The sequence below is a fragment of the Thermobia domestica genome, chromosome 9 (assembly GCF_964235325.1).
Source record: "Thermobia domestica chromosome 9, izTheDome1.hap1.1, whole genome shotgun sequence".
NCBI lineage: Eukaryota > Metazoa > Arthropoda > Insecta > Zygentoma > Lepismatidae > Thermobia > Thermobia domestica.
The window spans coordinates 133918391-133990479 of NC_137462.1; the positions used below are offsets into that span (position 1 = coordinate 133918391).

The window sequence follows — 72089 nt, forward strand, 5'->3', positions numbered from 1 at the left end:
TTGTCTTGTGAACTGCTTATACTAACTGCTAATGGGACAGAAACATCACGAACGTGGTGAGATGACTTGACATCTGATTTTGTTACTTGGTGTGCTCTCATACTTTTATACGTTGAAAGTTGTGATAATCGAACAGCTGTTTTGTTTATTTCTTTTTGTTTATTTTTAGATCTGTCTCTGTTAGCACTGACACGATCATGACTACTTTACCTACTAAATACTACTTGAAGAAGTAATACAACTCTATTGGGACACTGTTGGGCCACGGTGGCTCAGTGGTAGAGCGTTCACCTCTGGTGCTCGGGGTCCCGGGTTCGATCCCAGCCCCCGCCAAGTGGACTTTGTGGTGGACAAACACCGTGTGCGTGGGTTTTCTCGGGGTTCTGCCGTTTCCTCCCACTTCCTTCATTTCACCATTTCATTCATTACTCATCATCACCGTCTCCTTTAGCCTAACCGGTATAACCGTGGGACGTAAAACTCAACAATTTCATTTCATTTCATTTCTATTGGGACACTATCATCAAAATTGCCCTGTACTAGAGATCTTCTAAAGCAGTGTGGTAATTGAAGGGGAAAAGAGTGAAATTCCCAGGCACCTCTGAACACTTCTCCGGAACCTTGTTTCTTTTGTGCTTTCTGGAAGGGGTAGAACTTGGTAATAACATCAAAACTTCATGTGTAATTACAAATATTAAATTTATAAACAAATAAGAAGTCATCAGTTTTTCAACTTACAACTAAGGAATTTGTATCGAAATGGACTACTAGAAGGTAACTAGAAGGTAAAAAATAGAATAGTCATAAAAAATAGTCTTTAATAAATAGTCATAAATAGTCATAAAAGTAGACTTTGAATAAATAGTCATAAAAATTGCAGTTACGCATATTTGTAACTTAAATTTAACGTGGTGTTTTAAGTCATCACACAAGTTACAATTATGAGCATACTTTATGGAGACCCTCTCACAGAGGGTATATACATTAGAAAACAGATTTTTTAAGCCTTTTGTGAGAAAAATAAGTGCACTGAGAAATCATAATCTTTTTCATTTTGTACAGGGGTATTTTCCTGAGAGTAAATGTTTCTTTTGGAATGCGTTCAGAAATTAACATCTAGTCTGCAAGAGCAGGGGCGTCATTTAGGGGGGCAGGGAGGGGCATTTGTCCCCCCTGAGTTTGATATTTATATAGATTTTATCAATAGAATAGTAGTAAGTCAGTGAAAAAAGCGAAATTTTACTTATAACAAGGGGTCTTGCGCCCCCTAAGCCAAATCTGAAATTACGCTACTGTGCAAGAGTACTCCTATAGTACAAGTATATTTTGGGCACACTAACTTCCCCCACCTTGAAGTGCTTCAATTTCTACACTGCTCTAAAGTTCCAGTTTTGCTTCTGTTATCAATTTTCTGATATATTTGGCAGCAGAGTAGAAAATCGTCATGTATTTTCCTTTGCTTGGGCCAGTGCTTTATGTCTTGCTGCTTGCAGTAACGTCTTCTCCGATTCGTTCTTTCGTTTCGGAATGCTGAACTACATACCTAGCTCCGTAAGTTCTACAGCCAGAAAAAGAACTTGATAGCAGAACTGAAAATGTCGAAGGACATCACAGGAATCAAGAAGCTGAAAGTAGAGAGATTAAAAATAGAAGAGAAACAAGAGAAATAAATGTTTGTTGAACTTTCTAAGCAGTTCACTATTGATAATTTCGTAGCAAGGATGCAAGTAGTAATCTTCCCAATCTGGACACGATAGATGTGGCAAAGAAGCTGTTTGAACATGCGAGGAAAGAAACCCAAAAAGCAATGTCGAAAGAAGTTGAACAGAAGAGGCTCGAATCTATACCTGCCTGGAAGAGACAACTCCTTGCTAAGAAAGAAGAGGAAAGCAAAGAATGCACACGCCTCGTGTCGTTGAGGAGAAAAAGAAACCGGATTCAGAAGCCGGTGGAATACGAGAAGACGGAAAGGAACCCGGTTTAGTTGAAGAGAATAATATAAAGAACTCTCGACCTGGAGATAGGAGTCAGGATTCAAGAACAAGTCAGGGTAAGGAAAGCATTCAAATTATTCCATGAAGAGCGCAGCTCAGGAAGTTCATCTTCAATTCAATTATAAGCTACTGTCTAGTCTTCATTTCGTTTTGAGTAACGCCATTAGACAGCAAATACTTTTATATATTTTTTCCGTTTCGACCGTACTTGTTACATACCTTTTCCCAAGAAACAATACAGTGCATTAATGCATTCTACGTATATCTGATGCATCACTACATTTTTCGGGTGCTTGTATATACAAAGGGTGTTATGTCAAACAATACGTTTTTTTGGGAAAATTGAATTGAAAGTTTTAAAAAATCATGCAAAATCAGGGTATAGAAAAAACACTTCTTTAATATAAGATTAATGTTTCTTAACATATCTTATATTAAAGAAGTGTTTTTTCTATACGCTGATTTTGCATGATTTTTTTGAACTTTTAATTCAGTTTTCCCAAGAAGAAAAAAAAATCGTATTGTTTGACTTAACACCCTTTGTACAGGCACCCGAGATTTATGTCATTCTCTATTTGAAACATTTTCTGGCCTTAACTTGTTGACATGCTTATTCCAACAATTCTTGTGATACATCAATAGTGTGAGTATCGGCAGGGTTTATGCTCTCATTTACTCTTACAAGTTTAGCCTGTTGTGTTCGCTAAGTTCAAGAGGTCTTAGAAGTTTCCCCCCAGCAATGTCAGTTTGTACTAGATGCAATTGATTGTGCTTGGCTGTTCCTTAATCACAAAATATGCAAACTGATTTCACATAGGAGGAAGTTTTCACTTTGTGAAGGGGGTTTCCAAGGAAGGGTTTTCTTCATGTTCCCACTGCAACGAGCTTCGAGGTTCTTGTAGAAACCTTCTATATACACGTTCCTTATGTTCCTTGCGTGTTAGGTTTTGATAGCAAGAGCGATGTATTTCTTGCTTCCAAAGCATTTGCTATTAGATCCACTAACTGTTGTTTCACTTTCATTAATACTGAGACACCCCTGTTGCTCTATCCATAATGCATTTGTATAAGTTTACAGAACTTTCCTTAGTTTTTGAGTCCCTGTCGGCACAACAAACATAGTATCCATTTGGTATCCGATGAACGTGGAAATGCCTTCATCCTCTCTCTTACAGCTTTACCTGCAACAAAGGAAAGTCAATTTACAGTACACCAGTCTAAGATATATCGTCAAGAACATGAAATTGTCGCATGACAAAATTATTCATAGACGTATCTACCATAAAAAGGAGATGATCAAAATTGGAGCAGGGCGACTCGAGAGGTGTGCCACGTTTTATGAAAGCTCAAACCGTTATTTTTAAACGGCCGCCAGTTTGATACGACGCCATTTTGAAAGTGGCAACAAAGCATTCTGGTATTCTGACACATTTAGAAATATCCTCTTGCTAAGCCTTCTTCACAAAAGAGAATATGATACTAGAAATCTTAACCTATACAAAGAAAGTGAGCAAAATCATTTTTCACATTTTACTTAAAACTATTGACGTTACGTGAAAATGTGTGGTCATCAAAATTAAGGACTTTGAAATTATCTGCATTTTTTTTTTTAAAAAAATATGATCAAAATTGGAGCAAAGATCGCAGAAGAGCCTTAAAGACTTGATAAGATCGCATTTTTATGAAAGTCCAAGCCATTTTTTGAAATGACGACGTTGTGAAAGTGACGGCAAACCATTTTGATATCCTGACACATCTAGAAATACATTAAAAAGTAATCGCTTGCTTTCTTCACCATGCGGAATACCCTACGATTTCTGACTATATTATATACGTATGGGAAATGTTTGAACTCCTTTTCCTCTTATCATTATGCATTTCCATGAAAGTATAATTCTAAAAATCCATAACATTGTATTCTAGACATAAATTTTGATCTCCCGTCTCCTTAGTAGACGCCTCTTAATCAATCTGACATGATAAAAGTCTTGAGGCCGGAACTGACCATGTTGCAAGATTCATTTCAAACTGGATCTTACCCCAACTGGGAGCTGACCTTGGACTTGAAGGTCACCAAAATTGTCACCAATCAACGAGGTATCCCGAAAACTATGGATTCAACACTAGTATTGGTCATTATTGATCATTTTATACGTCTCCCTCCTTCCACTCTGCAACGGTGCTCTTTTCCAGGATGTAAGTAATATGTGTATTAAGTTTGGTTAAAGTTGCTCCAGGCGTTCGAAAGCAGAGATAGGCACCCTCACTCATTTTTGCCTTCAAGAAGGCCACCCTCACCCTCACTTACCTTCATTTTCGTATATGAGCGTGAGGGTAAGGGTGATGGAATCAATTGAGAGTGAGGGTGAGTGGAGGATGGCGTCAATAATATTTGAGTGTGAGGGCAAGTGAGTTTGAAAATTAAATGAAATGAAATTTTGAGTTTTACGTCCCACGGTTATGCAGGTTAGGCTAAAGGAGACGGTGATAATGAGTAATGAATGAAATGGTGGAATGAAGAAAGTGGGAGGAAACGGAGAACCCCGAGAAAACGGTGTTTGTTTACCACAAAGTTCACTTGGCGGGAGCAGGGTTTGAACCCGAGACACCTAGCACCAGAGGTGAACGCTCTACCACTGAGCCACTAGTTTTATTGTTCATATGCTTGTCTTTATACAAAAAGTGTACAAGAACCAGACTGACTCCTAGGGTACTACAATACAATATGTCTTACATACAAGAAAAGGAAAATGTAAGTATAACAATAACCACGAAAAAAAATAGAAACGAAAAGATAAACCTACATCCTGAGTTGTAGCTTTTTTTTTTTTTTTTTTTTTTTTTTTTTTTTTTTTTTTTAACGAGAAGGAAGGAGATTACTGCAACACCACTTCTAAAAACCTACTAAAATACTGCCTGTCCAACTCGGGGGAAAAGAGCTTTCGGCGAGTGCGTTTTAAAAAATCCAAGTAGGTGCGAGCATCCAGCAAAGGCACATGGCGATGGATATACACAATTGTACAAGCCAGTATAAAAAGCACAGCGTGGTGTTTGGTCTGTGGAAAATAACGAAAATCCGGAAACAAAACATAGGATACTGTGAACTGGTGTGGAGGTCGACGACAAATTCGTCCTAAGAAGGACGTGAGACAGTTCCAGATAGCTGGAGCACCCACACACTGATCGTACCGGTGGGATAGAGTATCTTCTTTGGCGCATCGAGAACAGAGTGGGTCAGGAACACGTTTCAGCTCAAATAAACGAGAGCGCGTAGGCACCAACTGATGCACCACTTGAAACCATTCAACCTGTAGGTATGAAGGTAATACCGGGGCAAAGATATTAGCCCATACCTGTGACCACGTAGTCTGAGGATATCGGTGAGGAATTCGGAGAATAATCTGATCGTTAGGCAACGAGAGAAGGAAGTTATACAAAGTGCGAGAATTGTATCCTGTAGGGCAGAGAACCACACCACTGTATGTCCAATAACGTATTAGTGAAGTAATGTACGTCGGACAACAATCAGCAAAGTTAATAAACGGGGGGCTCACAGGGTATTCATAACTAGGCCAAAAACATCGTATCCATTGCTGTGTGAAGGATTCGTTAATAGCAACTGCCGCGTAGAAATCGAGCATAAACAGAGTTTGACATTTCAATCTGAGATGTACTAGACCCAACCCTCCCTGTGAACGGGGAAGATAGAGTCCTGCACGTGGAATACGAAAATAGAAGCCACGCCATATATTCCATAGGAATAAGGAGTCAAACCGCTTAGCGAACAATTCCGGTAAGGGGAAAATTCGAGCCCGGTACCACAGCTTGGGTGCAATGTAAATATTGATAAAGTGAATACGATGAATTAAATGAAGGCGACGGAAACGCTGTGAAAACAAAAGCTGCCGAATTTGTAACAACAACGGGGACCAAATCTCCTCGAAAAGGGGAGTAGGTTGTGACGTAAACGGGATACCTAAGATCTTCAAGGAAGTGACGTGAGGTACACACGGCACCCCGGGCTCGTTAGCAGGTAAATGGAAACCATTGAACTGTAATAGGTTAGTTTTCTGTACATTATACTGTAATCCGGAACAAAGTGCAAAACGTTGCAACACTGCAAAAACCCGCGCCATAAGAACAGGATCCACTCCGGTGATGGTGACGTCATCCGCATACCCGAATATATTTTGACTCAAAAAACGGGAGGGTCCAGGGGGGTGCAGGGTGGCCAACTGTCGAAGTAAAGGATCTAATGCAAGTGCAAAAAGTATCGTTGACAAAGAACATCCTTGCCTTAATCCACGTTTCAGCGGAATAAGAGGGGACAGGTGTCCGTTAATCTGTATACGGAAATGGGCCGTGGTATATAAATTGTTAATGACTCTGCGGAAGGCTAAAGGAAACCTCCAGGCTTCCAGCACCTGCAACAAAAAACTGTGATCCAAACTGTCGTACGCTTTTTCTAAATCTACAGCTAATGCACCCGCAGGCACCTGCCGAAAATGAAAATAAGCAAAAATATCGCGCAAAGAACGAAGAGTATATGACAGGTTATGCGTACCATGGAGTGCTGCCTGATAAGGACTAATGTAGTGACGGATGATTGGTCGAAGTCTGGCTGTGAGCACTTTAGTGAACAACTTAAGATCGACGGGCAATAAAGAAATAGGTCGATAGTCCTGAACATAATGCGCTGTGCGGGATTTCGGAATGAGGACTAAGATAGCGGTATTACGACCCACTGCTTCGCCTTGTAACCAAGCATTGAATAAAGCGGTAATAGAGGGACTGAGGTGAGACCAATACTGTTTATAAAACTGGATATTTAATCCGTCTTCTCCGGGGGCACTACTGCCCTTTGCCCGCCTGAGGACTGCGAAAATTTCCTCCCCACTAATGGGATTGATCAATGTCTGACACTCGTCATCCGTGAGATGGTGAGATAACGTGGACAAAAACTCCGGGGCATATGAGTAGTCTATGGGACGCGCACGTGCAAAGTCTGTATAGTAGCGCGTGAACTCTTGTAAAATCTGCGAACAATTAGTAGTAGTAGTGCCATCTCCCAGAATGAGAGAATGAATGGCGGTGGAACGCCGTTGTCGCAAAATCCTATCAACATGATAAATAGTTATAGTCTCCTCCGGAAAGCGATGATAAAAGTCTTCCGACAAATACGCACTAATCGACGTGTGGGAGTAAATAGTTTTCAATCGGTGTTTGATACCGTTAATACAAGCCAGGTTCTCCAGAGAAGGCGGAGCATTCCAAAATTCACAGAGAGCTTGATATAAAAATTCATGTAAATGGTGGTCGTCTTCCCTCGCGACCCGCCCTTGCCATTGAAAAAAACTGCGTAATTTAGGTTTACAATATAAATTCCACCAAGAAATAACAGAGGGGTAGTACCGCTGCATGCTGCACCAATAAGGTAAGCGACGCGAGAATTCCTCTACAACCTGCGGGCGAGACATGATGTCATTATTAATCTTCCAATAGGAAGGGCCCCGGGCCGGTGGTAGCAAGAAAGGCATTTTAAAGGCTACTTCAATCGAGGCATGATCGGACAGCGCCACAGGAATTGTATTTTGTTGTATCACCGCAGTGCATAAACTCTCTGAAATGTAAGCGCGGTCGATTCTACTCTTCGTCGTAGTAGTGCAGTGGGTGAATACATGCTTAGAGTTTGACACAACTAAAGCGTCTTTTAACTTTAGGACACGAATAAGCTCTGACAAAGTAGGACAAGGCGTGGTAGGCGTCAGAGAATCTCGGGGATCTACAATTGCATTGAAATCTCCGGCAATTATACAATGAGGAATTCCCGGAGGAAGTAAAGAAGGAATGGTAGTTGCATAAAACTCGTTCCTCTCTTTTGTACGTGTAAAGCCAGAATGACCATATAATGCTATAAAACAAATGTTCTGAATATAACAACGTATAGCCCTTCCTTCGGGGGCTAACACAACACGATCATAACTCAGACCCTTTCGCACCAAAATCGCAACCCCAGTCTCTTGGTCGCGGTTAATAATAACTTGATAATTGGTAAGAAAATCCAAAGATGTAAGCAGAGAACTTATTTCTTGTAGAAAACACACGTCTGGTCGGCGGCTTTCGATGAACTGTTTTAGAAGGGCCTTATTATGATCGGAACTGATTCTATGAATATTGAGTGATATTAACTTAAATGAATTTACTGGTAACATTATAAAAGCACTCAAAAAGAAAACTTTAACAAAAAGAAAAAAGTACTTACAAAGGTGAAAGGAATTCTTTCCCATGAACACTAGTAAAGTGACGCATTTTGAGACGAATAGAAAACAAACCGAGTGAACTTTTTTGTACGAACACAAAAACTAACACTGCCATATACCTCATAATAGACAATGCGGACGAAGCCCTGGAAAGCAGGTGTGAAGGTCAATAGCGAAGAGTAAACACACCACGCCTCAGGGCAATTCTGAGTCAGATATTGCCCGATGTTGTGATCGTAATTCGCGTGGCTCAGCTTGGTCTATCCCTCGTGTAACATCAAGGGCACACTGTTCCTTCTTTCGTGTAGACGTTCGAGTAACTTTCCTTCTTTTTTGTTGTGAAGAAAAATCAGCTTGCACAGAAGTAACAGTATGTTCAGCTGAAGACGGGACATTATTGTCTTGCACTTCAGACGAAGAACCAGACTGAACTGTTAACACTTCCTGCTCCGACGGACGAGTCGAGTCAAGTTCCATGACATCCACAGGCGTATTCTGTAAAGGCGGGGGTCGCAGTTTCACTTCAGAATCTTCCATAACTAGAACATTATTTGTTAGAGATGAATTCACTTCGGGGGTTCGTACTAACACTGGAAACTCGGTGGTATCAGTCAATGAAGGCAAGCCTGAGGAACTCTGAGCAGGGGCCCGGGGGACAGGGACAGAGAGCGAAGGCGGGCCAGAAGAGGGAAAAGAGCGATGCACTTTGCCAATCTCCGTCATGTGTAAAGACGTCTGTTCAGGGGCGGCCGTAGTTGGTTTTGCGTTCTTCAAATGGCACGTGGCTATCGTATGAAAATTGCTCTGACATCTGAAACAAGTAATAGGCTGCCCTTCATAAGACACACTCACCTTACAACCGTGCACTATGATACAGGATGGTATATGCTTATGTATTTCCATATGAACAATACGTACGCCACTGTCTATGCCAGGGGGAAAAGGGGCACTCCATAATTGTGGTTCCACTTTGCGCACTTTACCATAACTTTTGAAATGATCTTCTAGGAAAGATAACGGTAATTCAAGAGGAAAGTCATATATACGCACCAACCGAATGGGGTCATCAGCGGGGACTATCCTTACTGTGCTTGTTTCCCCAGACACATGCGTGAATTCTACAGACGAAGGAGCTGTTGCTGCGAAATGTTCATAGGCTTGTAAATCTTTAAACTTAATATATATGCTATATGATTCCGCATGTAACTGGAGCGCACAAATGTTGTCGAAGATACAAGGAAACTTATTTTCCAACCACTGATATACTTGACTAGCATTAGGTTTTACATTTCTATATCTTCGGTCAAATATTAATTGAAATTGTAAGTCCTTCTTATATTCCATACTACTACAAGCTATTACACTGCAAAACACTGTACACACAGGGTGAGAATTCACCGAGCACACTAAAGCACAAACTTGTGGAAAAAGCACGAGTCTTTTCAACTAACGTATGAGTAGCGATATCAGGCACTCTAATGGGACCAACACTACTCACGATGTGAACAGCTCGAGACGACGAGCTCAACTGTGAGCCACCGCGGCCCGACGCGAGTGAGTTTGAGTGTGAGGAAGTCGATTGAGGGTGAGTAGGATTGAAGGTTAGTAAAAATGCCCATCTCTGTTCTAGAGTTATGCTGGGACACACACATACACATATACAGTATATCCATTTATATATAAGAAACTTTTATTAATGGTTTGACAAACCGTGAGTTACTCTTAAGAATTTTACAATACAGCATATCGTTAAGGATTACTCTAAATATAGTTCTATGACGTCGTTCTACAACCTTCTACCCAGCGAGAGTGTTTAACAAGAGAAAAATTCTAAAACATCGATCATGTCTCAAGCCGTCACTTATTTCATGGTCAAATAAAACCAAACAAACATACGCATAATCACTTTGTAACACATTATCCAACCAACGTAATTTGAATGATATGCTCACTTGTCTAAAAGAAAGAAAAAGCAATCCATTTTAGCTCAATCGTAACTGTCATATGAATACACGTGAAACAGTTTAAGAATATATACGAAACTATTTCCGAAGTTCCCACGATTTCATGCATAAGTGCTACAGAATTCGTTGTGTTACGTTACGGAAAAAAAAAATCATTCAACCTTCGCAACAGTTTTCATTATTCAGTCTGAAAACAATAGTCTTCGGGAGTTACGTGATTTAGTGACGTAAGAAAACTGTGTGTATCTTTTTTTGTTGTTGATTGCAAGGCATCAACCCTACAGGCGCATTACACTTACTGTGATCTGGATAGCTCACAGGTCATTGGCTAAAAGAAAGAAAATGACGAAAGAAAAGAAAGAAAAAAAAAGCTTCAAAAGATCGTCTGGAGTTACTGACACCATTACTTTTTTTTTCTTTTCATCACCTTCTTTCGGTTTCTTCCGCATGATTCCACAAATCATGGCTTGAGCCCAAAATAAGAATTCAGAACGGATGAAAGTGGTCAAAAAAAGCGAAGAGTGAAAAAAAAAAAAAAGGTCCTCGACGTAATCGTAACCTATAATCATTAAAGAGGCCATCCAATTGGTCAGCTGATCTAATGGAGGACCCAATTCACAGAAAAGGGCAATGACAACGAGCGTCTTATGAAAGAGCACCACACGCTATGGCCAGCAGCAGGTATGGAGGTGGTGGTGGTACGCATACATTCTTAACAAGAAGAGAAAGTAACGTACTTTATGCATTATAAGAACGAAAGAAGGAAAGAGAGAAAAAACGAGGGGCGGGAAGGAGATGAACAAAACCTATAAAGCACAAGACATTAGCAACTTGATGGCTATACTGTTCCGTTCCTTCTAGCGCAAGTTTAGTGACATATCTATTGGCAATATGAAGACTTTGGTGAGTAAAAAGTGACCTGATGTGAATGCTCAAGTAAACGACTTTTTTAAACGGTTGTTTCTGTAGTCTGGTCAACGAAAGTGATTTTTTTTCCTTCTCCATTCTAAATTTGATTATATATAAAAAAAATACACGTATTTTTTCCCTCCTCTTGGCGTCCAGTATACGTAAAGTGCGTGCTGCGACCACAGAATATTATCTCTTCTTTCTCGAAACTGCGTGACAAGGAATACAAGTGAGGATTCCTGTATTGATACCATACCACTAGAAACTGAAAGCAGAGTGTGACGTGAATATTATTTTTTATTTATGAAACATTGCTTTTATACGGTCACTCTCTACTTTAACTTTGAAGTGACCGTCAAATATATCCGGCAAAGAACAATCACATCGTAGCAGGTTTAGTGACTATTCTAATTGTTTTAATATTTAGTGGACCCTGGAAGTGATTACCCCATAACAATACCACAAGATATAATAGAAGTGCAATAAAGATGTTTAAATTAAGATTAGTTGTAGTGAAGGAAATAAATGAAATGAAATCTTTAAGATTTACGTTCGATGGTTATGCCGGCTAGGCGAAAGGAGACAATAACGATGAGAAATGAATGCAATGGTGGAATGAATAAAGTAGGAAGAAATGGAAGAACCCCAAGAAAACACATGTACATGGTATTTGTCCACCACAAAGTCCACTTGGCGTCAGATAGGATCGAACCACCGAGCCACTAGGGCCCTGTAAAGGAAATATATTCAGATTGACGTAATCCGGAGCAGTGGTATATGCAATTGAAAACTACACATTTATAGTATTATATATATATATATATATATATATATATATATATATATATATATATATATATATATATATATATCGCGCTTGACATAAAAAGAAATGAAATGAAGTGCTCGATCCTCTCTTCCTTGACAAAATTCTGCGTACGCCACTGATTCGGTGGTATATAACTGAAACTCGATGAGTCATAGAGAGCATCCTAATGTTCAACTTCACGGCCGCGGTGGCTCGGCTCAGTGGTAGAACGTTCAACTCTGGTGCATGGGGTTCTTGGTTCGATCCCAGCTCGCGCCAAATGAGCTTTGTGGTGGACAAACACCGTGTGTGTGAGTTTTCTCCGGGTTGTCCCGTTTCCTCCCACGTTCTTCATTGCAGCATTGAATTCATTTCTCATCATCGAAGTCTCTTTTTGCCCGTCCAGCATAAACATGGGACGATAAAATTGAAAGATTTCGTATCATTTAAATTGTTAGAATCACACAATGGGAATTATAAGACTGTATGCATGCACGTCCGACACTCCAGAATATTAGTCTTGAAGGAAAACGAATTTTTGAATTCTGCTTTTTGCAATAGATAGCTAGAGTGATTATCTCTGGTCAGGTTGTTAATAGAGTAAATCACTTACGATATTCATGGGTAATGGTCACTTTAATGGTGGCTGTCCATACCTCTTAAAATTGGTAACATTCCCGAGATTCTATACAAGCTGGGTAGTAACTTAGGAATGTTAATTGCCAATATCCTGCAATTTAGAGGCTGACTTATTTGCTGCAAAGCAGTACTTTTAACTTTTGTACTATGGTCGTACAGCTCGATTTTTAAGAGATAACAATGACTAGGTCCCTATCAGGGTTTCGAGTTTCTCTGAAGAGCATGAACGCTTTTAGCTTTCCTCGACGTTTTGTCTCCATATCCAATCGGGTACAAATTAAAAAAAAAAAAAACGTGTGATGTGATTTGAGTTTAGCTTCCATTTTAGCAGCGAGACTATATGAGACGTGAACCTACAGCTTAACCCCATGAATTCAAGCGGGAATCAAACCAGGGTCCCCCACGCCAAAAGGACGTACGCTAACCACTTAGCTATGAGAGAATAAGTTGTAAAAATAATAAGAAAGCGCTCACTTTTTTTCTGAAGGGTTTTTGATGTGCAATACGTGAGTTTCCTCAAGATCTCCAGTCTCCTTCCACATTATCATTCCACCAATTCTATCATACCATAAACTCTCATTAATCATCCATCTCTTTTAGCCTATAAAGCATAATAGTGGAATACAAAACTATAAATTATAAATAAAAATAAAAAATAAAATTTATTTTACTATTAGACCTACTTTAAATAATGTTTGAAGTAAAATATACAATTCTAAATTAATACCACTAAAATGTGAAAATGTGTTTAAACTGCGAAAATATATAGTTTTGAGAGCATGGACGCCGATTCTCGAGGCTAAGAGGGTCCGGATTCCTCGAAAATTTGGTTCAAGCCCCCAGAATCTGGATAGTTGTGATTGGAATTTTGTTCGTATATATATTTGAGAACGAAACATACATTTCTAACTCCCCCCAAATTTATGCAGATTCGGCTCCGCTGGCTGAGAGTTTGGGGCGAAGAAAACTTTGTAAGTCCACTTACCCAACATATCATATAGGGGCACTAAATTACTGTAGGTAATGCACGGCTAGATGGCCAATTTCTCTTAGCAGTGGTTCAAGTTAGCATATTAAAATCTATGAATGAGATTTTGAAGCTAGAGTAGGGAGTATAGATTGAGAATCAAAATTAAGCATCTACCTACCTAAATATGACTTCACTTCCCTCATCAATTATTGCTGCAAATACTCAATTCTTTATTAAATTATTGTTTCACTGATATAAAAACAATTTGTTTTTATGGTACCAGAAACCAAATACTGATAATAGCTTCTAACTAGTAGTAGATTGATTATATATATATATATATATATATATATATATATATATATATATATATATATATATATATATATATATATATATATATATATATATATATATATAGCTAATTGGCTAAACGCTCAAAACTTCAGTGGAAGCAAAAATGCTACAGTTGTACTGCGTGGTGTCGCTCCAGACCTAAGATTACTGTTTTATTCTAACAAAGGTGCTGGAGATCAGAGATTCCGTTTTATTATAATTAAAGTGCTTGTGGCCAGAGTTACAATTTCCGCTGCTTTATTGTACCGAAGATGCAGATAATCACAGTTACAGTTTTCGATTTATTGTGGCCAGAGTTACAATTTCTGCTGCTTTATTGTACCGAAGATGCAGATGATTACAGTTACAGTTTTCAATTTATTCTAACAAAAGTACCGGCGATCACAGTTAAGATATGAAGTTTTTACAATTCCTTATCCAAACAATAATGAATAGTTATGGTCGTAATACATACACTTCATTGAAAAGTTTATTATTAATAAAGTTAGAACTTAGTGTATGCCTGAACTGTGAGGTTTATAGCTTGACATTCGATTCTTTCACCACCGATTAATTGTGGTAGGGAGTCAGCAGACTCCAGGCCCCGCGATAGCTCTAGTGCATTCATAACTCGAGTGTCGAATGTCGTCAGACACCAGCGCTCAAATCGCCGAAGCACTGGCAATGATGTCACCATTGATCCCGGAAGAAGCAAAATCGCGAAGGAGATCGCTATTGCAGAATCAGCTAAAGTTGAAAAAATAACCATTGGAAAACCTTCATTTTCTGCAATTGTTTATGCATAGCTCATGGAGAACTCTTGCTCGTTTGATCAGCTTATGACATAGAACTTGGTGGACCGTGAAGCGAAGAAAGTATCAAGTGCATTTTACACTGTACTAGGGATTTGAACTGGCGTCCTCTAAGGTGATTGTTCAAGGAATCTAACAGGTAATAATCTTACGGTGTAATGTCCGAGGAGTATGGCGGATATGTTTCCCATCCAAGGCATAGAATGATGTACCGAGTTATCCTAGCCATGTGGGTCTTAGCGTTGTCCTGTAAGAGGAGGAACCCTTTCCGATTCAGAACTGCTGACTACAGTTTTGATTTTGTCTTGAACACGCCTCAACTGTTGACAGTACACAGTTCCATTGATGGTCTGACCAGCTGTTAGCACTTCCCAATGCACCATGCCGCGAGTAGTCCACCAAACACACAGGAGTACCTTCTTCTGGTACAATGTTGGTTTCGGCTGTTTTAGAACCGGTTCGTGGGGTGCTAACCAATGATAACGGCACCGTGGAGCTTTGTACAGGATCCACCTCTTATCACATAACACCCTGTCCAGAAATGGCTTCTCAGACGAGACAGCAAAGAAACACTGGTGTCTGCTCGCTTTGAATTCTGGCCCGGAGTCATATCATGTGGGACCCATATGATCCAACTGGTAGTGCTTCCCAAGTTGATGGAGGTACTGCCGAATGGTTCCTTCACTCACATTGAATTGTAGTCCCAGTTCTTCACATGTCTGAACACTGTTCGCCTCTATTGCTGCCTGAATATCTTCAGTTTATGCATGTGTTGGTCTTCCAACACGTAATGCGTCTTCGAGTGTTTCGTGACCGTCCTTAAACCTTTTAAGCCATCGCTGTACTGTCCGCGTAGTCACGACACCCTCACCAAAGGCTTGGCATATCTTTCGCCCGCTGCAGCGGCATTTAACCCCAGTTCAAACTCGTACAGCATAAACGCCCTTACAATGCTGTGTGGAGGCTCCATATTGACTCTGTCCTTACGTATGTTTACGGTGTAAGTGAACTGCCACAACCAGGTAGTATATTGCATATATCCACACAAACAATTGACTTTCGCCTTGTCTCCATTCGCATTCAACTCACTGCTGTAATGCCCAATTAAACACAGACCTTTACAAAATGCGACAAAACTTTCTCAGTTACCTTTATAACTCGGACGCACACTAAAATGAACAACACTTCTGTACTTATATCGGTGCGCTAGAAGATAATTAACATCTTCTCCCTATTATATTTGCGCGTGCTAACATTTTTGGTTTTAACTGTATTAAAAATCAGATAAAATGTTACTTTAAAGAATTGGGAGATTATAAACGTGATAATTTTGGAATAAATGGCAATTGGATTTAAAAAAATAAACCATTTTATTAACATGTGGACAGAAACACTTAGTATATCTTGCATCTACATCTATGAACCCTCTCGTTTAGCTTAAGGTACATATCCGTAAAATCTTAAATATTTCCCGACAAATTTTCAATTCCTTTGTAGTTTCCGTTAATTTTCTCTCGACCCTCATAATTTTCAACAATGTACTTTTCATCATGACACCATCTTACCTATAGACTATAACTTCTGTAGAAATCAAGAACTTATTTTTAGTTCGGTGCTTAGTCGGCTAGTTACATAAAATGTAAGATTCTGAGGTTTCTTTACATTAAAGTCCATTAAGCAAATTCTGACTGTAGTACTGTATTAGTGGTTTCTCTAAGGCAGAATATTAAATAGAGATCTGTTCGCCACGAAAATAATACCAGCCATAAATTCACATTGAGGAATGAACATTAATGTTTCATTTTTTTTAAAAAAAAAAAATCGGAAAGGAAAGTATTTTGTTGAATACCATAGTCAGATATCCTAACTAGAGTTTTGCAACTTTTGTCTATTTTATCAGGTGAATCACGGGTGTCGTTAGCGGAGGAGATGGGGGGACGCGTCCACCCCAGATTTTAGTCAAATATTTTTACTACTTTATACATAACTTTTGTCGGAAAGAGGATTTTGATTTTGATTCATCCGACCTTCCCAGATTTAAAAAGCTAACGACGCCAGTGGGCGAATGATGCGTCAATTTCGGCGTAAGTGGGGGAGCAGAAGTGTTTCCCCACTGCCGCAAATGATAAATCACTCGTTACGCAATGGTACGTCTTGATGGTAGTTGATGATACAATATCTTCTTCTCCTTCTCTTGGGAAATACTCGGGCGCTTGGCTGAAGTTGCTAAAAGTAAGACTCTCCGTAATCTTAATAATTCATGTAGATTTCAGTGAGAGAGAGAGAAGTTTCCCGTTTTGCATTGAGAGTCACACATGGCGGCCCCAGCCAACCTCAGTATCTTCTCTCATTCCCGGATCCACATGTTCATTCACTGGTTCATTGGTTAAATCTTGGATATTAATTTCGCTTGTGCTGTTTTACTGCAAAGATACACTAGATGGACATACACTTAAAAGACAAGCTATATATAAAGTCATTAAATTATAATATTTGTTCTCTAATTTGTTCCAGTTATGTTAATAGTAGTTTTGGTTGGCCCAAACATATGCCAAAGAACAAATTATGAAAATAACGCTTCGGCCAGTTTAAAATATCTTCCAATGCTAAAACAAGATCAAGGCTGAATTTTCGCCTATGACGAATTCATCATGTGATGACAAGAATCTTGTCAGAGTTAGTGACAATGACGATAACGGTAATACCTCCTACTATGAAAAGGAACATAAGCAAAAGGAGCCATCACCAACAGAGATCGGATCATCTTAAACAGCTGGAAATTACGTCACCTAAAAGAAATCTACTTCCCGAGGAGTCAGCACATTCTAGGTGTTGCATTTCAAGATATTCAAGATGATTTCTGGTGTATTTCAATTAATGGTTGAGATCGGTCCAGAAGAACTGCAGAATAAAGATTGTAGTCTTCCAAAAGATAGTTCAGGACGTTTCGTTTCGAAAGGCTGGTTTAAAGAAAATTTCCAATTGGACAGATTTCCAGAACTCATTGTGCTATTTCCCACAGAAACAATAATTGTTTTCCTTATTCTTGATGAAGGAATGAAAAGGAACAATTTTTGTAGCGTTGATACAGGAACGTATCTAGGATGTCATAAAGGGGTGGAGTCCGTGCCATGAAATACTGTAGTTACCACACCAAAAGCTTGATCAATCTAAACTATTTTACTGTCAACATATATTGGTTCGTTTAAGCAGGATTTCGTAATGGGGGGGAGGCGTGTCATAAAATACTGTGGTTATCACACTAGGAGCTCGATCAATCTAAACTATTTTACTAGCAACATACGATATATTGGTTTGTTAGGACAATAAAATGATGGTATGTTTGTTAGTATTTTAATAACAAACTATGAAGAAATCTCGAGTAAAAGAATAAAAAAAACCTTCCTTCCTTTGTTCATTCAAATATAAACATTTTCCCTTCATTATGACTTACAACTATTATAAAAAGTACGTATCCACTACTACAAAAAGTACATATCCAATAATGTCTTGTAAAATATTTTATAATATCTGCATTCCTTTTTCTGTTGAATCAAATGTTAACAGAACGTTCTTTCCACATAACATTTTTGTTTTTATTATTCCGTCAACTACTGTCTGTTCCAAATGACAATTAAAGGAATAGTAGAAAACTTTCTGAAATAACATGTTTGATATTGCAGAGAAGCGATGACGAAAAATTAGGATTAAAAATGTCGACACTGTTACAGAATGTCACTATGCTTTCGAAAGCTTGAAATTTTCCTGATTAGTAGCAGAAATTCTGAGAATTCAACTTTTAGAACTAACTCTTCTAGAATTAACTTTTCTAGAAATTTCAAATTCCCGGACTTTTCCAGGATATCTCATTCATTCGCCACCATGTATTGCAAGTAATACAAATCTCCTTATAAGAAAGAGTAACCGAAAGCTTGCTGTAGCTTTTAATTTTTAACCCTGATTCTTCCTTTTCTCATTTCTTTTTGTTTTATCCTACCTTATTTTTTTCATTTCTTGTGTCGAAGGGGGGAAGGTCCAACCCCCTTCCCCCTTGACTACGTGCCTGGGTGATAGTTTCTTAAGTTGGGGAAGAAAGTTTAATCCGTGAATTCAAGACTGAAAGCAGCTCAGTTAGTTTTCTGAATGGAAAGACCTAGAACGTCGCATAAGCAAATGTGAACTAATTGAACGCACCAAGTTTATACCCCTCTACAAATGTTCAATATGTGCCCCTTTGGTGACACGACACAAGTCCAGACGATACTCGAGCTCGTTCCATACATTTTGTAGTATAGTGCTGTCAATTGTCTGCACTGCAGCACTGATGCGTTCTTTGAGCTCGATTAAGGATTGAGGTAGTGGAGGTACGTAGACAAGACCCTTTACTAACCCTACAGAAGGAAGTCGCAGGGCGTTATGTCAGGAGATCTGGTTTTCCCTTTACACAAGCAACCATTGTCATTGAATTGCCGACACCACCGCAAAATGCTTTGTTTATATGACGCGACCAAACATCTGCCCCCTCCTCCCAGCAGACAATTCCCAACTCCGCTTATGCTGCGAGGTAATTTTCTTTCAAAATATGTAAACAAACAATTTTTCTTTTCTTTAAAAACTTCTGAATTAGTAATTGTGGGGATCTAGCATAATTTCACTGAATCTAGCATAATTTCGATCAGGTTTTGGAATAATTCCGAGTTGTGAGTCTGGCAACGCTGGTTCTTTTCCATGCTCTCCTCTGAAAGCGCGTTGCACAGCTATAACAGACGAACATCTGGCATATTCAAGCGCAGAAAACCTTTTTCCTAGCTTTCCCTCCCTTTTCGACAGGTACTAACTACATACTGTCACACTGCCACACTGCACTGGCACACCCTGTCGGAAAAATAATGGGCTCGTGCTGCCACACAGTACAAAGTTGGTGAGTTTTGATATATCTTTTATGTATGTACGTGTAGCACTTTTGAAAATATAGCCTTTTCAAAACTAATTAACCATTTATGCTAACCCTGTATTTTCTATGGAGCTTGAGAAGCTTATGGCAACTGCACTCAAGGGCGCCGATTTCTTTGTAAATTTGGGGGGCCCATTCAGATGCAGAAGGTATATACCTATATGAGGATTTTAAGGCAAATTGCATCCAAAATATGCCAAATATTATATATTCATAAATACAATAGAGGGGCCCACATGACCTTTGGGGGCCCGGCCCCCAGGATCGGCGCCCTTGGTCAAATTTTGATTGCACTGCCTACATCTATCGCATCATGTCCTTCGATAAAATGAAGCTGATAAACTTGCATTTCACCATGAACCAGGAAAAACGTACAAATGTGTTTGTTCTTTCTATCAAGTATGAAACAACATCAAATTATACAATTTTGAGGATACACCGATAATTGAAACTTTCGCAGCTAGCAAAGCACGGAATATTTTATTCTGCTATTAACGGAAAAACTGACTAGTGAGATAGTAGTACAATAGTTGGAAATATTATCACATGTAACAATGCATACTAAACAGTCATCCTTGTAGATCGCTATTCAGTATAAATTGTATTCCATATATGACATAAGTACAGTACGGCGTCAATAATCCGAACGTCAAAAATCCGAACTCAATCCCTAGAGCATTTTACATTTTGTCTTAGCGCTAGCGATAAACAAACAATAGGGTTGTCCGTTAGCGTTGTGTAAAGTCAGTGCTTTTACAAAAGCACATTCATATGTAATTGTTTGTCGTGCATATTTTTATTTTCCCTTTCGCCTATACAAGTTAAGTTTTAAGCGTGAGTTATAAGAACAGTGTAATTTAGTGTACAAATAGGTTCTTCAGAAACGTTAAAAGTAAGTAGCCTTACGTGCTGGATTGTAATTACTGTATGTACTGTATAACCACTGTATCGATAAAAGAGCATACCGTACAGTATATTTAAGCCTAAATGGCGTTTTCTTCGCCATTTACGAAGATTCGAACAATTTGAAAATCCGAACTACCTGTGATCCCTACCTGTGCTAGTTCGGATTTTCGACTTTCTGTATATTCAATATGTCACATAAGCTCCATAAAAATATAAAAAGTAAACTAATAAAAGAACAATTAAAAGTTTAAAAATATAAAAAGATCATAAAAATAAACGGCCCTCAAAATATTTACTAGGGTCTACTAACCTCCACATGGTGATGGGTGGTAACGAAAAATAAGAATTCCTTGTGCACAGACATTAATTTCGCAAGCTCTCGACGAATTCCACTTGTTCCGAGCCCCAGTTGGGATTGCGACACCTCTCTAAAGATTTCCATTGTATTATTGTATTGTACCTGGAATTACGTTAGTAATGTTCCTTTCTACGGGGATATTCAGTGAAACCTAGGAGTTCAAAAGTACCACACTAACACGAATAATGGCAGTATTAATATTGTTAGTACAGTGATAATTTTGTAATATTAAGGTAGCCTCAGTAAGCGAACAAAGCTCTTGCTATATAAGTAGCTAATACCATAAATCGGTTTAGGTTTATTTCAGTTTAGCTTCACTAAGACAATATGGATAAGTATGTATATAAGCATAAGATACAAGTTCTTGTCCATCTGATAAGTTCTTTCATATACAATTCATTTTTAAAATAACTTTACCAAACTATATATTACTCCATAGTAGCAGTAGATAATAATAATTATTTCCTCCTTCAAGAAGATCCAACAAACCCATTAATCAATCTTAATTATTCAGATTTGCCGCTGTGCCAAATGTTCGTGAAGAAAGCTTGAGTAGCCTTGATGTAGAGAGGAATAAAATTACAAAAAGGTGAAATTTTTGCCCTCAGCCAAATCGTGAGTTACTCCTTTCAAGAGAAAGCAGTCGCGTGCACATCGTGACCTTTGCCATTGAGATGCCACGAAGAGATTAAAAAAAAAAAAAAAAAAGCATTGGAACAAACCGTTTAAATGCATATGAATTTACTGCAATTTAATCGTGTTTGAAGAAGGAGTTCCTCTATAACCTTTAGGTTCAATCATTCAGTTATGCAGGTGTGGCTCTTTTTAATATTTTCACGATCTACAATAAATCCCACATTTTAGTACAGATTTGATTTTTTTTCTTTCTTGGGAATGGCTCAGATAAAAAAAGGTTATTTTCCTTTATTTAACATGGAGTTTGCCGCACGCTCACGATCAAATAATCCAGGGAACAAATGCTGTTTGAACAGCGATGTACAGAATTCGAGTATTTTAAATAATTGTCGCAAGATAACACTGCTATAAAAGTATGTTAATAATGGTTACTTTTTGGGTCTACATTGTGAAAAATATATTTGTTCTTTAAAATTTCACTGTCTCAATATTTTAGAAAACACTATTACAAAATCAAAATTTGTATGAGTTTCCACAGAACAATTAAGAAATTTAGCTTACTTTATTTACCCTATTTGAATGTCCGTCCCTCCATCCTTTAGGTAAAAGGATATTGCACTTCAGGAGATGATTCCTTACTAATTTTAACCAGACTATTGAAATTCATAAGTTAGTAATCGAGTCCGTTAATGCAAGTGATTCACCTACCGGAAGTAGTAGAAATCAAATATTGCCGATTTTTACGTTGAATGTGCCTAATAACCCATTAAATTTGATTGTGCTTAGTTTAGGAACCAGAAACCTGTGTTCCATAATATTTCACATGCTTCAAGGGTCTAGCACCATTCCAAGTTTGAGTCCCATGTTGTCCACCACGAACTCGAGTAGCCAGGATCGAAACAAAAACCCTTCATTTCAGAGGCGAGCGCTCTTCCACTGAGTGTCTTCAGAAAAATATTGAAGTTACAATATTAATTGTCTCTTATTATATTGACATACATGAATAAACGTTGCATTTTAGTTCAGAAACTATTCTGTTTGTTTACTAGCTTGTATACAGTTCACAACACGATTTATTGATCACGATTATCAAATAAGTGTTTGGTTTCTCCGAAATTACAATAAAGGTATAACTTATAGTTGTATTTTAGATAGTACAGTAGTAGTTAATAGTTTCATTAAAATATTGTAATATTACAATTACTGTATATGACGAAATGTCCTTCGTTTTAGGTAATTTTATCATTCGTATTGCTGGCTGTCACGGCTGAAGAAAAGAAGAAAACAGCCACCGATGAAAAGAAACAGGAAAAGAGAGGTGTATTTGGATTAGGGTATGGATTAGGATATGGCTATGGTTTACCTGCAGCTAATCTTTATGCCGCTGCTCCAGCTCCTGTCACCACAGTTCATGTGACAAAGCACGTTCCATATGCCGTTCCTCATCCGGTAGCTGTACATGTTGATAGGCATGTTCCTGTTCCATATCCAGCTCCTTATGCTGTTCCTGTTCCAAGACCTTATGCCGTGCCAGTACCAAAACCATACGCCGTACCTGTTGAGAAACCTTACCCTGTTCCAGTTGATAGGCCTTATGCCGTACCAGTGCCTCATCCAGTTGCTGTACCTGTCCCTCAACCAGTAGGTGTTCCAGTCCCGCAACCTGTACCGGTTTCTGTTCCGAAACCTGTAGCAGTTCCAGTTCCGCATCCAGTTGCCGTTCCGCAACCTGTTGCTGTTCCTGTCGCAACGAAGGCAATATATGCAGCAGCGCCTCTGGGTTACAAATATGGTTACTGAAGATGACAAATGAGTGAATATGTAAGTGATACAACTTTATGCTTTATATAATTAGAAGTTCAAAAATTATTAAGGGCTATATATGAAAATACTATTAAACAGGAAAAAATATAATAAAATCAATAGTAATGGTATCGAGATTGAAACTAGTCTAGGCCAAGGTGTCATTTCATCTGAATATTTCAAAACGATACCGAGATCGAAACAAACATTTATAAATCAATATGCGACCGATACTCAATACATGCTGAGACTTACTCGAGACGAGACAAACACTTGTGATTCGAGACGAGACAAACACTCGTGGTTTGAGACTATATCAGGACGGGACTAAGCCCTCTCTCGGGAGTTCTGGTCTCATCTTGAACATTGACAAAAAATACTGAAGTTACGTTTATTCAAAATTCATGAGTGGTTCGTAAGATAATGTTACAATTGCTCTTGTCTCGCTACAGTCATATCGAATAAGTAATGGCACAAACATTTCTTTGAAGCTGAGGGTAAAATCTTTAGACTGGAGGAGAGTCTGAACAGAAATTTTGGAATAGAATAGGGCAAGATTATGTAAGAAGGAAGAGCATTGAATTAAACCAGGCAATTAGTTATAGCCAGGGCCGGATTTAGGAGGGTACAAAGGTGCGACTGCAACCCCCCCCTTTGGTTGTAAATATACAACTACCTAAAGAGAAGCTAGCAGTGAAAATAGCAACACTTTCCGAAAATTTCTGCTGTCATGTTTTTGTTTGGACTTAAAAGAAAGGGAAGTTTTGCAAAATCGATACTTTAAGTCAATTTTCTAAAAGTTGAAAGAAAAGTATTCACCGAGAACAGACACTTAGCACTTCCAGAGCATTTCCTCATTCACACTACATATGCCTAAAGGCATTTAAAAAATTCCAATTCAAATAGTAGCTATAATTGGTACTGGTAGTTGTTTGTGCACCCCCCTCAGAAAATCCTGGATCCGAACCTGGTTATAGCCATCAACATTATTTTGCATTTAAAATGTGTAACAATGTGCATATTAATGTTTCAAAAAAAAAAAGTTTTGCTAAGCTATAAAAACGTTAAAAACTTATATTTCTCTTTCTTTCTATACTTATAGGCGGACTGTAATTTGAAATGCAATGCCAACATTTGTAGTGAAATCACGTATTCTGCATTAGGGGTCCTACAACTTTTTTAAACACAAAAATACAATTCACATCACCATACGACTACTTGCCACAATTATTGTCTCAGGCTTTGATGCTCTTGGCCTCTTTTTGCCTACTATCTCTAAATGTTTACTATTAATTTAGAACACTATTACCCTGTACAAAAATATTGGGAGTCTGTTTCCTAGCAGCCCTGTTTGTGTAACATAGTTAAGTTAATATTACATCATTTCTTAAAACAGACCTTTCTACATCCATGAAATAAGGAAAAACATTCCTGATGTTTATTCTGTAATAGTTCTTTCTTTAATTCAATAGTTATATTTCAGAATATATACGTATAATAGGATGAAGAATGTTACCTGTATGAAAGTAGAAAAGAAGGACTAATGGACACTACACATTTGGTTCAAACTCAAGGGCAACTAAGCCACATTTTGAGTATGGTAAAATAGGAGAATAAATCCCCATCCTATCGAAGATCGAAACGGGGTTGTCCTATTACTATTAACCCATTATCTCATCGTGACATATTAGTTTCATACAAAATAAGCATTTAACAGATTGCATACACTAGTTACATATTGCATGCTACATAATCAATCTACTCTGGTTGACATGAATCTTTTGACCAAACAGTTAGTTTTATTATGCATATTTACTCCAGTATTGAAAATACTTTGATTTTGAACAAATAAATCAGAAAAATTTAATAATAATATACACATAACGCTATGCATAGTCGATTGCTTTCCATACACTTCGAGGAAAGCCTTTATCCATATTAGCTTATAGGTATTGGTTGATTAATTATTGGATATTTAATGGGGACATCAGCAGCAGAACTAATTTGACCCCGCCACGCTTACACGTGTTAATTCCCTTTTTGTATAAATATTGTTTTTTTTTTTTTTTTAATCTTAACAAAATATTACATTTTGCAAGAGTGGATCATTATTTTGGTTTTCTCTAAGGCTTGATACACTCACTGAAGATTGAACCCATGAACACACATAACACACAAGCGTTAACCACTTAATTATGAAAGGGTACACGGTTCGTCTACAATAATTTTCAATCAAGAATGAAGCGAAAAAATAAAAAGAGGAAACGACATGCTAAAATATGACACTACTCACACATTTCTAACTTTACACAGTTTGTTTCGAGACAAGACTGATACCAACATTGAGACAAGCATCTGTTGTTCGAGACAAGACCGAGATCGAGACCACGATTTATCATCGAGACTGTGTATAATCTTGTCTCGTCTCGTCTCGATACCTTCCTTAAAATTTAAATTATAGGTTATCCACAATGAACATTAGATAACACAAAGGTATACTGAACGTTACGTTTTTGTTACTCTCTTACGTTTGAGCTATACAATGTTGAAATTAGTAACAAAAGAGGGAGTGGATATTGTGGAAATATTTGTTCAATGAATTTATAATATCAAATCTTTATTATATATGTTCTGTTTACCTAACCCCCTAATCAAGGGCATGAAATCTCCGGTCACCATTGACGACCAAACATTTGAGTTTGGCAATAGACATTTGACCTTCACTCTCTGACCTCGAATTGCCAAAAAAACATGGCACTAAATTTTCTCATCTAGCAACTAAATGAAGTCTTGAAATTTCGTGCCTTGAGTTTAATTTCAAATTATCTTTTAACAAATTTGTTCCATGTATTTCCCCTTAATTCTTGTCCGTGTATGAATTATTATTTTCTTTTTGGGTAAAGATTTCATTACATCAACCCCAAATTTGATAACCATAGCCCAGGAACTAAGTATCTATACAGAAAAATATTTCACAAGCTTACTAAGCAAGTCAAGATCTATCATTTTGGTAAGTTTAGTCAAGATCAGATTATTTCTATCGATCAAGCATGCAGGCACGTACCCAAGGGGGGGGTCCGGGGAGTCCGCCCCCCCCCTTCGAGACCAGAAATGAAAAAATTAAGAAAGGATGAAACAAAATGAAATGAGAAAAAGAAGGATCAGCGTTAAAAATAAACTACAGGAAGCTTTTGGTTATTCTTTCTTATGGGGAAATTTGTATTACTTGTAATACATGGTTCCGAGGTGAACGATATATCCTGGACGAGTCAGGGAATTTGAAATTTCTAGAAAAGTTGCGGAATTCTTAGAATTTCTGCTACTAGTCACGGAGATTTCAAGCGTGGAGATTTTTTATCATAATTTTTCGTCATCGCATCCTTGCAGTATCAAACATGTTATTTCAAAAACAGTTTTCTACTGCTGCTTTAACCTGTCATTTGAAACAGACAGTAGTTGACGGAATAATAAAAACAAAAATATATGTGGAAAGAAAGTTCTGTTAACATTTGATTCAACAGAAAAAAAACGCAGATATTGTAAAAATATTTTACAAGATATTATTGAGTATGTACTTTTTATAATAGTGAATATGTACTTTTTATAATAGTTGAGGTCATAATGAAGGGCAAATTGTTATATTTGAATAAACAGAGGAAGGATGTAAATATTATAAAATCTTTTCAATAAGTTTTTTTTTTTTTAATTTTACTCGAGATTTCTTCATAGTTTATTAAAATACCAACATATCCTCGTAAACCAAAATATGTTGATACACGGAGAAAAATGCATAATACAGTCGGCATGTAAATGCTGTTTTTACCAGGGTACGCGGGTCACCACATTAAGTAATGTTGTTTCATCAGTAGTACGATCTACACCACCGTCCAGCGAAAATTTTGTATTGTGGGACTACCATTTCAAATCTAGAATTAACGCCATACCCATTCCGACGGTGGTAACTTACGTATATAATGTTGTTACTACTTTCCTACGAGTGTTCCCTCTTGGTTCTTTCTAAATCTGTGACTCCCTACCTTATGAAAGTGATAGTTTTTAACACGAAACCAATCATGTGAATAAAATTATTCAATCACAGCGAGTCTAGTTCGATGCCGAACTCCAGACTTGGCATGGTGTTCCTACCTGCTGTACTTTTATACATGAAATTACATTACTTAAGGAGCGCACCCGCGTAAATACGATGTATCCACACGGAAATCCTAGTCCTTTTTTTCTCAGTGTAGTAAAGTAGTTTAGATTGATCGAGCTCCTGGGCCTTCAGAATTTCATGTCACACCCCCACCCCCCCGGTTACGAAATCCTGGCTAAACGAACCAATATATGTTCCAGTAAAATAGTTTAGAATGATCGAACCCCTGGTGTGATGACCACAGTATTTCATGTCACGGACCCCCCCCCCCCTTCACGAAATCCTGGCTACGTGCCTGAAGCATGGCTAAGGGTACCATATTTCTTTTATTCGAAACCGGGACCTTTTGATGGAGTACCTTCTTAAAAGGGTCAATTTGATAGAAGGAATATTTTCGCTCATTCCATCGGTGGGAAATACTTTACCTTTACAAGAACCATTTGTGTTTCATTTCAGTTTGATGTATTGTTAATGACGGTTAGGAAAGTAGCACATATATCAAATCATTGTATGTATACGAACTGTATGTTATGATGAGGCACATTATATCAATATGAATCAGTCAAGTAATTTTGTCACTTTCGCTGTCAACCTAAGTGTAAAGTCCCAAAACTCATATTTTTGGTCCTAAACAACACGTCTGGTAGGTAAAGATAGCATTGGCCGTTATATAGTTCACCTTATTTTCGTGTAAATACTTAACTTTGATCCATTTGCTCTTTAAATGTTCCTTCTTTTGGAAATGTTAACAAAAATTACAGTTCTCTCTTTCATTGTAATATTTACGAGTCAATGCAAACATAAACACTGACCACTGTAAGTTCCATATGTATAGCTCATGTTTTTGGAACCAACTGGAAACAAATTACGCTGGATGTACGGGAGGATATACAGTACGTCATTGCTAACCCATTCATTCAAGAGTACTACAAATTGAAATTGCAGATGTAGCTGTTAATGTAATAACAGGTAGTACCAAAAACTATTTTAGAGTACTGCAATGTGGGTAGGGTGCACAACAAAATGGAGTGAAAAGTTTGTCTCGACTGCAAAACAGGAACAAAATGTAAAGCGGTGGAACACTGGGACAAGAGCTTTAAAATCGAAATTGTCCTTATCAAAATGAGATGTATAGCAGTGTTGCCATGCTTGGTACAATTGAACCAAAATCAGCTCTATTTGTCATTCGTCGGTCCGTTGGTACTACGCTGACATTTTCAGCCCGGTTTGTGAAAAAAATTGGTACAATTCTAAGTAACTCAGCACTAGATACCATTGTGACTTAAAATTATTAATAATGTGTTCTGTTGTCTTTCAGAGAAGGTTCTAGGACCCTGGACTGGTTTTACGTTTTTTTACAAATGTCAGTTCACTTACTTTATATTCTTCTTACAGTCTATTATCCTTCTTCGGTCGTGAAATAAGCGAGAATAAGGTGCAATAATTTAAATTTTAATATTTTATCATAACGTACTATTTACACACGAACTCTGAGATGATTGATTTGTTTTTCGTTTTATATATTTTTTCATATATGGCCACAATATTGTTTTGGTTTATTAGCCACTTTGAAATACAGGAGCGTTTGGTTTCCTTACAATACATACCGAAGATGATAACTGTTTTCCCTTTTAATTTGCGGCCTCTGCTACAGTTCCTACGTGCGAGAAAAGTTTCATCTAGTTCCACGGTTGCTCGGGGTCCTCCCATTTGGATGTTTTTAAACCGAGCACTTTCTTCGTTTGGACTGTTGGAAAAGGGGGGAGTATTCTAAAACTTTATCTCTTTTAGTTTCATGTTATAGAGCTATGTATTACACTGGTATAAAATAATGGATTCAGCCCTTTTTGGTTCAATTTGGTACTATTTTTCAGCCCACTCCAGAGCTAAAACTATGGCAATACTGATGTATAGTGACTAATTATGACATACAGGTCCTTGTGATTGTTATTATTTATGTTTTTTATTATTATTGTTTTTATTATTTTATTTATTATTATTGTTATTATTTAAGAAAAATCAAACGAATGATAACAATAGTACCTTGTGTTTAGGCAGGATCCATTTCCTATTTCTCTATGGCTCTATTGTCTCACTGCTAAATCTTTAACATAAATCTGTTTCCTCCACATATGAAATAAGGATAACGCCTGATATTATATTTGCTCAAACTTCTGCTCGAGCGTTCGTTTCTGGTGCGTGGGGTCTCTGGTTCAATCCCAGCTCGCTCCAATTGGGCTTTGTGGTGGACAAACACCGTGCTCATGGGTTTTATCGAGGTTTTTCCGTTTTCTCCCACTTTATTCATTCCACTATTGAATTCATTTCTCATCATCACCGTCTTCTTTAGCCTAGTCGGCATAAGTGTGGGACGTAAAACCGAAAGATTTCAAACTTCAGCTTCTTCTTTCCTAGTCCGAACTGTAAAGAAGAACAGTCATGTGGCCTATTGGAACTTACCACAATTTTCAAAAATATCATTGACTAGCCTGTCCTTACTACTTCTTTCTCTGTAATTCTTTTTACGCTTGTGGGCTAGATTTGTAGAATTACCTTCCCTGATAGCTTAAGGGAAGCTAACAATTTTTCTTTTGCCCGTTTTTCGTAAGTGAAAAGAGAAAATAAAATGGAACATTCCACAGTAATAGATAATGTCATTGTACACCCAAAAATACGAATTGAAAAAATGTTCAGTGTTGCCATCCATAGAAAGTACAGTGTGACCAGAATTTGAATTACTCAAAAATCTAGGTTAAGGCAGCGACTAGGAAAATGAAATCAACGGTAATTGATGACTTATCATGTTGTCTTTGTTCCTTGTTAACTACGTTTTAAATAATATTTTTAATTATTTTGTAATAACTTATTTATTTTGTAATATCTTACGTAATTTATTACAAAATAAATACAAATATTAAATTTCTGGTCACACTGTAATTTCTATGGATTGCAACAGTGAAAACTCTTCCATTCGTATTTTAGGGTGTAGAATGACATTATCTATTACTGTGGAATGTTGCATTTCATTTTCTCTTTCCACTTACGAAAAACGGGCAAAAGAAAAATTGTTAGCTTTTTAAAAATATTTAGTAGTCTGTCCCCTTAAGGGATAGAGTAAGTTTTCGTTTGCGAATGTAGATACTAATGTATATTTTAGTGTTCTTTCACGTGTTTACAAAAGCGATTATAAGATGACAACATCACGTATCGTATGCAAGATAGACTGTTATAGAAAGAAGCTACAATTATGGTCAAACATATATCTAGGTTTAGCGTTCCACAATCTCTACACTCAGGCACGTAGCCAGGATTTCGTGAAGGGGGGGGGTCCGTGACATGAAATACTGTGGTCATCACAAAAGGTGCTCGATCACTCTAAACTATTTTACTGAAACATATATTGGTTCGTTTAGCCAGGATTTCGTAACGGGGGGGGGGGGGGGGTGACATGAAATTGTGAGGGCCCAGGAGCTCGATCAATCTAAACTATTTACTATCAACATATATTGGTTTGTTAGGACAATAAAATGAGGATATGTTGGCAAGTATTTTAATAAACTATGAAGAAATTTCGAGCAAAATAATAATAAAAAAAAAAAAACATTGAAAAAGATTTTGCAATATTTACGTCCTTCTGTTTATTCAAATATAACAATTTTCCTTTCGTTATGACCTCAATTATTATAAAAAGTACATACTGAATACTGTCTTGTAAACTATCTTCTAATATAAATAAAATAAAGAGTTAGTTTGTGTGTTTGTCTGTCTGTCTGTGTGCGGCCTGGGGACCAGACGAGTGGACCGATAGTTACCAAATTTTGGTCAGAGGTACCTTGGCCCAGGCCCCAGATCAAGACCAAGAGTTTTTTTTTAATTTCGAAAAAGTGGGGTCTCAGGGGGCGTTTACGGGAACCGGCTTGGGAACCAGACAAATCGACAGAGAGTTACCAAATTTTACTCACGAATACCTTGGTCCAGGCTCCAGACCAGAGTTAAACGTTTTTGCAGAAATTCGAACCAGGGGAGTCTCAAGGAGGGCGTTTACCGGGACATGTAAAAGTAGTAGAAAATGACCGATATTTATTTGTTTAACAATCATCAGATACAGCTCAAAGGCCATTTTACATTGAATATCCAACAACATTAACAATGGAAAGGATTTGGGAAGGTATCGGCCAGGGCTGTTTAGTAGGTGCCATCCCGGCATTTGCCTGGTAGGACTGAGGGAAACCCTGGAAAACCTCAGTCAGGATGGTAGGCAGCGTGATTCGAAGCCACGACCTCCCGAATGCGAAGCCAACGCTCTACCACTTGAGCTGTTAGTGTCGAATCCATATTTTTGCGGTCGCTGAAATCAATGGTGACACTTCCATTAGCGATGACTTGCAAGAATGCGGGCCGGGAGTCAGCGGGGGTTGGATACCGGGCCATGTAAAAAAATAGCCCAAAATGACCGGTAGAGCTATTAGTATCAAATCCATAGTTTTCGCGGTCGCTGAGATCAATGGTGATACTCCCACAGGCGTTGACTTTCAAATACAGCCCCTGTGCGAAGCATGTGTATATTCAACTAGTTTTACAATATATGCGTTCCTTTCTCTGTTGAATCAAATGCTAACAGAACTTTCTTTCAACATAATTTTTGGTTTTTATTATTCCCTCAACTACTGTCGGTTCCAAATGACAGGTTAAAGGAGCAACAGAAAATTGTCCTTGAAATAACATGTTTGATACTGCAAGGATGCGATGACGAAAAGTTATGATTTAAAATGTCCACGCTGTTACACAACGGCACTTATGCTTTCGAAAGCTTGAAATCGCCCTGACTAGTAGCAGGATTTCTAAGAATTCCATAACTTTTCTTGAAATTCCAAATTCCCTGACTCTTCCAGAATACCCGCTTACCTCGCCACCATATTGCAAGTAATACAATTCCTCATAAGAAAGAGTACGCAAAAGCTTCCTCTAGTTTTCTTTTTAATTTTTAACGCAGATCCTTCTTTTTGTCATTTCATTTTGTTTTATCCTTCCTTAATTTTTTTCATTTCTGGTCTCGAAGGGGGGGGGGTCCGGACCCCCCGGACCCCCCCCTTGGCTACGTGCCTGCTACACTCCATTTCTGCTATTAATACAAAATTCTTATTTTTTTACGTATTATTATATGTATCCAATATTTTATTCTTATATGTTTTCAAAGGCTACTTTTAATTATTCTAGAGAAAAAGAAATTATTTATACGTATTTAATTTTGCAGGAAGTCAACACTCCGTGAAGTCCCAGAGTCTATGTTGGACAAAAACCAAAATTACTTCCAGTGCACGAAAAAAGGATTGCAATTTAGGTGTGAACAACAGTACAATAAGAGCACAATAAGAAAAATATTATGAGATTGCTGTGTTCTTGATCCAAATGTGTTTCAAAAATGACATTTTATGTACATGTTTTCATTAATTAAAAATATATATTGTTTGTAAGAACTATGTTTTTGTTGTCGTTGAAAAGGTATTTGAAAATGTTAAAAATACCAAAATTACTCCTATGTTAGTCATACATAAATGGCTTTGCGTTTAACCAGGTACAAATACAACTAGTCTAGTACTTCTCGTAGACCCCTTCTACTAGCAGGTTACACTGAGAAAAATATGGGACAACCAAGTCGAGGTTAATGGACAACTTAGCTGCTAGAACCAGTTAATAATTTGCAACAACCCTTTTGAGACAAAAAAGGTTAATTTTGTTAGGTCACCGGTTAATCGAAAAAGGTTACTGAAAAAAAGCGTAGACACAATACAGTGCTTGGTTGTTATTAACCTATAAAGTAGGTTAGAAGAAGGTAACCAATTAAAGAAGTTTCATTTAAATTAAAACACTCTGTTGTTATCAACCGATTTTCACACGAGGTAAATCAACCCTCCAGAACTTGTTTACTTGTAACATTGCATTACTAGAAGCACAAATAGCAACGTCGCCATTTGCAATTTTAAGAACGAAAAGTTTTAACAATTGTGAATACATCCGAAGGAATAGGAACACAGTTATGAAAATATGTATTCTACATGAAGTAATAGGAAAGTTTATTTACGGAAGTTTATACATTTTCTGACATTTAAATTACAATAATTGTGAGAAACATCTTTATAGTACAAATAATGACAAAATAGATGGTAGCACTACTAACCATGCAACTGCCGTCAAAGAATTCATAGACTAGTAAAAACAAATTCGTGATATTTAAAGTAAATTTAATATGTTGTATGTTGCTTTACAGTACAAATACCAAAAAGCTTTTACAGCTTTGCTTGTAGCAAAGAATAACGCCGAATCAAGTTTTCACTGTTAGTTTTGAAATACTTCGGATATCTATCGCTTATAAAGTCAGACAGTATTTACTTATTTTAATATTGAATTTTTTGTCTTTATCACATAATCAGAGATGTAACTGGAAGATTAATACCATTTACTCCAATTAATTAAATGTGTTATATTAATCAAACTATGTTGCTAGGAAGTAGATGCGTCCTGTTTCGTTAACCGAGCAGCCGCTTGTTCTCACACCCTAACTAGGTTACCTGTTACAGACTACGATTGATAGTGGCAGTGTTGGGCAAATTTCAATTGAATTAACAATTAACAATTAATCTGTAAATTTAATTGTTAATTGCAATTAACAATTGAAATAAGTAATGGTTAATTGTTAATTGCAGTTGGCCATTGAAAAAGGAGAATCAATTGCAATTGATCAATTGATTGAAAGTAATTGCAGTGGAAAGTAATTGCAATTGAATTCTGTAATTCAATTGCAATTGAAATTAATTGGCAATTGATTCAATTGCAAATGATTTCCACAGCAATTACTTTCAATTGATTGATCAATTGCAATTGATTTTCACTGATTAATTTTCAACACAGTAGTTCAGAGAGGGCGTGGGGCAATGAAAACTTTAGCCACGACCAATTGACTCACCACCCGTCATGACCCACGACCCACCGTGACCTACTCTGACCCACCACCCACCATAAACCACTCTTACCCATTGTGACCCACAGACCCACCAAAACCCATTGTCATCAACTCTGACCCATGATTCACGACCTCTTCTCTACTGACTAAAGAGTTTAAACTTGTAATAAAACAAGCCTATAAAATTATCACTCATCGGAGTTTGAATTTCTACGATCAATCGCTCAAGCACCGCACTAATACAATAACGGCGGATCTGACCTTTCTAATATAAATAAAATAGAGTTTGTTCGTGTGTCTGTCTGTCTATCTTTGTGCGGCCTGTGGACGATACGAGTGGATCGAAATTTTTCAAAATTTGGTCACGGGTAGCTTAGTCTAGGCCCCAGACCAAGACGAAGAGTTTTTTTTTAAATTCCTTACTAGGGGCTCTCCAGGGGACGCTTACCGGGACCGGCCTGGGGACCAGAAAAGTCGACCGAGAGTTACCAAATTTTGGTCAAAGATACCTTGGTCCAGGTCCCACACCAAGGCAAAGCGTTTTCAACAAAATTCGAACCAGGGGGTCTCAGGGGGGCGTTTACCGGGACAAGTAAAAGTAGAACGATATCTGTGTCGATTTCATAGTTTTCGCGGTCGCTGAGATCCATGGTGAAACTCCGATCGCATTAACTTCCAAATTCACGGTGTTCGGCTGCGGGCCGTGGGTCAACGGGGGGGATACCGAAACGTAAAAGTAATCCAAAATGACCGATATTAGTGTCAAATCCATAGTTTTCGCGGTTGCTGAGATCAATGGTGATACTTTCATTAGCGATGATTTTCAAATTTAGCCACCATTGTGTGCGGGCCGGGAGTCACCGGGGGTGGGGAATTGCGAGACATGTAAAAATAATGGAAAGTGACCGATATTAGTGTCAAATCCATAGTTTTCGCTGTCGCTGAGATGAATGGTGATACTTCCACAGGCGTTGACTTCCAAATACAGCCCCCATCGGCTGTGGGCCAGAGGCATTGTTTTTTTTTTTTTAATTGGAACCAGAGGATTATAGGGACTTTTACCGGCATATGTAAAAAGTAGTAGAAAATGGCAGATGCTAGTGTCACATTCATAGTTTTCGCGGTATTGGTTGGGGGTTGGTGGGGGCCAGAGGAGATTTTTCACAATACGAACCAAGGGGGTCTGAGGGGTGGTTCACCGGGACATGTAAAAGTAGTAGAATTTGTGTCGAATCCATATTTATTGGGGTTGCTCAGACGTATAGTGACACCCCCGATAGTGTATACGTTCAAATTCAGCCCCCATCGGCCTTCCCAATGAAAACACATGTACGTTGTTGGATATATATTCACACAAAATATATCCAATTTTAGAAATGTTTCTTAATTGTTCTCCCGTTGTTCAGTTCGTTTACATTGATATTTTATCTGATCCATGCGAAGAACGGGCATAACAGCTAGTACGAAATGGTAAAGTGTTTGTTGTGGAACAAATTACAATGAATTCAATTATATAGATAATAATTATAATTAATAATTATTTCCTTGTTGAATTATAGATACTTTTCAGTGGAAAACTGAATAAAATTTTAAAGTCCCAAATCAATGTAAAGTAGACCAACGTAAAGGAAAATGTATAAAATTTTTCCATATAATTAAGCTTACAAACTTAAATGGAAATATAGCTTAATTACATGGAAATTTTTTGTGTCGTTTTGTGCGCCTGTTTCCTCGTTTTCTGCGTCACCGGAAATGGGTCAATGTTATCCTACAAATATGGTGGAACAAGTTAATGCTGTTCCGTCAGGAACGATTTCGAGGTCGTTTCCTTCACATCATCTTGTGCGTGTTTTCTACCGTTTTGTAAACCTATTTCCACGTTTTGCGAATCAATGGTAGTGGGTCAAAATGGGCATTCAATGTGGGAAGAAAAATGATCCACTCTCCCACCAGTATCGAATTTCAAGGTCGCTTTTTCGCATTGTTTAGTGCATGTTTTTACCGTTACTGCGCATATTTTCACGTTTTGTAGGCCAACGAAAGTGGGGCAAAGACGACCTACAAATATGGCAGAAAAAGACATATCCATTCCACTTTCAAGGTCCATTTTGACCCTCTCCCACTGATGCACAAAGCGACACAAATCATGCAAAAAAAAAAGTGAAGAAAACGACCTCGACATTCGATGGTGACGGAACAGCATTAAGTTATTCCGCCATACTTGTAGGCCATTTTGACCCATTTTCGTTGTCGCACTAAAGTGGAAATAGGAGCACAAAACAGTACAAAGCAGGCACTATACGATGCGAAAGAAACGACCTCCAAATTCGATAGTGGCGGAACAATGGCTCTATTTCCTCACACATTGATCGACCATTTTGACGCATTTCTGGTGATGCTCAAAACGTGGAAGTAGGCGAACAGAACTGTACAAAATACACACTAAACGATGCGAAAGAACCAACCCCGAAATTCGATAGTGGCGGAACAGTGAGCCATTTAACTCCCACTTTAAAGCCCCGTTTAACTCACCTCGAGTGACGAGAAATAGGCGCAGAAAACTTTTAAAAAAAGGCACTAAACGATGCGAAAGTAACGATCTGGAAATTCGATAGTGTCGGAACAGTGGGTCATTTTCGTCACACCTTGGAGGCTCATCTTGACACACTTCTAGCTCGAGCTCGAATACTTGCTCCTTATGAACTCAAGCCAAGAACCTCGTGACCGATGTCCTTGCCTCCTGAAGATTTCTTGACTACCGAGATCGACAGTTAACTAATTTTAGTATTCCGATACAAACCGCCTATATTCCATGTTTATACAGGTACACGGTGTTATAATAATAATTAGTTATAGTAGTAGTAGTAGTATCATTGATAATTATATTGTCTATGTAGGATACTTGAAGATAGTAGTACTTGGATTTAGCTCAAATTGGCTCGACTCGACTGGAAACTCGATCCGAATTCGAGTCGAGTTGGGGGAAATTTTTCGAGCCGAGATGTCGAGTCGAACTCAAAGATATCTGCTTCGAGTCGAGTCGAGTTTTAAAGAAAACTCACTCGAACTCGCTCATGCTCATTCCTATTGGATGCATGACGGGCATATAGAGTTCTTTCGAGGGGGATAGAACCATAAACATAATATATTTAAAAAAAATACTTAGTTTCACGGCTTTCTTCCCAGGGGGGGAAAGGGATGGTAGGTATCCAACATTTCTTATAAGTACCTTATTTGAAATATGTAAAACAGTAACAAGTTGACAATACAATACACACACATCTTCTTATCTTCAGTTTTAATTGCTAATTTCAATTGCAATTAACAATTACAATGAACAATTACAAGTTTCAATTGTCAATTGCAATTAACAATTGAATGTTTCAATTGCACCCTTTGCAATTGGCAATTAACAATTAAAAGTTTCAATTGCCTGGTGACCAATTAACAATTAACAATTGACGAAAATTTAATTGCAAATTTTATGATTGAATTCAATTGCAATTGAAATTAATTGTCAATTACAAATTGAAATCAATTGCAATTGATTTTCAGAGCAATTACTTTCAATTGATTGATCAATTGCAATTGATTTCAATTGATTTTGCCCAACACTGGATAGTGGTAACTACGTGATCAGTTAGCGTACCCCTGTAAGTTATTACACTGTAACCTAGCAATATTGACCTGTAACACAAGGTTGCGATCACCTTCTTTTGTTAACCTTTTTCGCATGGCTGCTGGGACACACGCCTTTGTTGTCCATACATTGACAAACTAACGTGGTTACTGTCTACCTTTTTCTTGTTTACTAGTAATCTTTTTTTTTTTTTTTTTTTGCGTGTAAAGCGCTCCTAAATTAAACATCTTTTTAAATAAAATACTATAAGATTCTTCCTTTTATTGATGTTGTGTTCCATAATTTGATATTTTAAACTTGTCATTTATAGTCTAACAGAACAGTAGATCATATTTTGATTTTTAAAATGATGACAAATTATGGGCCCATTTAAGAAAATAATTATTGAAAGGTTGATACCTAAACCCTCAATTTTTCGGAAAACGGAAAAAATGCTCTCACTAATATTCCTTTTCGAAGGAATGTAAGCATTCCAAACAATAATTATTTCAATAGAACATAGTGCTTTTGTAGAACGTCCTTATTTCAATAGACATAAAGAAGTTTTCTTTAAAATTCTAATTTTTTAATGTAAATCTTGCACTTTCCGATTCTTTTTTATATCAACCCTTCGCTTCCTTTCCCCTACCACACACATACAGAATATATTACTATTAATAAATGCGTTTTAGTCATTTTTTTTTTTTTTTTACATTTTATTCTACCACTACTACAAAACGGGCGTTTTGAAATTAAGATACTCAGTGTTCAATAAGTTCGAAATATATACTTAACGATGCCAGAAAACTTTATTACTTTATTAGTTTTCTACATACCCTTTCCGCTCCACTGCTCACAGGACCGGTCGTAGAGGTTCTGGAACACTCTCAGAAAGTCATCCACTGGAATGCGTTTCAGCACCGCAGTCACATTCGCTTGAATTGGTGCTACATTCTCAAAATGCTCCCTGTTGAGCGCAGATTGGAGTTTAGGAAAGAAAATAAAATCGCTTTTAGTCAAATAGGGCGAATAGAGGTGGTGCTCAAAGATTATGACCGTTTTTTGGTCAAAACTTGATGCACTGTAAAACTGGTCGGGGCAAGCGCATTGTCGTTTATTTCTAAAAGAAGTGCGATAGTCCTTGAATACTCCGATATTTGCCTTACTTGACCCCAGCGACCATCGTGTTCTTTTCTAAGCTCAAATCTGCAAGAGTTTAGGGAATGTTACATCGATTCAAGCAAATGTAATGACGGTGCTGAAAAGAATTCAATCGACAACAAGGGTGTTTGAGGACCTCTTCAATTGGCTCCGCTTGTGTGTGTTGCTCAAAGCTATGTATATGGAAACTAAAATGTTGATATTTTCCTCTAACATGGTTAAGTATATTATTTTGAGGTAGTCCCAGAAGTTATTGAACGTGGTGTGTGTATGACTGGCTTCATGAAAGAGTGGAAGGGCGCCATACCAATTGGTCGGAGAAAGAGAGCCAAATATGTATATATAAAACTCTATGGCTTATGGAACCCGGAGATTCAATACCGCGTTTACAAAAGCTCTCCACTGACTTCTAGCCTTAGCTAAATGCATCCAGTTTCTACTTTGTATTCCAATCTCTGCGAGATTCTTCTTAATATTGTCCTCCCATCTGCGCCTAGGTCTTCCTAATGGTCGTTTTCCGATTGGTCTTCCAGTCAAGACTTTGAAAGCGTTTCTCTTTCTTCCATTCTAGCTACATGACCCGCCCACCTAAGCCTCCTAGACTTGACGACCCTGACAATGTTGGGTAAACCGTATAAATTATGTAGTTCCTCGTTATGAAGTTTCCGCCATTCCCCATTTCCGTTCCTCTTGGATCCAAATATTCGTCTCAGGATCTTGTTCTCAAATACTTTCAGTGTATGTTCTTCCCTGAGAGTAAGCGACCATGTTTTGCAATCATACAGAACAACAGACATGACTATCGTTTTGTATATTTTAAGCTCAGATTCCTCGACAGAATTAGACGAGAAGAGATTTTGAATGCGTATTATCATATAATATTTAGATAGTTCAATCAAAGTTACTATTCTAATTTGATGTTTGATTACAGAATACAGCCGTGGCCATATAGCTGTAACATCAGATTAGTTATTATGACACATGCCGTGAAAAGTTATTACCAACTGAGGTTCACAAGATACGCCGATTATTTTGTGTATCAGAGAAAAAAGTATAACTATCTGCAAAATTTATTCATTTTATTTTCGACGTTAAATATATTTAGAAGGTGGATGTCAGAAAGGAAAAGACGCAAGGGTTGTTTGCCAGGTTTCCCAACGATCCAATCCATCCCTGGATATCACCTGAACTTTTGATATTATATATCAAATCGTTGCACAATCCCAAAAAGCTGGTTAAAATATGGAAATGTTCAATTTGCATGGTATTATGAATATATAGGTATTCGAGGTCGCTGATAACGATTAGGGGGTCAAAAATCAAAACTTCAAAATGGTGGAACGAATATGATGGGCAAAATGTTTTAAAAAATCTCCAAATAGGCTGAAAACTACTTTAAGAAATATGTAGAAAATTAATATTGAAGAAAATTAATAAATGTTTATGAAGTAAACTGCAATATGATAAAATAACATATAGGGGCTATATTTATTATTGCTATAGTTTCAAATTACTAATAATAAATTGTTAAAAATTTGTATTCTTGACATCTATTGAGAATACGTGCATAAATTTAGCAAAGACACCTATAGGCAACTGTTTTTTTTCTGAATTCCATTATAGTTTATAGTATTGCGTGTGTCGTAAACTCAATATGTCTATAGAATTATGCGGAATTCGTAACTGTTTCTTTGTATTTATCTACTTTATTTCTCTTTATTTTTTGTTAACTTTATTGATAATTTGTGATAACTTCCATTGTTTTCTCAGCTTAAATTATTTAAATGTTCTACATACATACATTCTACATACCTTCATCTGTAAAAAAAAAAAAAATAAATAAATAAATAAATAAATAAAAATAAAAAAATTAACGAAGTTATGATACTTTAAATCAAAGTGTATTTCCCATGTTCATGTTCACTACATTCGAACCGGTCAAAGCAGACTTTTCAAATGACTGCCTACTTCGAAGTTATAACAAAGTGACGGATGCTTTTAACGAAATGTGATACTTCAAACATTCTACTGCCATAACTTAAGACCCAAGACCTAAAAATTCTCTCTCCCTTTTTATTTTTTTATATTTTTGACCAGCTTTTTGGGATTTCAGCCCATTGTGCGTTGGTGGGCTTTTAGCTACGATTTTCTTAAAGGAATTGGATCCCAGACTATCAATCAACTAATGGATCGAGGAACTAATATATGCTCATATATAAACACGTGTATCAAACTTTTAAAATATAACTCTAGGAAATATCTTTATTAATCTACTTTAGTTTTGGACTATGGCAAATAGTATACCAAGGTACTTTATTGTGATGTCTCTGGGCCTTTTCTGCCTTCATGAACACGCGTTAAGCTTACCAGTCACTAGCAAGATGATATATATTTATAGAACTTATTTTTTTTTCACATAAATTTCAAGTACTAATTTTCATTTAAAATTTAAAAGTTCAATATATCCTGTATGTAACAAAAAGAACTGATTAACAAAATTAAGATAAATAATTATTCGAATGGGCTACGTATGTATTCACTTATGTTAACGTTTTGCTCCAGAATTAGCAAAAATAAATTAAGAGGTGGATTTATCATACTTATCAGGATAGATAGAAATACTAACATGTAAGAGTTCTAAACTGAATTCTTGGAGACGTTAATGTGTTTCCCACATGACTACGGCTTTGATAATGAATACAATCCATAAAATACATTAAACAGCACAATTGAAAAGAAAGCCAACAGGTTACCCTGTTCTTCTCGCTGCAAATCAGGACCTGAACTGACGGGCAACTATTCGCAATCAATTGAGATTACAAAACCTTATTTGATTCCGACTGCAAGCGTGCCTAAATAGATTGTACGTTCCAGTTGGCCTGCTGCAGGACCTTATTGCTAGCGGCACCCATTTATTCCAAGTGTTTGGAAGCAATTCCCTAAAATTTGCCATTCTTTCCCCTTCCCTCCAATAGAAAAAGCTTTCGCGTATTTTGCCGTTCTTAATGGAATCATTGTGGTATAATAAAAGTTCGATTGCGCAATTGCCAATGAAAAATTATGTTGTCAGCCAGAAATCTCATGGGTGCTACCTGTGCCCTACAAGCCACCCCTGGGAACTAGCCTACTGTAGTGTTGTAGAGTATTAATATTAATTGATGCCTGCTTGTACTTCTTAAAGTCATTATAAAATCAAGAGGCCTGAAGGGAACAACTGGTAATCCTATTTATAAAACAAAAACATCTCAGTACTTGAGTAACGCTAATACCTATACGAACTTCGAAACATTTAAGAGTTACGGGTTGCATAAACATCTAGGCAAAATACTTAGATATTTCTAATCTCCTCCTATAAACGATAGATGCCTTACTCTGGCAATTACGCTAAATGCTAATAGTACACAGTCAGGTTAATAGTTGCCGCTAGTTGTGCTGCCTCCTACCTAACATCGAAAGATGTCGCTAGTGTGGAGGCAATTTCCAGATGACCCAATGGTGTTGGGGAAACAATTGATAATAATATAAAAAAAGATACTGGCGATCTCGGAAGCTGTTGTGATCAACGGTGGGAATTTACTGGAGAAGGTAGTGTGACTATCAGTAGCTGTCCATCTGAAAAATTTCAATAGTTTCAACGCTTTTCTTATGGTACTCGCAGGGACGGCGGCAGAAACTCTTGATAGGGTGGGCGGAAAGAGGCGGACCTTGTTGCTGGGTGGGCGGATAATGAAAATCAAAACTGGGCAATGTAAACATTTTTTGACAATAATTAAGTTTAAATTTTTATAATCTTTAGTTAGCTAAGGCTCAGATCGAAATAGGGGAGGAACAAGGATGTGAAAAACAGCTGTTTTGGCACTATTGAAGGTACAATTCCAGCATTCGCGTGATGGGACTGAAGAAATGCAAGACAGGATGGGCAGCGGGAGTTCGTGGCTATACGCTCGACCTACCGAATTCCGCGTGGGAGACACACTTCCTCTACTTCCAGTTTTTTTTAAATAATAATAATAACGCTGTGTACTGTGTAGTCGATGAAGTTCAAGACAGCTTTACCTCCTCTTCCTCCAAGAATGCACATGAATGCATAGAAATAAAAGAAGGTTCGAACAACACAGACTAACAGATAATACTCTACTTTTCGTTAATTTGTGAATTTCATGGAAAGCAATTTTGAAACGATCCATCACTTCAGTAAACTGAAAAACGGAGGTAATTTTGCATTGCTTTTCCTCCTCATAACGTTTCAAAACTTTCGGGAGAAGTTTCAGTTCCACCTCTACAATATCGACATCACATGAAATGAAAATGAAATCTTTGAGTTTTACGTCCCACGGTATCGACATCACATCCATAATGACGTGCAAGTTGTTCAATTTTCTCAAATGAGAGGAAGTGTTCACTTTTTGGGTGAAGACTCCTTATCCCACATAGAATATATGATTTTCTGTAAAACGCCTATTCATTTCTGCAAGTATTCTGTCAAGTACAGGAAGAAATATCCTAAGTCTGTAGTCTTCTTGGGATTGGATATCTTCTTCCTCAACCGATATTTGCTCAGTCATAATATACTGACATAAATGATGGGGCAGTGATCGTGTTCTAGAGATTGGACCCGTTAGAGATATACCGTTATTTTCAGCAAGACTCAAAGACTCATTCCACTTTTTTCGAAATCCTCGACTGTGTTTCGAATATCAGTAAAATAATCCACTACACTCTTCGTAACTAAAACAACATCAGTCAGTGTACTTTCCTTATTTTGTAGATAATCTGACAATATTATCAACTTTCCAAGAAAAAGTGTGAACAAGTTGAGTTGGAACACAAACTGAAAATTCACTTCACTCAGTAGACGTCTTGCTTCAGAAGAGTGACTGCGATTTTTATTACTTATCTCAGCAAGTGTTAGAATAACTGCCCTAAAAGTTCTCTTCGTAGCCACACAAGCTACAACCTAAGATAAACGGGTAAAAATATTTCGTTAGTAGTTCAGAAGATACTTACGCGAGGACCGATTAGTGAAAGGTCATTATTATGAAGCAGTGTCCTGCCCAAAGGTCGATCTTTGAAACGAAGGTCAGTGGGCAAAGTGAACCCATGATGGCTTGCCATAGCCTTCCATGGAACGATGATAACGTCCTAAGAACGGGACCTAAGTGGGATGAAAATCACTTGTGTTCCCGCTGGGAATCGAATCAGGAACTCCGTGCTTACAAGGCAACGAGCGTATTCACTCATCTACAGGGGACACTGGAAGGTCAATAGGAGTAACATTGTTTCGCATCTGTTTATTTTCATGGTAATTGTGCGGACAAAATTTGGACCAGTAACAATCTTCGATAATTACAGCAGGAAGCGCGCGTTAATCCGAATATTTGCTCGAGCTGTTCGGATTATTAAATTGTTTAGCGTAAAAAGGGAGTGCTCAAAAGACACAAATTTAGAATGCAAGATACATCAGCTTCTGCTATGGAGGTATCACAAATTGACACTGTTACGAGTGTTCCCACCTCAGAAAAGTCATCTCAGTTTAAGTCAAATCAAGGATTCAACAGGATTATCATATCTCTTACAATTTGAAGAAGGATTATCACTAACGTCAACGGATTGAAAATCGCGCTTCTTTGAACACGAGGGAGACACTGAGCCGGAGACGAAATCGCTGATAAGTTTTCTCGACATATTAGCTGAACAAGCACCGACCGCCTAGACTTCTGAACGCAACAAAGATCAACTCAACAATGCTGTAATAAGGGTTTTTACAGATCTGTTTAATGCCACACGGGTAAGACGTGCAATACATTGTTGTAAACAATTGCAATTTGCAACCCTTTCTTAAGAAGCTATCGCGCTTACACACAGCACTACTCCCCTCCCTCTCTTTCTGAAATGAGACAATAGACAATATTGCCCAGTCCTGTCCATTATTTAGTCGGTTTTTTAAAAAGCACTTTCTCCAGCGCAGCACATACAAACACCGGCGTTTCCATAGCACGATTGTGTGTGTGTTAAACTTTAATTCATTAATCACGATTTTTGGCATCATTATATTACTACAAGTATCTGTCCTAAAATCATTGTTCATTGCAAAGTTAAACAGAGTCCTAGAACCTATTACGTTACAATCGAAAGTAATACCTATTGCTTTTGAAGTACAGGATGTCAACTTCATTATTCTACTTCTGTTGGGGTGGGCGGAAAGGTGGGCAAGGCCATCCATCGGGTGGGCGGTCGCCCACCCGCGCCCACCCTTAATGCCGTCCCTGGGTACTCATATCACATTTTTAATAGCAAAAATTTGTCCGTTTGAACATAGATAGCGGTCCCCTGGCCCCTGCAATGTTGCTTAGTAAGTACGACAGGTTGTATCTTTCAAGATCTCGTCAATAAGTTATTCTAGTACAATGATATATTTCACATAATTTTCGGCTATAAAGTAGTCGTTCGTGCATGTAGTTCTCTTAATACTTGGCTGTTTCATTACTGTTACAAAATTAAAAATATAATAAATGCTTGTATGAGGCAGACTACTAAATACTTTTCAAAAGCTAACAATTTTCTTTTGCCAGTTTTTCGTAAGTGAAAAGAGATAATGAAATGTAACTTACCTCAATAATAGATAATGTTATTCTACACCCGAAAATACGAATCGGAAGAATTTGACCAGAATTTGAATTACCCAAAAATTTAGGTTAAGGCAGCGACTAGAAAAATAAACTCAACGGTAATTGATGACTTATCATGTTGTCTGTGTTCCTTGTTAACTACTTTTTAAATAATATTTGTATTTATTTTGTAGTAACTTATTTATTTTGTTATAACGAATGTAAGTTAATACAAGATTAATACAAATTTTATTTAAAAAGTATTAACAAGGAACACAGACAGCATGATCAGTAGTCATCAATTACCTGTACCGTTGAGTTTATTTTTCTAGTCGCTGCCTTAACCTAGATTTTTGGGTAATTCAAATTCTGATCACACTGTAATTTCTATGGATGGAAACACTGAAAATTCTTCTGATTCATGTTTTCGGGTGTAGAATAACATTATCTATTACTGTGGAATGTTCCATTTCATTTTCTCTTTTCACTTACAAAAAACGGGCAAAAAAAAAATTGTTAGCTTTTGAAAAATATTTAGTATGTAGTCTGTTCCCTTAAATATATTTGTTGGGAGAGTAAACTTTACGTTACACAGGAACATAACATATAGAGTCTTACGCGATAGTAAATTGAATTTGACAGTAGAAGTTATAGTCATTCAGTGACAGCCTATTCGATACAATCTTTTAAATTTTTATCTCATACTGTTAGTTCTCACTTTATAGTTCTAGTTTCCCATATTAATTTTTTTGAACAAGGATGTTATTATTTACACTTCCTTCGAGGATTAACATATACAGGATATTTTTTCGGAGTTTTCCACAAATTGAAGCAAAATATGCTCACTCTAAGGATGACGCAAAGACGGGTACCTTCGCCAGTAGTGGAAAACGGAGGAACTCGAATCACTTAAGGGAAAATTGAAAAAAAAGGATTCGCCTGAAAACGAACAAATCGAACGATGTATTAGATATGTGTTGTAAACATTAGATAATCTCACGCTGAAAGAAGCCTTTTTTATAATAACATAAGAAATAAAAAAATATACATTTTGTTGGCATTTCTTCACCTCTACCTATGGGATAATATCGATCAATTAAATTCCCATGTTATTTAAATGGGATAACTTTTATGGAGATAAGAAAAATTATTTCTTATAAGTACAAAGTAATATTAAGCCTGTTGAAGCCTACTAATCATGTTTATGAATTTGTAAGTCTTTGAAATAATAATAGTAACACTAAATTATTTTCCTGGGTTCACAAGTCCACAATATTAAAAGCAAATAGTTAGGAAACAAATTAGTACTGAATCTGCAAATCTGCAATACTGTTTTACAAAGCACAGCATCTCTCATATACAAAGTCCTCACAGACTTCGTCAGTATTTCCTAGGATATCATCACATTCATCATCGTCATACAAATTCCTTTTCATCAATTATTTAATCTTCGCTGCATGTAGCACAGCTTACTCGTTGCCTCCATTACTTTCCTTTTCGTGATGGTATTCCAGTTTTGTTATGTTTACATCTCGAAATTTTCTGTCTTTTTTTTTTTCACATGCTCCTTCCCCCTTTCTGTGATCAACTTTGTGCTTGTTGTTGCTCTCCTTTCTTCTTTCACTTTCCTTCTGACTGACTTTTATGTGGACTTGATATTAATATCTCAGAGTGTTGTTTAGCTGATCCCCTTCTTCTGATTTTTGCCATTTGCAATTGGATTTTTTTTTCACTTAGACAATGAAACCAGATCTGCTAAACTAGAACCAGGTTTGCCTGAGTTGGTTTGGCCATTTGTTTCAGAAGATGTTTTAAATGGTGCAGTGTCCAAGCAACGGAAAGAATATGTTTCATCAGAAAATGGTTGTTTACTTTTTTATTGTTGTTCCAGTTTGTTGTGAAGAAGATAGTGAATCTGATTTCTCATCGTTTTGTACAGGGATATCTGTGATGAATTCGTTAGACAGGAATGTATCTGCTGGTAATTAATCAACCTCAGAAATCAAATCAGAATTCATAGGGTAAATCCCAGTTGCCTGGAATCCGAATACAGCATTTGATATTGTTGCAATCTTGGGATAAACATTATTGAACAGTCCTGCAATGTCGTATGGTGTAATCTTCAGCAAGCATTGAGACTTCACTTTCAGATCTCATTCAGAGGTGAAAATAAAGCCACATCCAGTGGCTGCAAGCGATACGATATATATGAAGGAATTGATAGTGTTGTAATGCCATCCTGCCTGCAAAATTCATATGACTCCATGGAAACGTGACTTGTACAATTATCGATAACTAACAGGTCTTTATGTTCTAAAGATCTAAACTGACATTTGCATAGTGGACGAAATGTTTCATCCAATCCACAAAGTTTTATTGGAACACCCATACGCAGCATAGTGAGGTCATCATTTGCAAGATGAGGAGACATTTTTTGCGAGGATATACAAACATCGTTGGTATGTAAGTTCCAGTTTGGTCCAGTCAATAAAGGTTTTGTGTCGGGACTAATTGTAACAAGCTGAATTTTTCAGGTACGTTAGACTACTATATAAGGAGTATTTTCCGAAAAGACTCCATCCGTTCCCCTCTACCCCCTTAACCCTTTTAGACTTGCATTTTTTGAGGAAAATGTTGACTTTCAGTTAAATAGCTACTACTTCAGTACTGTTCGTCCGAGTATCTTGGATTATACATCTTTCTTTTCAGAATAAAACATGCTTTCAAGTGGTATCATGAGCAGGTTTTCATGCGCAGGTTTTCATCATGTACGCGGGAAGGGAAATTCTGGATAAAATAGAGAATTTTCCCTCCAAAAAAGCCCTTTTTTGAAATCTGATGCCCTTTGGAGTAACCCTGGCAAAAGGTGCCTGAAAATAATCTAGCTTGCAAAAACTATGGTCTATATGTAATGTGTTTTCCAAGTTTTACTGCAATATCTAGAATAGTTACAAGGGAAAATATTTCTCAATCCTGTCTGACAATACCGAATTTTATATATAGTAAATACGAAAAATGGGACATTTATAAAAAATATAAGTTTCCAAACACAGTACTATATATCCAAGCATCATGGTTAATACGTCATTCTTTCCAAAATGAAACAAGATTTTAAATGGCACTATGAGCATGTGTTCATAATGTACAAAAGAAAAGGATTTTGGGATAAATATAAAATGTCCCTTCTAAAATTCTTTTTTTTTTAAAAAAAAAATTCTGGGGCCCCTGAAGCGGTACCAGGTACAGATGCCTAAATATAATCTGCCTTGAAAAATGCTATTGTTTATACATAATGTATGTGCTAAGGTTTGTTGCAATATCTAGAAGAATTACGAGCAGAAAAAATATTTTTTAATCCTGTTTGACAATACAAATGAGATACTTTCGGAGAATCGAATCCAGAACAGCACTCTTACTCTTCTAATATACCAGGAAAATATGACAAATGGAACGAAATATAACTCCTAGCTCTAAAATAAATACATGCATATACGAGGGTCATTTAACTCGAAGTGTCAACATAGTTGTGAAATGGAATGTAGTGAATTTCTCACCTCAAGAAGCTTACAATCTTTCGATGTAGTCTCCGCCAGCCTGTTGAAACTTTCGCCAGATGTGTGGCAACCGTTGTCAAAGCCCCACTTTGTGAGAGGGTGTTGACAGTGCGCCTTAAGGCACGGACAATGCTGGAAATGTCTCTGAAACGTTTGCTCCTGAGAGGTTCTTTTATTTTTGGGAAAAGATCAAAATCGCAAGGGCTAATATCCGGGGAATATGGCGGGTGCTCCAGTATTTCACAACCCCACCGTCGTTACAGAGTCTGTACGGGATTGGCTGTATGGCATCTGGCATTCCTGTAGGAGAATTGGTCCAAACTCCAGGAGGTATGAACTTTGCGCCGCAATGCTGGTCGCAAATGGTGACTGAGATATGAGGCATAGTATGCTGTATTGATGGTAACGCCCAGTGGAACTTGGTGTGACAGGATAATGCCTTCGTGGTCGTATGACCTTATCATCATCACCTTCACGTTTGCTGGCTCTTGCTTAAGCTTTTTCGGCCGTGGAGATTCTAAGTGGCGCAATTCACTCGATTGACGTTTCAATTCAGGCTCGTATGATCTTCCCCACGTTTCGTCACTTGCAATAATGCGGTGCAAGAAGTCATCACCTTCTTCATTGTAACATTGAAGGTATATGTGCGCACATTCCCACCTATGCCACTTTTGAACCTAGGTCAGAGCATGGGATACCCATCTAGCTGCAATTTTCCGCATGCAAAGATCTTGTGTTAGCATGCGAAACACTGATCCGGAAGAAATCTTCAGCTCCTGCGCCAGTTCACTACAAGTCAAGCGCCGATCACCGCCAAGCAATGTCCGTAGTCTTGTAAGATGAATTTCGTCCGTAGCCGTTCGGATACGCCCTTCACCGTGCATTTTGTCTGTTGATTGTCGTCCGGTCTCAAATGCTGCAACCCATTTCGCCAATGTCCGATACTGTAGAGCAGCTTCACTACAGGCGTCTACTAATCCTCTGTGATTCGTCCTAGTATTTCGTCCTCATACCACCTGGAATTTCATAAACACACGCTGTTCTACACGCTTACACATTGCATTAGGGCGGTGTTTCAGACAACAATCACTTTAACAATGTCTACTCGCCACACACACACACACCGTAATATGGTACCGCAGCAGCGTTGAATTGACTCGTACACATCCACGGAACATACTACGTTTGTCATTTGTCTCCTGCCCACACGACACTCCAATCGTAGCAGTGTTTCCAGTTCGAGTTAAATGACCCTCTTTTATTGTTAATAAACATACTGTATATGTTAATATTTTATTTACATGGTTATTACAAATTTTGGTTACTATATTATATGAATTTGTTTATTACTTGTATTATTGCAATTTAATATGGCCAATTTTGGTTCGGGGATTATTCCTAGTTTAGATCAGGACTGTTCCATTATCCATAACCAATGGATCCACCATGTCCTGGACTGACAACAATTGGTAGATGCTTAACAGTGCAAAATAATGTGCTTTATACTGCAATAACATAATCACAAACACACTGAATGTAGAAAGTAGAATCAAATATTCTACTTTCTACAATATTACTACACAGTTTATACAATCGACTGATAAAAGTCTGTCCTGTTGACTTGTTGACTGATAAAAGTCAATACAGCTCTCAGTCTAATCTGGTTAAAACAAAATGCTACACTGTTCACATTCGTCATCATTAAAGTCGATAACATCGTCATAGGCAGGAGAATTATGGCAGAAAAGTCCATTACAGTATTCACACATGGTGGAACAACTAACCAAACATTTCTACATATAGTTGGCTCAAGATTATTCACAGCTGTGTGTAACGAGAAGAAGATAGCCTATTGCAAAAGTTTAGAGCTTGGTACTGGTATCTAAGCTTTCGTTTAACATGTTCCATTTTCACGATAACCGTCAAAAACGACAGTGACATTTCTTCCCTATGTGTTTACAATGTACATTGAGTGCTCATTGAATTGCGACCACCCCTCCACACAAGAAAGTATGGCCAGCAACCGAACTGAATATATGACCACCTCGACTGGTAGTATTGCAGAGAAAGAACACACTCAAGGCTACACGTTGGCAGACAGCACACTGTTATAATGGGAAGTGGGCAGGACTTATCCGCATTTTAATAGGGGATGATTGTGGGTACCGAGCAATAGGTGCGTCAATAGCCCAGACAATAATACTTGTCGGATGCGCCCGTTCCTGTGAAGTGAAGGTTTAAAAAGAGTGGAAAGAAAATGGAGTAACGGTCTCCAAGGGACAGAACTACGGAAATTCAAAACGTGGGGAAAACGTCACGTCAAATAGCTCTTGACAGCGAAATGAACCATCAGTGTCTGGGAATTACGTCACCATTACAATGGTAAATACACAACACCCACTCAAATATACGGTGTACACTGGGACGCATGCAGTTCTACAGCAGACTACACACTTATCACCTACTCCTTATGACTCATATCCGCCGACTTCGTCGCACTCTGGCACAGGAATATGCTAATTGGATCTTGGATGACTGGAAAAGGGTGTGGTGGTCCGATAAATCACGGTTTGTGCTATTCCTCTAGGATCGGCGTGAGCATGTCTAGCGCCGGCAGCATGAAACTATGGATACCTCGTGCATGGTGCGTACTGTATGGGCAAGGGTAGGCGTTGTATGGTTTGAGGATGCCTCTGTTGGTATGGACTAAGAGTGTTGATGTGTATGGACCACAGCGAGACGTCCGTTGTGTACCTGCAGGTGTTAGAGATTCGCGTACACCCTATAATGCAAGACTTCTACCCACACGAAGACGGCATTTTCCAGAACGAAGCCACCAAGCACCAAGCCAGGACTACACTTGCTTCGCTTAAGGAACATTTCACGAAGCTATAGTATATGAATTGGCTCCCTAACTTACCGGATCTTAATTCTATAGAACATTTATGGGATGCTGCGGAACGATCTCTTCGCGTCATGACTCCTGCACCAACATCTGTGGACTCATTGTGGGATGCTATCAGGAATATATGGTGTTAGATCCCAGTGGAAACATATCAGCAACTAAAAGAATCCATGCCATGCCGTGTTCAGGCCGTGCTCTGAGCAAAAATGGACCAAAAAGGTACTAGATAGGTGGTCGCAATTCAGTGAACACTTAGTGTAGTTGCTACAGTTTTCGTAAGTACAAGGAACATAATAAATAAGAAATCCCCCATCGATCACTACTACTGGATCATTTTCTGCTTTGATCAACTGTAATACAGTCATAATATAAGGCTCAACACTTTTTCGAATTTCTCATTATGGTAGTAATAAATCCACTACATCAAACTGCGACTGTAATCTAACAAGCATATAAGGTTGAAGGGAAACATATATTGTAAAGATTGAGCCGTAAAAGATCTTACTTGTTGAAGTTCACTAAAGACTTCAATGAGCATTGAAGAAAGGCCTGTATTTCTCTTTATCATTGGATATAAGTACTCTCGGATAGTTGCGGTGTTAAAGACACAATTGGAATTCTCTTAACTGTTATCTAAGTTTCAACACAGGTACCTGGCGTAACATAATGAATCCCTCCCATAGTACGGAAAGTACCTTTGCTACCAAGACTTCACACATTAAAGTCAACATTATAAAAAACATGTTGGAAAAATCCATCTAAATGATAACTAGGGATCTAGCGTTAATGATCGATGATAGGTAGATTGTGGCTCGATGGTAAAATGGTACATTCCCCTCGATAAATATGTTTATGAAGTGTTTTGAACCGTATAATCGATGTAGGTTTAGAGCAAGGCTTGTCTATATGGGTGACAGAAACGATCTAGGTCTTACAGCAAATACGAGAGCGTGATCTATAACATCGCAACATATTTTCAACTTTTTGGGATTCACTTGGTTTTTTTTTTTTTTTTTTGTAATTTGTAATGTAAAAATATCAACACCTTCTGGAATAAGGTTTTAGCCCCATGAATTAATTGTGTTCTTAAAATTTGCACTTTCTTAATGCTCATTCTCCGTAACACTACTTCACGAATAGAATGTACACCATTTTTACAACCACAGTCTCTACGTTAACTTCATTCCCACAAATTACACAAATGTAATCAAAATTATTCTTTGCTTTTTATATATATTAATGTTGCTCAGGTAGCCTGAAACATGAAGTTATTACTATACTCTTGTCAATGAGTGAGTTAAGTTTCATTAATCAAAATGATATGGAAATTCAAGTTTAAAATTAGGAACAATACATCCTGTTATTAATTACGGTGATACTGGCAAAAAGAAATAATAATATTGCCAGCTCGAAAATGATTAAATTGTATAATCACAAAACATTATAAAGAGTTATGTATTTTAAAATTGAAGTTTAGTGTTTAAAATGAATCACATTTGGGTTTTTATCCAGGCATATTACATATTTTATACTACTCCTATTTTATAATTGACTATGAATAGTCATGTGGTGATTACATTTTTCAATGCTTACCTTGGACATGAAACCTGCTATTTTGCAGTTAAGCAAAACGTAAATTTGTCTTTAGATTTTTTTAAAGATAAAAAACTAAATTGATTATGAGCATGTAAACAAAAATCAGAATGTTACGTTGTAGTTAAAGATAACAAAGCAGTATACTAAAGGCATACTATTCTACGCTTACATTCAAATTATAAACCAAAAACCTTACAGAAAAAAGAACCTATTAGATACTCATTAAATACTTCTCATTTCCACTGCACAAAATCACTTAGCACATACAAACTTCATAAATCTCCCACTGAAACTGACGCATGAAAGTAGACAGTGTCAAAGCCGGATTACTGTGGGCTGTCAAAGCCGGCCCGGCAAGATGAATGAACAAGCTAAAAGTTTTATTTGAAACATTTTGTTACAGCGTTATCAGGTCTTTAGTAACAATAAAAAACTCTTGAATATTATATTGAGAAATCTACTTTTTCAGCAATTTATTTCAATAGCGCCAAATATACTGAATTTAGCTTAACACATAATTTAAGGAACGTAATGTAAGGAAGCTAACTTCAACAAATCATACTGATACGAGCTGGTGTAATCGAGTTATCGACATTTCAATGTAGGTATGCAAACTTGCATGTTTCGGGCCGTGGGGAGATATCAAGACTTTTGGGGACTTTTGAGGTAATACTCCGCTTATGTTGATGTAATAACTGTCAAAGTTTCAGTTTGTTCCTAATTAGTCCCAATTTTTCCTTTATTGACTGGACTGTTATATTCACTGCACAAAGGACAGTAATAATGTTTTCAGAAGTGCAACCTGTAAGTCGTTTAAACGTATGCTCGCTCGACTTACTACTCAAGAAGGAAGGGAAAAACTTTATAAAGAAATACGGAGAACCTCAACGCTAGAATCGGCCAAGAAACAAATAAATAAACTCAATAGAAAACTTCGAATATGGAGAACACGACCAATATGGGATGTTTAACTTAAAAAATGAGATGAAACGAAATATTTCAGTTTAACGTTCCACGATTATGCCATTAGGGTAAGGGAGACGATGATTAAGGCAAGTCAATGAAATGGAAGAATTAGTGGAATAAGAAAGTGGGAGGGAACGGGAGTCCCCGAGAAAACCAACGGACACCAATGTTGTCCACCACACCTTACTTGGACGGGGATCGAACCAGGGACCACACACACCGTAAGTAAGCGCTCTACCACTGAGTCACCGTGCCATTCAATGTATAACTTAAGTTTGATACCTAAGTCGGTTGGGATATCATGTGTAAAGTAAGGGGGAAACATGGCGCATCACGTGATGAACATAGAAGGAATAGGCCGTTGGCGTCAATATTTCACAGTTGAAAAAGGTCCATCATCATCAAAAGAAGGTGGACTTTTGTTCACCAGAAAGCAAAAAAGAAAAAAATATCGCAGAATCTAATGTGTAAGAGTATACTTACAAGGAAATAATATTGAATTCTTGTTGCATATATATATAAATAATAGGAAGCCGTGAAGTGTAAATAGACTGTGGTTTGTACTGAAAGAATCTATAATTAGTTCATAAAAATTCCCGCATATTGATCAGTGTGCAATAGTTTATATAGTGTTTTATTGATTTTAATATATGAATAAAACTGCTTTGAACAGTCTTGGACATAATTTTAGAGTATGGTGTCCAAAAAGGAATATACGTTATAAATGTGAATAAATACAAATGAATAAGAATAGTAATGATATATATATTTTATAGTAAGTGTGACTAAATGAGAGGACACCTATAAATTTGTGTGCCCAGTAGTATTCTTTACCACGAGATATTGATTATTTATATGTAATGATGAAGGTTTCGGGCATTGCCCATTACGTCCGAATTTCGTCTGAGAAAGTGTGTTTTGTGAAAATGATGGACTATATTTGCACTTCCTGACTTAACATTGAATCGTAATAGTCCGTACCCACTGATCATCTGGTCTGACGATGTGAATAGTGTTCCTATACTAAATGATTCCAGATAGTTTCCAAATAATTACAGAATGAATAGTTTTTTTTACCTAATTGACACAGTTTAAATATACGAATCCATCTTTACACTTGCGATAGTAAAGAATTTTTTTCTCTGCAACTTTGAATTTTTTTCTCACGTCACCTGATTAAGCCAAGTTCATCACTGTTCGCAGAGGCAACGAAATCGATAGGAATGAATAACATATTAAATTTATTACAGTAGAATCTCGTATTTCCGTACCACGGTGTCGATCCTTCCCCCTAAATCTTTCCATTTTCCTTAGTTTTTTTTAACCATGTAGTGATTGAATTTAAATGGAACCTCAAGGTTTGCGTCCTTGCGGAGTTGGGAGGTACTAGTAAGATTTGGCAGACAACTTACTAGTACAAAATTTATTTTATTTAATTTTGGCAAATCCCAGTTAGAATTCTCTTTATTTTGTCGACTTCCCTCAAGTTTTCTATACTTTACTCGGACCTTCTCTGTTTCTGAGGGGTCGGATATTTTTTATTTAGAAATCCTAAATTAAGAGACCACACTGACCTTCCGGTAGGGCCGGAGTCTCCAAGATCTCGGCTGGACACAGCGAGAAGTAGGATTTTCATAAAGACCCTGTCTTAGTGGAAATACTGCTCAGGACACACACTAGCTTGTGGGCTTGGAGATATATTTATTAGGCCACATGTTTAGTAGGCCATCTATTTTTGTCATATGAAGATATATTTAGCTCTGAAGTTGACGATTGTCATATATAAAATTCGATCATTTATCTCTCTAGTTTTAGTGTTCTAGTTTATTTCTTTTGGCGTGCCGCTCTTTCTTTTCTAGCTATCTTTTTATTTTCTCTTTGCTAAGAATTTTTAAAAAAAATTCAACCACCCAAGTTTTAACTTGACATTTTTTTTACCATTTAACAAACATCTTTTGAAGCTAAATTTCCGACTGAGATGTTGCGAGACAATTCTTGTAGGTATTCATTTATGTTAAATATCGAAGAACTGTTTCCACCACAGTTTGACCCACTGCAATATCGAACAATAGTCCCGTATATAATCCAACTTTTGTTTTCGTCTCTTTTACCACTATCCGTTTGAAATTCTCCGTTGTACTAGTCGTTATTTATACTTTTGTTTCCATTGATCACCAAAGAGATGAATGCTGTATAGATGTTTGGGCCCATAATTCATATTAACATTTTTGAGATTACATTATCTGGATAGTAAATTGTAACACACACACACACACACACACATATATATATATATATATATATATATATATATATATATATATATATATATATATATATATATATATATATATATATATATATATATATATATATAATTTATGTGTTTACGTGCCTATCTTGCACTTTAAATGTCCACTCTTTTAAAATTGTTTGAGAATATAAATTTTTGTCATTATGCGCGGTTAATGAGTAGTTATTATATAGTAGGATTTATCTTGTGTGAAGTGTTGCAACCTAAGAATTTCATGAATCTTGGTCATTGATTTGAAGGATTAAATGATCATTGAATATATGTATGTTGAGATATAAATAGGTGTTGAATATAATTGAGATATTGATGTAAAATGTACAATGTTGAATTACGTAGGTAAATATGTATAAAGGATCTTGGTACTTACCCCGAACGGTTGTTGGTTGCCATAGTTTCGGAAAATTCGATGAATATAAAATGTAAATTTAAAGTATACCGCCGCATGTTAGATATTATCTTTAATCTTTGTAATGTGGTTAAGTAATATATGTAAATAATAACCTCTCTTGTGGTTATACTAACTGCATGTGGCATGAAATTAAAGCAGGTCTTCGTAAGCCTAATTTACCATTGAATTTACCCTTAAGTTCATAAACCTGAAATCCTCCTGTGCAATTGCATTTCAATTTCATCCATCATCTACGAATCCTCGAACATGAACAGTTTTCCGCTTCAGCAATTGTAGTCTTTATATAAAAGCAAAATATATTAGAACCTAGGAAATTCTCGTTTTTTTCTTTATATTTTGCGAATATAACTACAAATGTGTGCACCTAATGTGATAGAATTTGATAGTGATTTGAAAGGCTAGTAAATTGACGAGGTAAGAAATGGAATGACAAAATGAGTGACGTAGTCACTGTGAAACTAGGGACCAAACTTTGTTTCCTTAATATCTGAATTAGGAAAATGTATAAACCAATAAGACTGCGAACTGAATATGTGTTACTCACAATTTATAAATATTATTTCATGTGTGCATATCGACAGAAAGTGAATTTAAGTACATGGACACCAAAAGGGTGCCTTGCGAACGTGTGACATAAAAGGTCATCTGAAAATACGAGAAAGGACTCGTTTAATCATCTTTTTAAGTTTTTTTACCTTCATATCAGATATTGACTCGTTTAACCATCATCTTTAAGTTTTTTTTCTTTCATATGAAATATAATAGAATGTAACTAGATTTTCAAATTTACGTTTTATTTTTTCAAATTTATTTTTGTGTGTTTGTCTTTCTTTCATCCTTCTGTTGATATCAAATCTATATTGATGTAATCCAAGATTCTATGTGGAATGATACATTTATATGTGTATTCAATTGCATGTCATAAACATTATCTTTGAGTTTAAATTCTTAAGAGTTGTAATAAATGTTGACCTACTGTGGTTAGATGATAGTTTTTTTTTTAAAAAACTGATTTACCTATATCAATACATTGTCCTGCATGTATGTGTGCGTGCGTGAATGAATGACAAATTTGGCTTTAAGTGGTAGCCTTTAATCTTGATATACGACGATAGTGTTTACAATATGTATGTAATACTATATTATATGTGTATTGGTGCATGGCCGAGGTCATGAAAGTTAACTAACTCTGAATTATTCTAAATCGGCTTTGGAAGGAAAGCCGAAACAACAGGATGACCTTTGTTAACGACAGTCTTTTCAAGAATCTCGGAAACTTCTATTTGTGGAAAATGTGTAAACCACTATGAATTTGTTTCTTTCCTTGGCTAATTTAAATGTGTGTTTGATCTCAACTATGGAAATTCAGCTACTGGATAAAGGTTATTCAACATTCGGAAATAACAGGCAAACGATTAAATGAATGCTTCTCGTCACCTGGGCTGGGTCAAGGTAACTGACACTTGTGCAGTTGCCAGTATCCAGGTCAGGGTAGTAAGAGAGAACATGTGTCTCTAAGTTTCTTTTGTGCATCACGTGACCGGCGTGCAGACCTCCAACTGTGATTTCGAATGTACTTGGATTAGCCTGTCTTATGAATCTGCTGTTCACGGATAAGAGAGAGACTTGCTATATTTGAATCTATATGCAGAATGACAGTCTTACATGCACAGTAAGGGACACTGACAAGCAAGGAGCGGTCTGGCGCATGCGAACATATGATTGAGCTGGTTCTTTTGCCAAACTTTGCCTATTACTGTATACTTTACAGTCGCTGGAACCCAGTTTCCGTTCTAATGTTGACCTTCTAAGGTGCTACTGCAATTGGTAAAAGGTGCGGATCTCAACATCGAACACTGTTTCTCCTTTCATTTTCATGTGGAACCCCCTTTACTCAACGGGAGATTTTCCTGCGACGACACTGTGTTCCTCATTATCGTCATGAGATTACGCATATTCATTTTGGTATCCATGTGGGCTTTCATCGTTCTATACCGGTGTATTACAGAATAATTATGTTATTTTTTCTTTTGCATCACCCTGTATACCTAGCAATGTATTCAAAAGCGAATTGAATTACTATTCTCACGTTATTCACGGATCTCAAACAGTACCTATATGAAATTTTGTCCAATTCGGACTCGAATTACACAGTTGTCTTATGTTGCATTCTGTTTTGCATCACCCTCTATATCTCGTAAAGTACGCAAAAACGAATCGAATGACTATTCCCATATTATTTACCGACTTCAAATTAGTATCTATACGAAATTTCGTCCAATTCGGACTTGTCAGGTTGGGATCATTTCCTTGTTAGTAGATGAGACAAATTTATTACTATTATTTTGTTCACACCGTAGCTTTTGTATAGATACAGTCACAACAGTTATAAGTACATATTTGGAAGACTTCTGTGATACACTTCTATTATTAATGTGCGACTTTAGGGCAGTGCTACCAACTGGTTAGATATTTTGAGAAACACTTATTTCAACGAAGTGGGTAAAATGGACAATCTAGAGTAGAACAGATGGTGCGTTCTGTTCTATGATGAGTATATGAATGCTGCTATGTGAAATATTCGAAAGTCTAGGAAACAGTTGTGGAGGCAATTCGGTAGCCAGCCCAAAAGTGTAGGGGGGCCCCGGCTCAAGTTAGGTTGGGCCCGATTCAACAATATTGTATTTCATCAACATATTATAGTTCATTTTCAAGCCTACCGTGAAAATTTTAGAGGGGCCAGCAAAAATTTAAGGGGTAAGGCCCCCTAGACCCTCCATGGATACAGCCCTGTGTGGAGACGGAAACTATCCTGTTATGTGAAGTAATCAAATGTAACAATACTCCAACACCACAATCTAGTACAGTATAGATCTATGCAGAAATATTGCAGGCATAACAAGCGATTGTAGAACATTACAATACCACAGATAAAATGAATCGGAGAGGAATGACTCACAATAAAGTAACTGCATATATTTCTCTACTATTTATTGTACCAATACCATAAACAAAGAAAACTAAAAGTTGATGTCAGCACCACTGGCGCAAATACCGGGGGGTTGAGGGGGACATGTTCCTTCCAATCTTGGAACTGGGGGACTGTCCCCCAAATAATCAGAATTCAAATATGTTTTTTGAAAAAAAGAAATGTGATGATTTGTGTCCGATGGCCACAAAGGAAAGACCTCAAGTCTGCCCGCCTCCCAATGTTAAAGACAACTCTGCTCCCTGATCCTCCACTGGATTGTTTTTCAACTTCACAAATATTTTGAGCATCGCTTAACAAGAAAAAAGAAAAGAAAAAGAAACTTTCTTACTTGTACCCCCCAATGTTGAAGATAGATTTGCGCCGCTGGTCAGCACTAGCAAAATGTTTAATTAAAGTTAAATTTTGAGACTGAGAAATAAAACCAAAGAGTGAAGCTACAAGACTACTGAACACTATATAAGTACCATCTCTTCATTTCAATCATTATCTTTATCTCAAGTTTTATTTTGTGAGCGTAAAGATTGCATTACTGACTTTGAAGCATGCCTAGAACTATGACAAGATACAATTCCTACAGTAAACTGGGTAAAATTATCAAAGATTGAGGTTTCATGCAACTTGCATTGGAAGGTAATAATGTGAAAATTCCATTATTTTGCGGTGACAATTTGTGTGCGCCATCTGTCCATCCTTTACCCTAACATATATACTTCTGGCCTTATAATACCCTAATTGGGGAAAGTTTCTTGAATTTGATGATTATGTGGTCTATGGCACAGTTGAACATGTATTTATTTATCTATTGGATGGAATTTTACGCAAAAACCATCATAATGTAAGAAACTTCCTACCAGATCCATGTTAACCATTTGAAATTTAACTTGGGCAGTTACATTATATTTGTGTGATATTGCATCTTGTTTTCATAGATTATGAAATATATTCATGTAACAAGCAAATTCGTTTGAATCTTTTTGAACTCCTTAATGTAAACAATTCCAGAATATACAGGGTACCCATAACCTCTTGGGTCAAATTTATACAGCCGATAGAGGGGTCCAATATGCGTATTTTGAGATATTAAACCGAAAGTCAAAAATGGTTAATTCAAGCGCCACGCCTTCTTGAAGTTGCAGCGATCTGTGGCAACAAGTATGAAGTTTCAATAACAAATGTGTTTATCAAGTCGATGTAACCAGCTTTATTGTGCATAAGACTACATCTGAATAGGTAAAGTTTAGTACAAACAATCTACTGCTGCACTGTACGTACCAAAATATCACAGTAACTGTACAAAGTGACGACCACCAACCTCGATTCACGTAGCACAACGCCTAAGGAAATTTTGCCTCACTCGCTCAATTATCCCCGCCGTCTCTTGCACAATCAAGCAGGCAGCTTGGACTCTTGCAAACAAGTAATCTTCGGATTCATACACCAAGCACCTTCCTTCCTTCGTGACATACTACCCGAACTATTGGAGACTGTACTTCTACATGTTCACCCGGGAATGTGGGTGCAATATTACCGCGCACCTGCCCACTTCGATGTGGATGTTTGCCATTATTTGGATACAACCTTCCCTAATCGTTGAATTGAAAGAGGAGGTCTCATAAGGTGGCAAGAACACTCCCAGAATCTCAACCCTCTTGTCTTTTTGTTTTGAGGACACATCAATTCCTTGGTGTACGAATCGCCAGTAAAATCCGAGGAGGACTTGCTTGCAAGAGTCCTAGCTGGTTGCTTGATTGTGCAAGAGACGCCTGGGATATTTGAGCGAGTGAGGCAAAATTTCCTTAGGCGTTGTGGTACTTGAATCGTGGTTGGTGGTCGTCACTTTGTACAGTTACTGTGAGTTTTTGGTACGTACAATGCAGCAGTAGTGTGTTAGTACTAACCATAACATACTCAGATGTAGTATAAAGCACAATAAAAAGCTTGTTACATCGACTTATTTTTATTGAAACTTCGTACTTGTTCCCACAGATCGCTGCAACTTCAAGAAGGCGTGGCACTTGAACTAGCCATTTTTGACCTTCGGTTTCCTATCTCAAAATACGTATATTGGACCTCTCTATTACCTGTATAAATTTGACCCAAGATGTTATGGACACCCTGTATATTCCATGTAATTTTCACGAAGATATTGGTAATTTAAAATGATCAATTTTTGGTAGTCGATGCTTCACTTATTTTATTTCAACTTAACATTTCAAACTCACTGATTCCATCTATCGTCCACTAATCCTATGAGAAGAAATTAGTTGAACTATGATGATTTGCACAGCCAGTGCGTTTGAAAATTTTAAGTTGAAATAAAATAATAAAATACAAATGGAATAACAAAAAAATTACCTTTTAAAATTTCAGATTATTTTATTTAGTGCTTATACAGAGATGTTATCATTTTCTGATACTGTATCGAGTAATTCAGTTGTATTCGTCAGCAGCGGGACAATATAGAACGAGATTTATAGTATCAGTACCTCAACCATCCAGTAAATCGCTGGATCTAAACTCACGTAGTAGCCGCTAGATTGGAGCTAGTCCTGTTTTGTCTCTTTATAACAGGGATGCAAATAAGCAACAAAATTTTACTAGCCCAAGAAAAAAGCTACTAGCCCACACTCCACAATAGAAATCATTTACTTACCTTCAGTATTTTAATAGTGATATTAAAAACTCGGCTATACTGATGCAAGTGGTTATTTGCATTCGTACTTCATAATGTCTATATAGTACAAATACTGTAGCTAATTAAGAATATCTAATGCTGTTCCTGTGTTGTTATCCTTAGGAATATGAACAGGTTCAACAATAAAGAACAAACAAGTAGCAGTACCAACGTGTACACCACGTAAAGGATTTTGGTTTATATGGCGTGATATTTTATTAATTAATACTGAAACTGGAAATGGTAGCAGATTTCTACCACTTTCGGGTTTAGTGGAGAGACTAAAGTGAAGATGGAATACGTTCTTGGGACGCTTAATTGATAGCAGAAAGCTGTTTCTCGCTATCTATTACCGTTTAGACCATGTAGAGTTACTAACGTTAAAACCAGAACTCGTTAATTACTGACACTTCTGGGTTACACAAAATGGTTAAGAGAGATGGCACCTATTCTTAAAACGCTAAATCGATCGCCCCTCCCGACAATAAAAACGTTTCTTTTCGCAATATCTTATCAGTTTCGCTGTAGGTAGCCCAGATCAATATTGAAACCTGAAGTTTTTCGTTGATTTATGCCCCTTTCGAATTTAGTAGAGAGTTTACGACTAATGTATCCTTGGAACAATTAATCGATTGCAGCAAATCGCTTCTTACTATCTAGCCCTATGTTATCGTTTTTCTCTACTGTGATAAAAGTTAAAATAGAAAATGGTTAATTTCTACTATTTTTCAGCTTGAAATGAAAATTCTATCAACAAAAACTTGATTTCTAACTTTAGATCCTCTACATTGTGGCCAAAATTGATGGTCATAAATCAAGTAGCTCTTGAGATTTTTGTCTCCCGGACGAACGGACAGAAACACGGACAGAGTAAATATACAGAGTGACCCAAAAGTAGGTATATAGTCAAGTTACTGATCGGTCATGACATTTTATATAATTTACTTATTGTTATCTATACAGGTATTGATTTAGTTTCTTCCTTATTTGTTCTTAATTTATTTTCACTTATACCTTAACCTCGGAACAAATCAAAGCAAATATATTCATTATATTAATAAATTAAAATGTCATACTTGATCGATGCTTGTCTGTATATCTACTTTTGCGCAGGGTCTGACAAAAACGGGTATTTTGGGAAAACCCTACCCACTTGGGTCCATATGGCTTTTCGGGTGTTTTCGGGTATAATTGGGCTTTTTCGGATTTAATTGGATTCGTTCGAAATATTTCAACGTCTTTGGGCTAAAAGTATTAAAATGTGGTTTATATTTCAAGATTATCATTGTCACAACTAGTGACAATTCTCTATTCACTGCTGTTTTGAGAAAACGGCCGAAAATTGTAACTTGTAGTGTGTTGTAGTACAGGCAGACAAACAAACAAATGTAGATCGAGTAATCGCAGGAGCCTGTGACGTTCGCCAAATATGAATACCAAATATATAATTCATGTTTTATAAATACATGTATCGTCATCCGCAAAAAAAAGTTCGCATATACTGTAACTTCCACATTTTCATTAATAACTCAGTTTTCTTAATATATTATCGCTTCTTTGTGCTTTCCTTAACAAAGCAGTGTAGTAATGAATAATTATTTATGATTTTTGTGAAAAAATAAACCAAAATAAGAAAATTATAAGCAAAAAACTGTGATTGTTATGAAACTTTAGTCTGTCAGATAATTACGCGAAGAATATCCCGAGGGAAATTCACTCCATACAGTGCACAGGTATTAGGAGCACTCACAAATACGTAAAATTGAAGGAACAGAAAATAATGTATTTTTGAGATGAACATACAATTCACACTTCACGTGAAGTTCCAATATGGGAAATCAATCAATATCTTCAGTTGAAATTACTGAAAAAAACAGAAAATGGCTATTTAAAACTGCAAGTGTAAACCTGCGCTTGGAGCGAGTCTATTTCTAATATCAGAACGCGTTATTTCGTAACATGCCTGCGTGGCCAAGCGGGTTTAGTAATGCTGTTGAAATTCTAGAACCGAAGGGTGGCAGTTCGAGCCTGAGTGCGGAACGCTTTTTTTTTCAATATAGTGAAATATTTTTTAAAATGTCTAGTTTGAAGTGCTTAAAAACACAAGACCAGATGAACAATCACTTTTCAAAGCTCAGTCACATTTATTCACTATGTTCATCAATTAGGCTATATACGAAGACACTAAAATGTGGAACGTTAACGATCCTTATTAACGTTAATACCACATCCGTTATAATGAGAACAGATTTGTGATCTGAATACCAACCTTAAACCATACGTCCAAAATGAAAATTATTCATGTTTTTGATACCTATTGCAACACTCAGTTGTAATATAGAGAGTGAGAGTGCGAAAGAGAGATAAAATACTGTATACAGGGTGCGGAAAAATTCCCGGAACGGTCCAATATCTCGCGAAGTATAAATATCACCAAAACAAAAATAACACATGTTAAATAGTTTTAAAGAAGCTATCCAATGATAGAAAACACAATCACCTATCCCTACCTCCTTGGGGACTACGGGGGATAACTTTAAAATTTTAAATGGGAACCCCTATTTCTTATTTCATATGTGGATTCTCCAGAAAAAGTGATAGTGATTTGATCAAAAATTGAAAACAGTGTGTGCGAAGATGAAGTTACATGGAATACAATATCGATAATTGTTTTGCAAAGTAGCTTTATGAAGTAGTTCTTAGTAGTAGGGTTATTTACAACAAAAATAAGATATTTTTGTCACCATTTGTATTTTCTTGCAAATTAATAAATATGGACAAATGCATTATTTTATGGAAGTTAAAATGTATGAATTCGTTATGTGGGTAAAAAAGTCACATGAAAATTTTACTCTGCTTGGAAATCGAACTCATGACCTTTCATGCCGCAGTCCCGTACGCTAACCGCATGGCCCGGAGCTCGACACTGAGAGGCCACATTTTCATAAAGATTTGCCGCCTCCATTTTTTATGTGTCGATTCAAGTGCTATCCGTGAAGGCACTGTTTTTAATTTTGGGTCAAATCACTGTTACTTATTCTGAAGAATCCAAATGTGCAACAAAATATGGGGATTTCCATTTAAAATTTTAAAGTTACCCCCCGTGTGGGAATGGAGGGTTGCTTTTGGTATCATTGGATAGATTTTTCAAAACTGTTTAACACGTGTTATTTTTGTTTTGCTGATCTGTATATTTCGCGAGATATTGGACCGTTCCGGGACTTTCCCCGCACCCTGTATAAGCTTGTATTTTTAATTAAAACAGTTAGTGTAAATCATAATCTGGATTTTTATAAAGTAAATGAAACAATCATATAGAAAATGTATACAGTTTAAAATTGAATTAAATTGGAATTTCAGAATCTGTAACATACATTTCTTATTTATTTACATCGAATGTTAACTTATTGTATAGTTTATAGCATGAGTATCAGCTGATATGTAACACAAAATTATCTATAAATTTAATTTAAATAGGAAATGATATAGTTGCTATAAGAACAAGTTTATGAAAATGAACTGTATAATAATGGTTGTATTTGAAACAGAGTTTGCGTAATGGAGTAAATATTTACACCGCCAGCTTTGCAATACTGTGCGGTTTAAATTGTCAATCTCATCAATTTTACTTATTTCGCTTGAATGTTTATGGAATTTAGTATAGCATTATGAAACATTCAACAACTGATCTAGTAGTGAAACATATTTAATAAGATTACCGCACATTACGGTAGATTCCGAGATCGCTCCCAGCTTTGCGAGCACTTGATAATATCTTATTATTATTTCAGATAAAATATTATGTGGAAGAGCTAAATTAAATTAGAAAATGAAATGAAATATTTAACATCCCACTATTACGCCCTTTAGGCGAGAAGGTTCTAGATTGCTGGTCCTCACATAGAGGAGAATTTGGATTAGTAACCAGTTTGGTTCTTTTCTTTATCAAATCTCAATACACAATTCATATAGTAATGTCGAGCAAGCGATAGCGAGTGAAGGCAGGTTAACCAGGTTGATTGCTTTCTTCATCACCACTCAATTGGTATACGGACCAGTGTTCTAGAATCCTGCTATTTTAGGCTAAGGGAGAAGATAATTAAAGTAAGAAAAATGATATAAGAATTGGTGGAATGAGAAAGTGTAAGGAAAAGGAAATGCTTTGAGAAAAGTCACGGACATAATGTTGTCCACCACAAGCTTACTTGGACGGAATAAAACCAGAGACCGCATGCACCAAAAGTAAGCGCTCTACCAGTGAACCATCGCGCCCCATAAATTAAATAAGAAAGATAAGTAGTAGGCATTTTATAATTGAATATTGTATGTAAGAAACTTATTGTCCATAAAGATTCTTTCTCTTCAAGCTTTTGTAATTGATGTTGCAAATTGTCCGATGCTTTGCAATGCGGGTCAAAGGAATAAATGCATTTTTTCGGGATAGTATCGTCTGCCCCTTGCTGCTATTGGTGGTATAAAAGTAGTGTTGAGTTGATTTTTAGTTTCTTGTTCCATTTGTTATGTGAATATAGACTAGACCAAAATTTTTTACTGGTGTTCATTTCAGGATCACTCGGTAGCATGTTTTTAGTGGAGGAATGTTACGTGAATATAGATTACACCAAGTCACAAATATTTTGACAAAGATATACATTTTTATTACACAAATAGTTTCTGCTTTTCCTTTTACTGCAAATGTTTGTTTCTAATAGTGATTTTTATTCTTATTGTATCCGTGAATACACATTCAAGACTTTTTTTTTAAAAAAAAAAAATAAGTTGTTTAATAAGGCACTGAAAAGTGTTGGATTTTGTAACACTCTAACACTTAAAAATATAATACTGAGTGATCCTGAAATGGACACCAATAATTAATTTTGGTCTATTCTATATTCACGTAACACTTTCAACAGCGAGGCTATATGAAACATGGGCTTACTAATTAACGTGGAATAAAAATAAAAAAGTCTAGTGGCTAGCGCGAGTGTTTTGGTTCTTGTAGTCTCGGGTTCGATTCCCGGTAAGGGTCGATTCAGGTTAAATTTTCAGGGGAGTTTATGGGAAAAACGTTAAAAAAATATAATTGCAAAAGTCTGATGCCAGTGTTTTGTAAGCTATTGTCAAAATAATAGAAAGACAGGAAAGAAATTCTCTTAAGAACTGAAAGTGAACAATGTTTTCGCATTTATGCTTAATTTGCTACTAGCGTGACACATTAAATTGAATATAATATAAATATTAGACACAAAATTCGCTACTTCACGGTTGATAACATGTTAAATGCTAGGTATTGTTAAACATTAAACGTAACACCTCAATTTTATATCAATAAATAACTTAAATAAATAAATAACAAGACAGAACAATACTATTAACCTATATTTGCATAGTATATAAATTAAAAACACGTCGTTTATCATAACGAAAAATGGCTGAACCGTTTGAAATGAATTTTATTAACATAGTTAACACCTACCTCGGACTGGGTTGTTGTCACGCCATTTTTATTGAAATGCGTATCCAAACAGAAGAGAGGGGGTTAAAATGTATGCCAAAAATAGAATCTCTCACGTTTGTGAGGTGAAATATGATACATAAATTCCTTATTTAAAACGAGTGTGCACGTGTCCGACCGTGTTTAGAAATTTCGGTACTAAATGGAGAAGAGGGGCAATTTGTATCGTTTTTGCTCAATATTTAAGAATGATGACATCGAGATTGTGTCTTGTCTTCACAGCAAAACGGATGAAGCACTTGAAATTATCTTTTAAATATACGGTATTTAGCATTTTGTCCAGTCGGATTCATTAACACATATGTCGTAAGAGGAACAGATGGATATAAACACCTTATTTTAAAATATGTGAGCCCAGCTTCCGTTGTCTTTAAAAATCCACTTTTGAGGGGGAAATGGGGCAAGTTCCAAATAAGGCGGTCAATATGTAAAAGTGACGTCGTGTTTGTCTGTCCGATCATCACAGGAAATCAAATCAGCCGTTTGAAATAAATATTTGAATACATTTAGTACTTGGAAGAAAATGGTTAGCTGACGTTCACTAGAAACTTGACAAAACTTCGATACAAATTAGAGGATAGTCAGCTATGCCTAAATCTAATATTGTAGGTGGAAGTGAAAACGACGAACGAAGTAACATCGGATTAAAATTTAGCATTAGAAGTCATTGAAAAACAGAATGTGATGCGCGAAAACGAGAAAAAAGAAAAGGAAAAACGTAACGTTGCCGACGACAACACACTGGATGGTGCTTATTGAAAGACCCATAAACGCTATTCATTAGCTCATTCTTCACTGTTTGGATTCCAAGAAATAAAACTATTTCTTCGTGCTAATACGCCTCTCAAAACGAAATGTTATATTTCTGCAAAATTTGTTTTTCTCACATGACTGGATAATTTTTTTAAAAAAATCTATTGTGCTGAAGAAAACAAAACCATATGACAAGCTGTATTTGATCTGAAGACCCCATGATCTTTACTACATGTTGTTATTCATTACATCAGCGAGACGTTGTTTGCAATGACACTGATACATTGAATGGTTTGTTCGAGAAAGTTGCTTGTCTCGATTTTGTTTACTCTTTAGGTTTTTCGTAGAATACATGAAAAAGAAATACATTTTTCGCTTAGATATCCAGGAATCCTGTTTTAACTGATCAAAAAACAGCAATCTACTGGTGAAATGATATGGGGTAATGTGTAGCACTTTGTTTTCACGCCACCGATAGCAGCAAGGGGCACATGAATTACATAAAAAGGGAATGTGTTGTTATGAACTACTAATATCTTTTTCAAAAAATCTACGTGTTACTTCGTAGCTCAGGGGATAAGTGAGAGATTACAATACTCAAGTTCGCACGATCGAGTGTTGTCCACTGCTATTATGTTTTTTTTCATTTTCATTGTTTAACGGTGAAAGTGACGTAGATACATTTTCATTGGCATTCAAAAAAAAAAAAAAAAAAAAAAAGAAAGAATGGAAGGGAATACGTAGCCCTGAAAAGGGCTATTTATATATGTGTCTAATAGGAGGTCCAATGACCTTCTACATCGATGACTGCCTGGAGCCTCCTGGGCATGCTTTCGGTAAGTCTGCGGAGAAAGCGTTCACTACGGGAGACTTCCTCCCAGCTGTTTTCAACGATTTCCCATAGTTGATTTTTTGTGGATGGAGGCGGGTTAGGCCAGTTCTCCTTCATCACCCTTTTGACCTCTGCCCATACTGTCTCAATTATATTCATATCGGCTCCACGCGGTGGCCAATCTAGGACCTCTAAATCAACCTGCTGTGAGAGCCAATTCTGAACTAATTGACACATATGAACCGGAGACCTGTCGTGCTGAAACTGGATTACTCCATCGGGGTAGATAAAACGCACAGATGGCAACATAACATCCCGAAGGATATGTAAATATTGCTCACCTGTAAGACGCCCCTCTACCCTATGGAGTACTCCAAGACACTGTGATGTCATGAAACCCCAAGCAGATACAGATACGCGTCCACAGTGACGTTTGTGGAAAACGTATCTGGGATCATGGCTGGAGCCTCTCGGACGATACACGACTATTGGGCTATTATTTGAGGAAGAAAATGTGCATTCGTCTGTGAAGACAACATGTCTCCAATCACGGTTCACATTTTCTTCCGCAAACTGAAGCCGTCGTCTTATATGCTCTTCCGAGAGGAATTCTTTCACCGCAGCACGACGGGCGTGAAGATTAGCTTCCCTAAGACACCGTACAGCAGTATCTCGAGAGCCTGGAAAACCTGATGCGTGCCGAGGTTGTCTGGCGGTCATGTTGGGATTAAGTGGCGCAGCAGCAACAAGCTGAGCATCCTGCTCAGGTGTTGTCACACGACGCCTACCACTACCTCGGCGCCGCATAGTTTCTCCAGTCTCTCGAAAACGCTTTATCCACTTCTGTGCTGTTCTTGGTAAAACTCCACACCTTTCAGCGGCTTGTGCAGCGCAATAGCCTTCTTGCACTAAAGCAAGAACACGCTCTTTTCTATTCTCAGCCATTTCTGACTTCTACCCTTTTCACGAGTTGCACGTTGAATGAGCACCCCTTTTAGTTGAAGCTATTAAACGACATGCGCAGTTGGTTACTCCAAGAGCTAGTAAGATCGTAGTTTTTATTTGCTAAGAGGCAGAAAACACGTTATTTCGATATATGTTGTTTGACTACAAGGGAGCACTTCACAACTGATTACTGAGTGATAAGATCTGTGGTATTCTGTTCAACTTTCCTTTAGGCAATTTTCAACGTAATAGACAATATTTGTCTGACCTTGTCAGTGCCTGAGGCAGAAGACAAAATCAATGAAAATGTTTTCAACATAACATTTTCGATTTATGTTTATCTCCTATCCGTTTTTGTTACGATTGCCTCCTTTAGAAATATCAGCTCTCTTTTTTTGCCCCCTATAAGGAAATGCTATTGCGGTTTTCCAACGTTCAATATTTTTGGCAAAATTAACACTTTCAAATAAAGCTAAACAAGCATATGTTTCACAGACAAAAGAATATGTAAAGTTCTACTTTCCAGTTAGGCAACATTCCTTCAAAAAATTGCAACTATAGTTTGCATCTCAAGTAATAGGGTAAATGTGCCAGTAGTCGACCATTTAAGGAGATTTTCAACTTTCTTAAAGTATAAAAAAATAATTTTTACTAATAACTTTTTCTGCATATGTCATTAGAAAGAACAGTGTTTAAATTTTACGTTTGTGTAGCTCGCATAGGAAATCTTTTATACATAATTACACAGGAAAAAGAAAATACCAGAAACCCTGAAAAAAACAG

At 37.0% G+C, this 72089-nt stretch overlaps 1 protein-coding gene across 1 annotated transcript; it reads left to right on the forward strand.

Annotated features, from left to right (window-relative positions):
* The first annotated feature begins 10969 nt into the window (after window positions 1-10969).
* LOC145694132 (uncharacterized) lies at window positions 10970-32979 on the forward strand. Its single transcript, XM_081770250.1, has 3 exons — window positions 10970-11121; window positions 22780-23367; window positions 32757-32979. The coding sequence occupies exons 1-2, from the start codon at window positions 11110-11112 to the stop codon at window positions 23344-23346; spliced, it is 579 nt and encodes a 192-aa protein (XP_081626376.1). The 5' UTR covers window positions 10970-11109; the 3' UTR covers window positions 23347-23367; window positions 32757-32979.
* Window positions 32980-72089: the final 39110 nt, after the last annotated feature.